This window comes from Anolis carolinensis, chromosome 6, assembly GCF_035594765.1.
Source record: "Anolis carolinensis isolate JA03-04 chromosome 6, rAnoCar3.1.pri, whole genome shotgun sequence".
Classification (NCBI taxonomy): Eukaryota; Metazoa; Chordata; class Lepidosauria; order Squamata; family Dactyloidae; genus Anolis; species Anolis carolinensis.
In genome coordinates this window covers 26,540,390-26,612,478 of record NC_085846.1, presented here as the reverse complement: position 1 = coordinate 26,612,478, position 72,089 = coordinate 26,540,390, and the positions used below count along the sequence as shown (strand labels likewise).

Sequence of the window (72,089 nt, the reverse complement as noted above, 5' to 3'; positions counted from 1 at the left end):
CTATTTTTCTACTGTTTTCTACTTTGCCAAGCAAGCATTGTTTTTTTTTTAAATGAGACATGTCTTCCCATGCTATGTCCAAAATAGGACAGACTCAGCTTAGTCACTGTAGCTTCTAGGAGCATTCGCCTTGATTTGCTCTAGGACCCATTTATTTGTCTTTTTGGGAATCCATATCTAGAACTCTTCTCCAGCACCTTATTCCAAATGTATTGATTTTCTTCCTATCAGATTTCTCCATTGTCCAGCTTTCACAACCATATATAAAAATTGGACATAGGGTTTCTGAGCCACTTCTAACTTTAGTAATCAATGATATATAGCCAGCCCTCCACACCCACGAATTCTGTACCCAGGGGTTCAACAAGAGGAGGCTTCAATATATATCTTTTTAAAAATCCAAGGAGCAAACATTGAGTTTGCCATTTTATATAAGAGATACCATTTTATTATGCCATTATATTTAATGGGACTTGAGCATCCACAGATTTTGATATCCACAAGGGGTCCTAGAACCAAATATCAGGTATGATCAACAGCCAACCTTCATCTAAAGCTGGCCAACTACTCTTCTCTCTTCCGGTAGTGTTTGGACTAGGTGGTCTCATAAAAGTCATAAACAATACAGAGAAGAGATTCCCTGAAATGCATCCTTGTTTGTACATTGAATGTTCTATGACAATAGCATATATAGGAAATACTGTCTTATAGTTTATATTATCAGATTACATTTCTGGTTATAGTGGCCTCTTGCCTGTGCTCATAAAAGTTATGACATTGGGTTTTTAAATCCATGGATATGACATATATTTACTTTCAATCTTAGGAATCTGAGTACTAAAGAGGGCGTCTCTAAGCTTGTGCTAAAATCTGCAGTTAATTGCCAACAGCTTGTGCAAATCGGGGGATGTCTGTCTCATCAAAGACAGTGACACCCGCCTAAAGAATCCAGAGAATTTTATTTGCTATGGCTTGAAAGATGTTGCTGTCAATATTTTCTATAGCAAAGTATGAATCTGGGCTATGATGTACAACATTCAAACTTCGCAAGAGGAAGCTGCAGGAAGAGCGCACACACTTTTGTGATCATTAACTAGATTCCTCTGGAAAGTGTAATGTATCCCTCTGAATTAGACACCGCCTGCCAATTGTATTGAAATCCCAAGGCAAGATTCACAAACACAACAGCCTTGGTTAATACATTTCCAAAGCACCTTCATGCAGTTTTCTGAATGCCAAGGGTGTGGGCTATGTGTGTGAAGGTTTTGCCCTTCCAAACGAGAATTCCGCCTCCCTTCCAATAAAATTTCCTTTCATCCCCCAAATTTCTAGCATTGAAGAAAGTAAGACCCAGAAGTTGGATATTTGCTGTGTTCATCTTCCATTAGTGATTTTGTCTGCTCATCTTCTTGGGGCACATAAAATGTATTTCTGGGATGCGATGTGACTGCAATGTCAGATATTTGAGGAGTGAATGCTCAATTGGCATTTTAAGAGACATTTGAGAACAGAATTCTTATTTTGGGGGGGGGGGGGGGACAATGCCCTTGTCCCATATCCTATAGAATGATATTCTGGTGAAATGTACAAGAAACACTGTATGGCTATGATCCAGAAGCATACTCTCCTGACATTTCACCCACATCTATGGCAGGCACCCTCAGAGGTTGTGAGGTTTGTTGGAAACCTCACAAGTGGGGTTTATATATATCTGTGACATATCCAGGGTGGGAGAAAGAACTCTTGTCTGTTGGAGGCAAGTCTGAGTGTTGCAATTGATCACCCTGATTAGCATTGAATAGCCTTGCAGCTTCAAAGCTTGGCTGCTTCCTTCCTGGGGGATCCTTTGTTGGAAGATGATTAGCTGACCCTGATTGTTTCTTGTCTGGAATTCCACTGCTTTTGAGTGTTGTTCTTTATTCACTATCCGGATTGTAGAGTTCTTTTTTAATACTGGTAGCCAGATTTTGTTCATTTTCATGGTTCATTTTCAATGGCTTCTCTGTGTATTCAACAGAAAAGAGGAAATAATGATAATAGACAAAATCTGGCTACCAGTATTAAAAAAAACTCTAAAATCAGGACAGTAAATAAAGAACCATACTCAAAAACGGGGGATTCTGGACATGAAACAATCAGGGTAGCTAATTTCCCAACAAAGGATTCCCCCAGGCAGAAAGCAGCCAAGCTTTGAAGCTGCAAGTCCATTCAATGCTAATTAAGGTGATCAATTGCAACATTCACAGTTGCCTCAAACATACAAGAGTTCTTTCTCCCACCCTGGACATGCCACAGATATATAAACCCCACTTGCCTAGTTTCCAACACACCTCACAACCTCTGAGGAGGCCCACCATAGATGTGGGTGAAACATCAGGAGAGAATGCTTCTGGATCATGTCCAAAAAACTCACTGCAACCCATATGTGGCTTGCAATGACTTTTGGTCAAACACAGTAAAATGTTAATTGACTTTCATGAATTTGATGCTGCTGTAGCCTGAAGTTTGCAGGACCCAAAAGTCAAGGACCTCTCCTCACACTTATGTGGTAGATTTTCTGCATCTTCCTTCCATTTCTGTTTAAAAAGAGGGAAATAAAATAAATCAATTGGGGAGATGACGTCCCTCCTCCGAAAACACCATCCCTCCTATATCTTCGTATTTCCACATTTTAGTAAAATGCGGCCTTAAAAAAAGTATAAATGCCTTGTTCTGTTTCTTTCCAACAGTCTATGGCTCATAGCAATAAATATTTTGGATTGGATGGTGTTGCTGGAGTTGGGTAAAGGGAAAATGAAAAGGGAGGAAGCAATAGCCGGAAACTCATTCGGAGAAGGAAGAGAGGGCGGAAGAGAGGAAAAGATAAATAAAAGACACACAAAAACAACCCTTAAGATGCAGCAGACATTAAAGCGAAAAGATCTGACACTCCTCTCTTTTCCAGACTTTCCCCTCAAAAGGTTTTATGGCCTTTTTCTGTGCAGTGTCAAAGTCTTCCCCACTTCTTTTGAAATGGTCTCCCGCCTCCCTTCTCTTCACCTCTCCATTGTCCTCCAGGAACAGCTAAACTTGGCCATATCTCTCCCCTCCTTCATCTTGGGCTGTGTGTCTCTTGTATAAACAAAAAGGACTGCAGGCATCCCTCCAATAAAACCATGGAAAGACAAGGCCTCCTTTCCTTTCTTCTTGAAAAGTAATTCCCATTGTGTTCAATAAGGGCTGTGTCTCTCCCCAAATTGCCTGTCCAGTAATCCCATGAATTTCCTAGGATGTTCAGAGATGGGTTGTCCTTGGCTTCTTCTAAAATATAGGGTGCATCTATTTTGTAGAAATGATGCATTGGGTTGCTGTGAGTTTTCCTGATTGGCCATGTTCCAGAAGCATTCTCTCCTGACGTTTCATCCACATCTATGGCAGGCATCCTCAGAGGTTTGTGCAAAACTAGGCAAGTGGGGTTTATATATCTGTAGAATAATGTCCAAGGTGAGAGAAAGAACTCTTGTCTGTTTGAGGCAACTGATCTCCTTGATTAGCATTGAATAGCCCTGCAGCTTCAAGGCTTGGCTGCTTCCTGCCTGGCAGAATCCCAATAAATAAAGAACAACACTCAAAAACAGGGAAATCCAGACAAGAAACAATCAGGACCAGCTAATCACCTCTCAACAAAGGATTCTCCCAGGCAGGAAGCAGCCAGGCTTTGAAGCTGCAAGGCTATTTAATGCTAATCACAGTGACTAATTGCAACATTCAGACTTGCCTTTGACATTCAAGAGTTCTTTCTCCCACCCTTAGCATTCCACATATATATAAACCTTTGCCTAGTTTCCAATACACCTCACAACCTCTGAGGATGCTTGCCATAGATGTGGGTGAAACACCAGGAGAGACTGCTTCTGGAACATCGCCATAAAGTCTGGAAGACTCACAGCAGCTCTGTGATTCCAGCTATGAAAGCCTTCAACAATACAATTGATACAGTTTGACACCATTTCATCAGTTGTGGCTCTATTATGGAATTATAGTAGTTATATTTTGGTGAAGTACTAGCACTCTTTGGCAGAGGAGGCTAAAAACCTTGTAAAACTACATTGCCCATGACTTCAGAACATTGCCATGGTAAGATAAAATGATAGGAGAGGCACAGTGGAGGAATTGCAAATGTAAAGTAAAGGTAATAGGATTGACTATCTTAATGAGCAGAAATGCAGTTCTAGTTTGAGGTCTCTAGCCTAACATCTTTGGGGCATCTGTCCAATAAGGATAAAGGTCCCATTCATAACCATTTGGGTTGCTGTGGGTTTTCAGGGCTGTATGGCAATGTTACAGAAACATTCTCCTGATGTTTCTCTGAGGACGCCTGCCATAGATGTGGGTGAAACGTCAGGAGAGAATGCTTCTGGAACATGGCCACACAGCCCAGAAAACTCACAGCAACCCAGTGATTCTGACTATGAAAGCCTTCAACAACACATAACCTTTTGCTTCTTCTTTCTGTGAAACTGGAGTCCTTTACCTACTAATATTTCCTCCTGTATCTCCCTCTAAAAACCAACTCAATTATGAATTATTTTTACTAATCTGGGATGGTATCTTTAAGTACAATGGAAAGAACAAAAACTTTGTAAAGAGATAAGAGATATTTATTGATGGTCAGAGAATGTTGTTCTTGGGATTAAAGGATTCTGACCTTGAAGCTCAAATGCCCTTACCCTGAATATACAATTAAGGAGGTGGGTTGTTTTGCTGGAATGCAATAAAAACCAGGAAATGCAGATAACACAGAACATTGTTTCAGAAGGGGCACAACATTGCTGCCTTCCTGCCATGAAGAGTTATAGCCCATGACTGCCACAAGACATTTCGGGTCCTATAGAAAACATTCCCAACAGTGTTTCCAACAAGAATATGGGACACCATTCCCCTTCTAGAAATGTACAAACAAAAAGCTAATTTCTGACGTTCAATTTCGCTAGACCGAAGCCCTCCAGAACAAAATGAAACTTATTACAGAAATAGGGCACCCCCATTCATTTCTAAGGCTCACAGGACTGAAAAACTTGGGAAAATTTTGTCCGAACATTGCAAAAACTTTGTCAAAAGAACAGAGGAAGAGGAGAATGAGCTTCAGCTGCTTAAAGCTTGCAAAAACTCAATAATTTCATCCAGATTCTATTTTCATAGACCCCTTCTACACTGCCATCTAAAATCCAGATAATCTGCTTTGAACTTGATTATATGGCAGGGTAGACTCATATAATCCAGTTCAAAGCAGATAATGTGGATTCTCTGCTTTAATAATGTGGATTATACGACAGTGTAGAAGGGGCCATAGTCCACATTTAAATATAAATATTATTGTATAGAGGTTTCTAAGTGGATCTGGCCCTTGTTAATTACTGAACTGGAAACTCACCTTTCCCCAAATATTTCAGTATGGTGGAGGCAGAGATTTCCAGTTGACAAAACATATGACCAAAGACATTGCTTTAGTCCCTATATTTCTGCAAGCTTTGTGAGCAAGCATGGTGTCTATGTCCAATGGTTCAAATCAGAGACTTTGGTCTTCGCAAACAGTTGGTCTGTTATCCACAGAAACCCCCTTCCAGATAACTAATTGTAGGTCAATTAGATTGGGAGAAAGTCTAACAACATCTTTGCATTATTTGTTTTCCAGTCTACAGTTTTAACTCATATCATCATGTATGCCATAGCAAGATGCACTGAACACATGGATACCAACACATTTAACATTGTTTTGAGATCATTTGATCAACATCACTAATGTCATATGATAAGGCATGTCTGCTCTATCAGAGGCAATACCAGGCACTTAAAGTACTTTGGCATGAATCAAATCATTCTAATCTCTGAAAAATTTGCATATGCAAACATTATGCGTATATACAGTGCCAGATGTATGCATAGGTTTTATGCACAGCTTGGTATTCCAGAATCTCCGAAGCCTCTCCAAATGACAAAGCAAAATAGAAAATCTGTATGAATAAAGTATATTTTGGGCACAGTGCTATGGAGACTCGATTCTTAAATCTAATTTAGAGCATGGCCTTAGCATATCATAATTAAGATCTGCTTGGAAATAGATCCAGGATCCCAGGAAATAGATACAGGTCTCCATATTAATTAGCACTAATTTAACTATGCCTAAGTTATGTTGCTCCTTTATTCGAGTCATACATGGGATAAAAATTCGTCTTCATTTTGCACTGCACTGTCACAAAAAATGTACCAGTCTTGTCATTTGCCTGGGTTGGGGACCACCAACAGATATCAGGTGCTATAAAGCTTTGTTTCAGAGGAAAGAACTGACAAAACTACCTCTGAATATTCTTTGCCTAAGATAAGTCTGTGAAATTAATGCGGTTGGCATAAATCAACAGATAACTTAGAGGCAAATACATACACACAGAGTCCCTAAAATAATTTTCTCATGTCTTTCTGTTGTTATGCAAGGTCTGGTGCACTAGATGGCATTCAAACTGTTTACTCCAGATTAAAATTACTGTGGCGGCGGGGTGGGGGTGGAGATCCAGTTTGAGTTTGGCAAACTGTTTGAATCATATTTTATAATCAGAGAAAGTAGATACATTATCAGAAATTACTAAAATGAGCAAAGTTGGGCTTGGCTCATAAATCAGCTCCAATGGGCCCTCAGCAAGTTTTATTGTGTTAATTGAGGTCACATTCCTGGCCAAACTGAACAGAGGAGAAAATAAAAGAATGTATGCTTTATTGGTGGAACTTGAATGGCCTAATGATTTGAGTGCTGGATGATGACACCATCTTTGTGTCCATTAACTACAATAGATTATTTCCTGGAAAATCACCAAGGATGGGAAACCTGTAGCTCACAGTTTGGCCACCTACTATTTTTGAGATCAGAAGGTAGTTTGAACAGCCCAAACACAATTCTGGATTCCAACAGAGGGAGATGAGGGACAAGTAGGATGCTGTGATGTTCATTCTCCAGCATCTTGCACCTGAGGGCATTTAAAAATGATGCCTAATAGTTGCTGTGACCCTCCCACTTATCTTGTTTTAGGATATTTGTTAAGTAGTATTCTGAATTATTGTTGTCATTCTGTATCTTTAAGTTGTTTCCAACTTATGGTAACCCTAAGAAAATCCTATCATGTGGTTTTCTGGGACTGAAAGTGTGTGACTTGCTCAACTTCACCCAGTAAGTTTTTATGGCAAAATGGGAGATTGAGCTCTGATCTGTAAAGTTAAAGCAAAGACACAAACCACTACACCTTGCTGCCCCTCAACCCACCATAGCTGCTCTTTATTACAGACTTTATTATCTAAAATACTTAACAAGGGCCTTGTATTGTATAGTTATGTCCATTTCTGTCTATGGGCTACGGAAAAGAAATAATTCCTTTAAAAATGTGTAGGTGGAGATGGGGGTGGACTACCATTCCAAATAGCCAGTGCCTGGGAGATGGAATCCATAAATACAGCCATTTTATAGTTGCACCCCAAAACTTTTTGTAGCACTAAAAGTAACAGGAGCATTTGGGGTGTTGTAGTCCGCAAATAAACATTTTCAAGCTCTACTCTGGCCCACTGACTACAGAATCGTCTCTAAAAATTGTACATCTCTGGCATGAATTAACATAAGGCAGGGGTGGCATGATATAACATTTAATAAGTAATATCCTTTGCTTATTCTTCAATACTGCTCTTCCTAATACCTGGGAGAGCATCACATTAAGAGCTCCACCAGACTGGAAAAAATGTCTGAAGCTGTCACATATATTAGCTTCCTATACCATTGCAAATATACCTGTCCCAGGACAAAACAGTATCTGCCTTAAGATAGGCTTCTCTTTGTTGAAGTCAGTTGTATCAAGAAAGAAAGCTTTTGGTAAGCTTTTAATATCTGGGTTTCTTTGTGTTTTTAGGGCTGTATGACCATGTTCAAGTAACATTCTCTCCTGACGTTTCACCTGCATCTGTGGCTGGCATCTTCAGGAGTTCTGTGGCAATGAAGCAAGTGGAGTGTATAAATATCTGTAGAATGTCCAGGGTGGGAGAAAGAACCCTTGTCTGTTGAAGCAGATGTGAATGTTGCAATTAGTGAGCATGAATAGCATGAGTAGCCATGAAGCTGTACAATCAATCAGTGAGGTTACCTCACAACCTCTGAGGATGCCTGCCATAGATTTAGGTTAAATTTCAGGAAAGAATGCTTCTGGAACATGGCCATGCAGCCTGGAAAACTCACAGCAACCCATTCAGTGAGATATCTGCATAGAGGTAGCCTGGGCTGTGTTGCCTGGAGGCATCCTCTAAAAGGGAGGTGTTAACTGGCACTTGATTGTTTGAAGTCTGGAAATCCCCTGTTAATTAGTGGTTTTTCCTTATTTCCTGTCTTGAATCTGGTGTTTTTTTAATATTGGTAACCATATTTTGTTCATTTTCATGGTTTCCTCCTCTCTGTTGAAATTGCTCACATGCTTGTGGATTTCAATGGCTTCTCTGTGTAGTCTAGCATGATGGTTGTCAGAGTGGTCCAGCATTTCTGTGTTCTCAAATAATATTCTGTGTCCAGGTTGGTATATCAAGTGCTTTGCTTTTAATATCTGTTTGGAAGCCTAAAGAATTTACTTAGATATTTCCATGCTATACAAACAAGCAACACTAGAGGGAGCTCTACGATAAATTTTCTTTTCCTGGCTGCTTATTCCTTGCTCAAAACCAGATTGAGCTTGCAGACATTTCCATGAACTCAGAGGTTAGGAAAGTTATGTTCTTTGGACTACGATTCCCAGAAACCTCCCATTAGAACGGCCATGTTGTTATTCAGACCGCTCTCTCTTTATGTCAGAACAGCGGATTCAATTCAGATATCTCCAGAGATCGGATTTGTTTTCGAAGCACCCAGAACAGAGAATAGAAAGGGTTTGATCCTGTGGGGTTTGGCCTTTTAAGAGAACTTGAATCTCGAAGTCTTCCACCAATTCTGAACACCAACACTCAATGGAGTTCACAGTCAGTGTATGTTAATATATATGTGCAGCCCGTGCTAACACTTATCTTCCTCCAAACTCACTAAAAAGCAATAAAAACAAATATATTTTCTTCATGACAGACTTAACATATGAGACAAGTATAACGAAGGAAATTAAATCTGTCCCATTGCATCTATCTGCATAACATATATCAACAAAAAACCAAGAACAAAACATTGTGGCACATCATCATCCTTAATAGAGAACCTGGTTCAGTAATCCAGCTATTGAAGAAAGGCATTTCTCCCTCCTCCTCTGTTTCTCTTAAGCAGCTGCCTTTCTGCATGCTACTAGTTTCTTAAAATAGATACTAAAGGCAAAAATGCAAACAGGAAAGATTCTGGAGCAGATCATTAAGGAGGCGGCCTGTAATCACTTAGAAAGGAATGTGTGATTACTAAAAATCAACATGGATTTCTCAGAAACAAGTTATGCCAGACTAATCTGTTCTCTTTTTTCAATAGAGTTTCAAGTTTAGTAGATGCACGGAATGTCATAAATGTAGCATATCTTGATCTCAGTAAAGCCTTTAACAAGGTTCCCCATGACCTTCTTGCAAACAAATTAGTAAAATGTGGGCTAGACAATACTACTGTTAGATGGCTTTGTAATTGGTTAAGTGACAAAACCCAAAGGCTGCTCACCAATGGTGCCTCCTAATCCTGGAAAGAAGCGACTAGTGGAGTTCCGCAGGGTTTGGTCCTGGGCCCAGTACTGTTTAACATCTTTATTAATTACTAAGGCCCCTTCTACACCGCCATATGATTCATATTATTAAAGCAGATAATCTACATTATATGCTTTGAACTGGATTATATTATTCTACATTGCCATATATCAGTTTAAAGCAGATAATCTGGATTTGAAAGAATTGTGGAATTTTGTAGGAGCTCTATAATACTACATCTGCCCACCAGAAGATAGCCACTAAAAGAGTTATCTTAGACACATAGCTGTCTTTAATCTGTAACATCTGGCCTGGATGCTCTAGCTCCCCATGGCCAGATGTGCATGTATTTCATTATACAAGGCATTTTTATCCCATGCTTCCTCTAAGAAGCTTAGAATAGCATAAATGGGGACTCCAGGCAGAATCCCATCTCAATTCTGATTCAAGGCATCAGATTGACTTATATATAGTATAATCTGGACAATAGAAGAAAATCTGGCAGTCTTCCAAGAGAAGACAACAGTTTATTTGTTAATATTTGAATAAGTTCAAAAAACATTGGGCAGTTTGATTTTATATTCAACATCTATTAAAGTCATTTTCCATTCCACTTTTTGTTCAAACCAAAGTAGAGCAAAGTTTATATAACTACAACTCCCAGAATTCCACAGTTAGCAAGGCCACTACGTTGAGTGAGAAATTCTGGCAGTAACAGTCTGAAAAAGTGACTTTCCAAGCACTGGTTTCAACCCACTATGCTCTGGATATTCGGGGCTTCTTACTCTAAGTCAGGTGAGCACAACCTGTAGCCTCCATGTTGGAAATAGCAGCCTTCTCAAGCCTCCACTAGTTATATGTTGTGTATATAATTCAGATTGCTTACTGTATTGTATATGTGTGCACTGGTATGCAATTTTACCTTAACTCGTTGTTGTGGGAGGAGCTACAGACCATGTGATAAGAACTGGGCTTGTTCAGGACTCAGACTCCATTTTAGAACAGTACAGTTTAGATTTCAGTAAGAACTGTATGCTTCAGACTTCAGTGCAGGAACAGTATTCTGTACAGAAGCCATTAGACTCAATTGGACTATGGACTGTTGATTCTAAGAATGATGCCGTGTTACCTACACACAGAAACTACTTCAAATCTACTTGCAATTCGATTGATAAGCAAAGTACCTGTATGCTGAATACATGAAGTTTGTGAGTAAACCAACTATGTTACTTTTAAAGAAGTCTGCTTATTTTTGTCTCATGCTCTTGAGAGCATGATTTAAAGGCAAATATATTTGTAGGGAAAGTAGATTTTTGGGCAACTAAAGAGAACACTTCTGAAACTCTGCTAAATATGTGTGTGTGTGTGTCTTTGTGCATTTGGCATATCTTTGTCCCTAACAGTTCAAAGACATACCTATGTACATCAACTTAACAGCTAAGAAACCTAGTTGCCTTGCAGGAATGTTAGTGAATGCCATTTTCCCAAAAGGTTATGACTTTAAAAGGTTGTGCTTTTTACCAAGAGGTCATTACATCATTTTTCAAAAGGTTATTGCTTCTACAAAGGTCATGCCTTTCCAAAGATAATAAAATCTCCAAAAAGGTTATGGAGAGTTCCATTTTCCAAAACTCCAGGTAATTTGAACTTTAGCTCCCTGAATTCCTGACCATTGGACAAACTGGTTAGGGTTTCTGGGGACTGGAGTCCCAAACACTTGGAGAACCACAAGTTGTTCAAGCCTGCTCTAAGTCTGTTGGCCCCATTTTAGGAGGCAACCCCTGGCAGTGAGACCAGGGAGATGCCTGTTGGCAGAAACCCAGGCAAGTGATCAGCCTGAGCTGCCCATTGTGAGTCCCTGCTTTGGCGAGCATACAGAATACAGGCCCAATTGAAATTAGCCAGCAAGCAAGGAGAGAAGGTGATTTTCAGCCAAGGAAGATTTTATTATCTGCAGATAAAATGCTAGCTAGTGATTCATTCACAAAGTAGATAGCATACAGAATACAGTTTCACAGTTCTTTTTATACACAAGCTGGCAGGCTTCAGCCAAGCCCCTAATTCTGACCAGTCACAGAGAGGGGCTTGGCTCACTGGCCAGCATGGGCTGGGACAAGGGATGATTAAGCCTCGATAAATGAGGTTCCTTTTATTGAACAGGAAAAATAACAAAATGATTGAGGGCGTTTCTGGCCCTACCAGGAATGCTATTGTCTTATGAGATGAACATGACATGGCCCATTAATAGGGCTGGCCTGGTGATTCCAGACCCCAGAGAAACAAAACATCATGTTCTGACATAATCATGCAAAATGACAGAGGTTGGGGTTTGGCTGTAGACATGCTAATTCCTTCTGATGCGAGCGGTCCCGTTCATCAAAGGCGCAGGGTGGTGAAATTGGTTCTTCCCCAAGGGCAGGGAGAGGTGATTTCCCCCACCTGAATAGAAGTCGTGTGTTGCAATGTCCAGGTAAAATCCAAAAATATAGGTGAAACTGGGAACTTGATGAGGAAGTTCCCAGCGTAGTTTCTTTTCCCCAGGCTATATAATTGTGTGGGAGGCAAGACATCTTTGGGTTCAGGAACAAAGTTTCCCTCCAAGGGAAGGACTGGGGATCTCAGGAGCATAAAACATTAGGTTAACACAACATATAGGCAAAATAGGAACACATAGGAAAAAAACATGGAGCGTTTAGGGCAATTATATACATGAGAGACATAGTTTTCCAAAGTACCTTTAACAAGCCAGGCTTCCCAGTAAGTCATGGCCAGGGATAATCTACTCCTGGTTGTCATGGCACATCATATAAACCTTCAGAGGAAGACGATGGCAAGGCATCTAAGGAGTGCTCTTTGCCTTTCATTGGGTTAGTGCTCTGGCAGGTGCCAGAGAGAGAGAAAAGAAAAAAAGGAGACTTAAGTCAGTGGGAACCTGGCCCAGGTAAAGTAGACATCCCAAGGACCCAGGGCTGGTTTTCTCATGCAACAAGTCTTAGCTTGATATTTGGAGGTGGGAACTTGTAGCTTCAGAACCTAGATGTTTCATGTAGCTATCATGGCTAGAACTATCACCTGAGACACTTAAATATATCTGTCCTCACGCGCACAAATGTTAAATGTTGCCATTAAAGGAGTTCAGACACTCCATCTCCTCCTTCCAATTCTTGCCCAACCCTATTTGTAGTTGATGTGAAACTTGAACAAGTATAGCCGTGCACTCCTTTTACCACAACACTCCCAAGAAAGCTAGATTTTGGATCTGAATTGCATTCCCATTTCCTTGAATCTTTCCTCATCCAGCAAACATAACGGGTTTTCTGACTCAGATTTGTGTGGCAATCAGTGGTGGGGCAGTGAATCAGTGGGACAGTGAATTTGTTCCAGGTTGTAGACCAGTGGTTCCCAGATGTTTTTGGCCTTCAATCCCAAGAAATCCTAACAGCTGGTAAACTGGTTGAGATTTCTGGGAGTTGTAGGCCAAAAACATCCGGGGATCCCAGGATGAGAACCTCTCGTGTAGACAAAGAAACTATCCACAGCTGCAGGATGCTTTGCAAAGCCTTCTGAGATGCTTTTCACTCCCTGTAACATTTCTGCTTCTTAATAAAAAGAATGTGCACTTAAATTAATGGAAATAGCTTGGCAATCACTCTACTGTATCCCATAACTCAGAGATAAATAACATTGTTGTTAATTTAAAACCCGTGCCTGACCATGTTTATGACCCTACAGCACTCAAATTATTTGGGATCTTCATATTATCTTGAGGGTTCAGACAGATTAAGCATGGGGGGCAGGAGAGAGAAGAGTTCCCTAGGAGCCATTTGAAAGGGGCCTCTAATCTCCCCCTTTGGAGGTGTTAATTCATCTCAGTGGGGTTTTCTGAAACACCATTTGGCAGTGAGAACAGTCTGGAGAGAAATAAACCTCTTCTCTTGATCTTGGCTTTATAGCTTTAACAGCATTTAGAACTGGGTTTGGGATGAATAAGCCCTTCTACATCAGAGTGATGTTTAATAAATAAAAGTCTGAAACTAAGTGGGATATTACATCTTGTGATATTGACTTGCTGTGGATGAGTCAACAGAATTTGACTCATCTAGGAAGCAGTTACCTTTCCATGAATCTCTGGTGCTGATGATTTAAAAGAAAATCTCACTGCCAGCAAAAATTATCTTCCAAAGAGTGCTGTGCCTCACCAAACTACAAATCTCAGGATTCCATAGCATTGAGCTCTGGCAGTTAAAATGGAGTCAAGCTGCATTAATTCTACAGTGTAGATACTCCCATGGTTGTAATACTCCAGTGCTGGAGACAGGCTTTTTATATCAGTTGTAGGACAGCAACAAAGCGTAAAAGTCTGGATGAAGAGCCAAAGTGTTTGTTTTGTGTACCTGTCACCATTTGTGCTGTTTGTGACAGTCTTTTGAACTGTCAATCGATTAATTCAAGTATGTAACTACAAAGCTTGCTTGAACCACTTTGGACCAGATCATGAAGTAGGAAATCAGAAGAATCAGTTAATAAACACTGGCCAAATATTTGTTATGTATGTTCCAGACATGCTCAGTCATTGACTATGGAATGCTTTGGCATCTTGTTTACAAAGATTATATATAAGGGTTGCATCAAACTAATAAACATGTCTCACTTAGTCTCATACTGTGTCGCCCTGGGGAGGGGTTGACCCTCTTGATCAAAAGTTTTGTGTGTATCTTTTCTGATAAAGTTAGTGTTTTTATTATAGCTCTGTATCTATACAGGTGTGAAATGATGGGACAGAGAGTTTGTTATGGAAAGTATTAATGGGTTTCTGTGAATTTTCCGGGCTGTATGGCCATGTTCCAGAAGCATTCTCTCCAACGTTTTGCCCACATCTGTGGCAAGCATCGGCAGAGATTGTGAAGTCTGTTGGAAACTAGGCAAGTGGGGTTTATATATCTGTGGAATGTCCAGAGTGGGAGAAAGAACTCCTGTCTGCAAATGTGAATGTTTCAATTGGTCAGCTTGATTAGCACTGAATAGCCTTGCAGCTTCAAAGCCTGGCTGCTTCCTGCCTGGAGGACTCCTTTGTTGGTAGGTGTTAGCTGGCCCCAATTGTTTCCTGTCTGGAATTCCCCTGTTTTCAGTATGTTGTTCTTTATTTTCTGTCCTGATTTTAGAGCTTTTTAATACTGGTTGCCAGATTTTGTTCATTTCCATGGTTTCCTCCTTTCTGTTGACATTATCCATATACTTTTGGATGTCAATGGCTTCTCTGTGTAGTCTGACATGGTGGTTGTTAGAGTGGTCCAGTATTTCTGAGTTCTCAAATAATGTATTAATATCTTCTTTGAAGGGTTTAACTCATTGCCAAATGGTTGTCCACTAATCTAAACTAACCTAAGCTCTTCTTAAGCAATTCTAAGTCTGAGAAATGTAGAAATGATAATTCTGATCAACTTTACAAGGTTCTGAAAACAGAACCTGCATGTTGTAGTGGTTTAAGCACTGAACTATGCTTATAGATTTGAATCCCTGCTCAATCATAGAAACCTACTGGACACCTGACAGCCTTCAGAAAGTCACACTCTCTCGCCTTCAGAGGAAAGCAAAGGCAAAACCCTATGAACAAGTATTGCCAAGAAAACCCCATGATAGCCTTAGGAGTGGCATGTCAGAAACCACTTGAAGACATGCAACAACAAAACTTTTCCAAAACAGCCACATGCAGCCACAGTCTTCTCTTCTGCAGGCTAAACATGCCAAGTTATTTAAGCCGCTCCTCGTAGGGCTTGTTCTCCAGCCCTTTGATCATTTTAGTCGCCCTTCGACACATTCCAGCTTGTCAACATCTTCCTTAAATTGCGGTGCCCACAACTGGACACAGTGTGGTTCCAGGTGTGGTCTGACCAAGGTAGAATAGAGAGGTAGCATGACTTCCCTGGATCTAGACACTAGATTCCTATTTATGCAGGCCAAAATTCCATTGGCTTTTTTAGCAGCAGCATCACATTGTTGGCTTATGTTTAACTTGTCCACGAGAACTCCAAGATCTTTTTCACACTTATTGCTGTGGATCCAGGCATCCCTCCATTCTGTATTTTTGCATTTCATTTTTTTCTGCCTAAGTAGAGTATCTTGCATTTATCCCTGTTGAACTTCATTTTGTTAGTTTTGGCCCATCTCTGTAATCTGTTAAGATCGTTTTGAATGCTGCTCTTGTCTTCTGGAGTATTGGCTATCCCTCCCAATTTGGTGTCATCTGCAAACTTGATGTCATTTGGTGTCATCCCCAAACTTCCAGTTGGAAAAGGATTCCTTCTTGCTGTTCTGTACACAAGAACTACATCTCCCAGCAATCCACGTTTCAAGGAGGGGCCGGATCTGCATTCAGATAATCATGCCAACTTCCGGACATATTTTCTGCTGTTTCCCTCGCCATCCTCAGCACCTTTCCATGGACTCGACGTTTGTCTTTCAGAAAGCTGCAAAAATTATTCACACTTAAAATCGAAATGGAGAGTGATCTTTTCTCATCTTACTGTAGATTAAATAGAGCTTTAACATGGTGGGGGGTAGCGAGGTTATCGGCTTTTCCAAGTAGGGAAAACCAAACTAAACCATACAGTTGTGTTCTTTGCTATCCTTGATGTGGTAATACCGCCACATTCCAGCAGAGGGCAGTATCTACTTGCGTATGAATTTTCACAGCCATTGGAGAAGAATGCAGCTATTTTGGAAAAAAATAATGGCGATTCTGCTTCGACTGTCACCTCCACCTCAAGTTACTCTCTTAGGCTAGATCTAATCTGCCCCATATCTCAGGATCTCATCTCAGATTATCTGCTTTGAACTGGATTACATGAGTTTACACTGCCAGATAATTTGAGTTAAGCAGATAAGGGATCAGTCCCTGGGATATAGAACAGTGTAGATCCAACCTAAGAAGAAAGAGTATTTTTCAATGGCAATGAATGTAGAGGAAACATGAGGGGAGATAAATTATTTGTATTACATTTTTTTCTGGATAGAAGCATATCATCCCACCTCATTGTGCCAAGACACTTAAGGTATATCTGAGGCCCCTTCTACACTGCCATATAAAATCCAGATTATCTGCTTGGAACTGGATTATATGGCAGTGTAGAATGTTTTCCCCAGTGTACTAAGGACTGGTATAATATTTTTGCCCACTAGCTATACATTTTTCTCTCTTTCCTGGAAACATACCAAGGACTGGTCTATGGATCACCACTTTGAATAGCACTGATACATGGATAGACAAATTCTGCACTCACAGATTCAACCATCTACAAGAATGATAATATTAAAAATATTCCATAAAGCAAATTTTGCCATTTTAGGTATGTTCACTTATATAAAATTAAATAATTTTGTTACACTATTGTATATAATGGGACTTGAGCATCTACAGGGGGTCCTGGAACCAAAGTCCAGTGGATACCAATGATCTACAGTAATATAACCAACCTTTTGTAATCATGTTGGGAAAAGAAAAATCCTACATTATACTGGATTTTATTTATTTTGCATGCTTTGCTGAAACCAGTGGAAAATGACTGAGAAATGCTCTCCAGTTCTGGGCTAGCCCAAATTTTGAGGAGATTTGGATAAGCAGCCTTCTGTGTCTTCTCTGCTTAAGTATAGACTTACAGTTTGCAAACTGCAGGCTGTCTTCAAATTGTTATTCTTCCCACCACATGGGTCTGACAGCTGGAAAATCTCTGAAAGAAAAGATTGATGCATCTCAGATTGTCTGTGGTTTGTTGTCAATATATACAGTATGACTACCGTATCCACAGATTTAATATCCATGGTTTCATGCTGCAAATAAATATCCTCTGCCTAAAGTGTTTGTAGGCCTCTCTAGATCATTCTATGTGAATCTATGCTGTGCTTTTGGCCCAAGTATAGCCAAACTTTTATAGAGTTATGTTTTAATATGTGTATTTCTGGTGTTTTTGCTGTGCTTGTGTGTTTTAATTGTTTTGTAACCCGCCTCGAACCATGAGGAGAAGCGGTTGAGAATTATTATTATTATTATTATTATTATTATTATTATTATTATTATTATTATTTTATACACAAGATAACTACACAGCAAACAAGATCACCATGCTGGCTGTTGTATTGGATCACACTTTGGACACTTCCCAAGTGTCTAGGACTATGTGATGTACTGAGGAATAATGCATGCAGATTCAAGTTGGGTGGCCTTTTGCAGCTGACAGGTGATAATTTTGTCAGTGCCTATTGTTTTCAAGTGCTGGCCAAGGTCTTTAGGCACTGTACCCAGTATGCCATTGGGACCTCCTTTACTGGCTTGTTCCAGAGTCTTTGCAGTTCGATCTTCAAATCCTCGTATTATTATTATTATTAAAATACATGTTTTGTTAGCATCCATAGTTTCAGTTATCCACAGGAGGTCTTGGAATGTATCACTGGCAGATACAGGGGCTGTACTGTATAGGGCTTTGGTATGAAGTTGGTCTTTGCCTCAAGTTTATGCAAGGCAGCCAAGTAGCTATTACAGGCAATAGCACTCTTTTGCCCAATCAATGCCAGGCAGAATGAACAATGCACTGTCCTTTTCAGGAAAGTTCACCTTCCATTCCTGATGGATTTATGTACAAGCTAAACAAGCTACAGTTTATGATTATATCGCAAGGGCTCTCTGGAAACACCCAGAATAGTATCCTCACCCTAATAATATGAGGACTTTCCATCAGGCCTTCTTCATGCCTTCATTTGGCCATAGAGGTTTTCATCAAGGAACTGATAAGCTTCTGAGCATTTCAGACATTTTTTTCTGTGTCAGGAGCTACTTGGAAAACTGAAAGCCACTTCTGGTGTGAGAGAATTGGCAGTCTGCAAAGATGTTGCCCAGGGGACGCCCAGATATTTTGATGTTTTACCATCCTGTGGGAGGCTTTTCTCATGTCTCTTAAGACAACATGACTATAAGGCACTACAAGGACTGTCTGTTCTAATTCACTGCCATGCAGAAATATGCAACCAAAGGATTTCAGAAGGGTGGTCATCTAAATTCTCTTTAAAGATATCCCAAAAAGTGTATGTCCCTCTCCAAGGTAGTCTATTCCACCCTTGAGCAGCAATTACTGTCAGGATGTTCTTCCTAGTGCTTAGAGGAAATCTTTCTTCTTGCAATTTGAATCCATTGCTTTCTGTTCTTCTCTGTGAAGCAGCAGAAAATAAGCTTGCTTCATCTTCTACATGGCACCCTTTTAAGTATTTAAAGATGGGTATCCTGTAAAGCCTATTTTCTATGGGAAATAAGCATATCTAACTTCCTTAAATGTTTATCATAGACTTTGCTTTCTAAACCTTTTACTATCTTGGTTGCCCTTTTCTGGACACATTCCAGCTTGTCAATATCCTTCGTAAATTGTGGTGCCCAAAACCGGACGCAATCATCCAAGTGGAGTCTGACCAAGGATTAACAGAATGATACTATGACTTCTTTCAATCTAGAGGAGACAATATACTGCTGTTGGTGGAAATTAGTATTAGCTATTTTTTGTTTCCACATCACATTTTTGGCTTATGTTTAATTTGTGAAACCAAACACAGAAACCAAAATGCACCAACCAAGAAGTTTCATGTCACTAGAAAATGTCTGTTTGTTAGGGCTGCTAGATTTCAGGGGTTGACCTGTCTAGATGGGTGTTCAAACCAGGTTGTTGCATTTGGGAAAACATTTCAACAGATTAAAGGAGGAAGAGAAGCTATTCATGACCTTTTGTTGCTTGTGGTTTCCAATGAATGTCTTATACCCTTGGATCCATGTCCTAGTAACACTTGTGCCCATGGACATAAGTTCCATTGGTATATTTTCAACATGCCTCCATAACATCTTCTGATAAGTTCTTACAGGTGCAGAAACGAGATGGGGGATAGGCAAACAGCAGTAAAAAAAAGAACAGCAATAATGTTTAAAGAAGAACAGTCAGTTTTACTTTTCAGCAATACATGTCTGCTGATCCCAAGGTAGTATCAATAAGAGGAAAATAGTGGAAAGGGGGGAAAAGAGGAAAAGAGAACAAAGACGATTATTCAGGTCAGTTGCTATATTATAATTTCTGGATTAGATGCAATATATCTCTGAACATCAGCCACAAAAGATTAGTTGCATTTGTAGATTCGGTATTTTTAAACTTTTGTATGAGCTGAATGTTCTGCTCTGTTTGTTTCAGTTGTTGAAAGCTACTTTGAGTCCTAAAAATCAGAGTATCATCATCTACCCCAAGCAGAAGTGTGCTCTTGCTCTCATGCCCTCCTGTAGGTTTGCTATAACCATCTGTGTGACTTTGTGTGCCACTGTGTGAAACAAGTTGCTGGACTACATCAGGCCTTTGCTCTGATCTAGCACATCACTTTTAATGTTCTTATGACCAGACTTGTGAGTGGTTTAGCATGTCTTTTATGCACATTTATTAGGCGTTTATACCCCCCAGCTTCAACTCAACAGTTATTTCTGGAAATGGTGGACCATGGTCTCACCATGTGACAAATCATCAGCTGCAATGTTGTGACCAATCCTTGATTGATGGAAAAAAAGTTCCAGGACATCAGTCTTTTTAAAATAGAACACTAAGATTTTGCCCTGGAGCATGAGCTCAATAGTCTCCAATGAGTTGATGTATATATGATGATTCAGTAGTTCTATGGGAAAGGCACTGTATCCTTTCACATACAATTCCTTCTTTGGATTATGGTCAAGAGCAAATGTCTACTCCTGAAAATAATTATCAAAACTGAGCTCTAATAGCCCATGGCAATAGAGTATGCAAACATTATTTATTTGGACTAAAACTCCCAGAATCTCACTATCAGCAGACCATATTGACTATGAGATTCAGAGACCTGGAGAACCAAAAATATTTGCCAGGTACAGTGAAACTATGATCACAGTGATTCAATATCCCTGCTTCCCTCAAGCTAACCCAAGGTGAGTCACTTTACATTATATCCCTTGATTGATTTTGCTACATCTCTCCTAATGATTGATGTCACCCTATTTCTTTGGAGGCTGGATACCACCCAGAGACATATAGAAAATACTTACAAATTTAAATTAACCAATGGCATATACCAGTCACATGAAACAGTAATGATAAAGCAGTAACAGAAATTAATTGTTGCAGGCATTATATATTTTCAATTACAGACTAGCATCAATTAACCAAATGGTAAAAAGTTGGTCTTTGAATAACTAAAAACAGTCAGTAAATAAAGGTCCTACACTTCCCAAGAGAAGGAGTTCCACAATGATAGACCCCGCCCGCAAAGGCATGTGCTGAAATAATCAATATAATGCTTTCAGTTCTATGTCTTTGGGTTTCTGTTGTTAAAGAGAAAGGTTCCATAGTGCACCACTATGCAAGGGAACATGAGTCTTATTCTCCTTAGTTGTCACAGCTTGGAAATAGTATTCAATAAAAAGTAGCTGTATTAGTCCTTTCAGCTTAAAAAGGAGGAGATGACTGGGAGGGGTAAATGGAATGTGCCAGGGTCTTTAAGACTAATTGGTTTTTATTTTAGCATGAGCTTTCATGGATATAAACACACTTCTACAGATTATGCACAGAATGATATATACCTGAGGCTTTACTATAATTCTGCCAGAAAAAAGTGAGTTGATATCCACAATGATAGCCAATGTCTTGCTTTTTTTTAATTTGTTTTGCTTCTCTTTGTCTTTGGGCCCTTCCACACAGTCATATAACCCAGAATATCAAGGCAGAATAACTCACAATATCTACTTTTGAAGTGAGTTATCTGAGGCCCCTTCCACACAGCTGAATAAAATCCCACATTATATGCTTTGAACTGGAATATATGGCAGTGTGGACTGAGATAACTCAGTTCAAAGCAGAAATTGTGGCATTTTTGCCTTAATATTCTGGGTTATATGGCTGTGTGTAAGGTCCCTGAGTCTACACTGCCATATATCCCAGTCCAAAGCAGATAATGTGGGATTTTATTCAGCTGTATGGAAGGGGCCTATGCCAGTATACTTTCAGCTCACCTTCCATGTTTAATTTTGTTAAATTGTCATCTGAATTGCCTAAACCAGGCTTGGCTTGGGATCTTGAGCGTTGTTCCTTTAGAAAAGCCAACACATCACAACAACATAGAAGACTGACCTCAATGTTACTATCTTCCAGAATGGAGATTGCGGGAACTGGACATCTAGCTTGGTTTCAAGAACCTGGCTTAGTAAAACATGATATAAAATAAGCGTTCTGTACCTATTGACTCAATCAACTATGGCTCAAAAATATTTCATAAGGAAAATCATTTGACTACACTACACTAATGGGACTTGAGCATCCACAGGTTTCAGTATGCACAGGGAGTCCTGGAACCAAATTCCAGGAAAAGTTGACATTTGCATTAAGTTCCTTGTATTATGAAAATCAATATTATTTATTCATTTACAACATTTATATTCCGCCCTTCTCACCCTGAAGGGGCCTTAGGACAGATCACAAAACACATATACGGCAAACATTCAATGCAGATTATAACAATGACATGACAGACAAAAGGTAGTGGTATATATAGGCTTTCCCATCTTTCGGCATCTTTGGAGGCTGTGCTCTGTTCCGGCCACCGGTGTTGCTGTAGTTCCATATCCCTGTGGAAGAGCTCTCATTGTTCTCAAACTTCCTCCTTTTTCTGATTCCAACACCAAGCCTAAATACCTCCCCGCTTTAATGCGGTTCCTATTTATCTACTTACTTTATTTTCGTACTGCTAGGTAAGCAGAAGCTGGGCTAAAGATCAGGAGCTCACCCTGACCAGAGCTTCAAACTATCAACCTTCCAGTTGGCAAGATTTATTGCAGCTTGGTGATTAACCTCCTGTGCTAAAGCCCAGCCCTAAACAATACTAACTTTGTTTCGGTATGATATAAATTTATTGTGTTTGCCTATGAAGCATCGTTCCCTTGGTGTTCACAAGAAAACTAGCTGATGTTTAGGAGAGACCCTTTTTAATGGAGGCGCAACTCTCAATAAATTTTACTTTGGAACTGGACAAGATGCATCCAAGTGTCAATTCTGTAGCAAACATATAGGGAGATAAAAGAAAAATGTTAGAAAAACAAAGTATATTCAAAACAACAAAGTATATTCAAAACAATATTATTTACAATTTGTATTAGTAGCCTTGAGGCATTGTCTTTTTGTATTGTTAGAAGAAAAATTAAAAGAATATGAAAAAATTTCCCCTAGGTCACCTGGATTTTTGTTTTTACACAAATCAAATAATTGACATGAAATTCCCCATCAATGCCCTTCTCTCAGACACACACACAGTTTTGCTAGTTCTCAGAGAGACAATCTCAGGGGCCCTTCCAAACAGCCCTATATCCCAGAATATCAAGGCAGAAGATCCCACAATTTCTTCTTTGAGCTGGGTTATCTCAGTCCACACTGCCATATATCCCAGTTCAAAGTAGATCATGTAGGATTTTAATTAGCTGTGTGGAAGGGGCCACAAGGAAGCATTGGAGAAAAACTCAGAAGTGTCAATCTTCAGGTTCAAGGGCAAGTTGAGCCTACTTTCCTTGACTTTTATCAGGGGTATAAGTTCTTCTCCTTCCCTTCAACCTCCCCCGCTTTTGCTTTGAGAGACCTTGACCCGAAGGCCCTTTGTCTTAACTCGTCTGCATGATTCGGATCTCGCCTTTGGTCGAAAGTTACAGGCGTATCGGGAGCGATTCCCTATCTTGGCCACAGAGAAAGCTTTAAAAAACATATACACACAGCCAAACTCCACCCGGTGTACAAACAAAATCCGAAGGAGGGAAAAAAATTCCACTTTCACACCATAAAAAGGGCAGACATCTGTAAATAAAGGGAGAGGGCGTCAAACCGGTTATGAGTTTATAGGATGGTGTGTTTTTCTGGCTGTTGCATAAAATGGTAACGTGAGCTTCCCAGTTTTCTAGAGGATGAGGCCTTCCCTCCTCGCCATCTTCTGCTTCCCTTGTGGTTTCCCCAAGTTCACGAAGCGTCCACTCGATCTGAAACTTACAGGAACCTTTCCAAGGAAAGGAAGGATCCCAGGAAGAAGGAAGAAAGGAAAAGGAGACAGAACAGAACATCCTTTCCCCACTTCAGCTATACTAGGATAAAAGCGAAACTAAGTTCTTTCTTACCGGTATGGAGGCAGGGCCCTTCCACACAGCCCTATATCCCAGAATATCAAGGCAGAAAATAGCACAATATCTGCTGTGAACTGGGTTAGCTGAGTCCACACTGCCATATATTCCAATGCAAAGCAGATAATGTGGGATTTTCTGCCTTGATATTCTGGGATATAGGACTGTGTTGAAGACATAAATGGTGGTTAAAAAAAAACAACGAGAATTCCAAGATGCTAATTCCCATAATTCCATAGTATTGAGCCATGCCTGTTAAAGTAGTGTCAAACCGCATTAATTCAATAGTGGGGATCCCCCATCGTTGGACAGTAACTGAAAAAAGGCACAGCTTGTTGAAAGTGGTATTTTTCCTTGCTTGCAGTGAGATCACAGTTAGCCAATCTCAGGGGGAACATCACCTTAAAAGCCCCTTTAAAAACAACAACAATTATTATTCAGGAGAGAGTCGTTTCTCCAGTTTGATTAAAGAAAGAAGGCTTTCCTCATCCCCACTTCGTTTCAGATGCTCTTCTTAGAGCAGCAGAAATCCTGACGATTAATTTAACGTGTCTTCAGCACTGCGCTTTCACTTTTTTCCTCCCCAATTAAAAAAGCATATTTCATTTCAAAGATGGAGGCGAGACAGTAGTCCAGGGACTGCAGACTAATCCAGCCAATGAAGTCAGCCATAGCAGAGCACTTGGTGAACCAACCTGGACACAGCATATTATTTGAGAACATAGACATGCTGGACCACTCTAACCACCACCATGTCAGATTACACAGAGAAGCCATTAAAATCCACAAGCATGTGGACAATTTCAACTGATAAGAAGAAACCATGAAAATGAACAAAATCTGACTATTCTACAATCAGGACAGTAAATAAAGAACACCACTCAGAAAACAGAGGAATTCCATACATGAATCAATCAGGGCCAGCTAACACCTCCCAACGAAGGATTCCGCCAGGCAGGAAGAAGCCAGACCTTGAAGCTGCAAAGCTATTCAGTGCTAATCAAGGGGGCTAATTGCAACATTCACACCTGCCTCCAGCAAACAAGAAATTCTTTCTCCCATCCTGGACCTTCCATAGATATATAAACCTTACTTGCCTAGTCTCCAACAGACCTCAACAACCTCTGAGGATGCTTGCCATAGATGCAGGTGAAACGTTAGGAAAGAACGCTTCTGGAACATTGCCATGCAGCCTGGAAAACTCACAGCAACCCAGTACTCCAGTTCTTTAATAATAATGACGGAGAGCGAATGGGCATGGCCTTGAAGATCTCTCCATAAATTAAACTCCCAACAGGAACTTCTAAAGGAAATATAAAGATTCTTAAGTATTTAGGGGGCATGCAGTAACTCCTGGCACAGAACAGTCGATATTAAAATAGCAGTCAAAAGTAAACAATCTGCAATAAATACATATGGCCAATAATCATTGAGAGGCTGAATTAATGAACTCCGCTGAGGTCCTAATTCCTTGCCAAGATCACCAGGTAGGTAGGTTATATCATGGTAACCTGTGTCCATCCATGTGATTGATATTACTATATAAGGAGCAACATACATGATACTGATATTTATGTTCCATGTGTTGTCGAAATGTTGGACCACGCTAACAACTGCCATGCCAGACTACACAGATTAGCCATTGAAATCCACAAGCATGTGGACAGTTTTAACAGAAAGGAGGAAACCATGAAAATGAACAAAATCTTGCTACCAGTATATTTTTAAAAAAAAAACAAACTCTAAAATCAGGACAGTAAATAAAGAACACCAGTCAGAAAACAGAGGAATTCCAAACAATAATCAATCAAGGCCAGCTAACACTTCCCAACAGGCAGTAAGCAGCCAGACTTCGAAGCTGAAAGGCTATTCAATGCTAATCAAGGTGGCCAATTGAAACATTCACACTTGCCTCAAAGAGAAAAGAGTTATTTCTCCCACCCTGGACATGCCATAGATATATAAACCCCACTTGCCTAGTTTCCAACAGACCTCACAACTTCTGAGTTTGCCTGCCATAGATGCAGGCGAAAGGTCAGAAAAGAATGCTTCAAGAACATGGCCCTACAGCCCGGAAAACTCGCAGCAACCCAGATATTATGTTGTTGCAAATATCCAAATAGCAGTGTCAAAACTTGACAATGCACTTACAGATGAAAACTCCAACTAGCTTAGAAAATAACTCTATATCCCAGGATGTGGTCCCAGTTTTTATGCTTTAAACTGAATTATATGATTCCACACTGCCAGATAATCTGGGATAAACAGAAGACCTGGGATCAGATCCTGGGATATAGGGCCTGTCTGGAAGAGCCCCTATACTAGAGGGACTGGGAAAAAAAGGTAGAGAATGTAAGGAAGGTTTGGAAGAACAATAGGAGACAATAAATAATCGGTATGCGTCATTAGGAGATTGTCTTTTTGGACCTCTGAAAGACAACCTACCTGGTTTTAGATTCAATGATTTGAACGATATGGGTCAGGAAGCAAAACCCTGAATCTTTCCAAAATGGTTTGGATGCCTGGGTTTTACGATTGTGCAAATCTGTACAAATTGATGGTGACTATGTTGGAAGGTAGTTTTGCGTGGGGGATAGTTCAGTCCATATGATCTGTAGCAACTTTTGCTGTTATATGTTCATAACGTTTTTATGACACAGGAGGCAAAACTTTTGGACCCACCCACAGATAGATAGATGATAGATAGATAGATAATAAATAAATAGATAGAGATAACTTTCCACTGAAGGCAAACCTCCTCTGGGTAAATCGTGCCAAAACAAAAACAAAACAAAACAAAACAAAACCCAACACCTAGGATAGGGTCGTCACGTCAGAGTCAACAATCACAGGGAGGTATAGGAGGATCGAAGTCAATTGGATGGAAGATAGCAACAACAAATTATTCTCATCCACATCCGAAGTCCCCTTAAAGTAATGACATCGTGGACTGCATATTGTCTTCTTTATGTTTCATCTCTTCACATTTAAAAAAGGTCAAATGGTTCCAGAGACAACCAAACAAAAATAATTCCCAAGTACCTCATTCTATTATTATTATTATTTTATAATTCCTTTAAAAAACAGGCTTGCTCATATAACAATATAATAAAACTTTATTTGTATTCCGCCATATCTCCCCAGCGGGACTCAGGGCGGATTCCAACGTACAAAAAGGCAAACATTCAATGCCTTAATAAAACAAATAAACGTGCACCAATAAAATAAGTTTAGAAAAAAAGAATATAGCACCAATCCGTTCCAAGAAAGATTTATTATTTCAATACCTTCCCACTTCAGAAACAAAAAGAGTAGATAGAGGCGGAGAAATACCCGAAAATGGTGTTTTACTTCCTGCATTTCTTGCAGGTAACAAACCCTGAAGATTAGGCAAATTCAAAAGGACGGCTTTCCATTTACAATAGTCCCATTTTTCCGTGTCCTTGTTCTAAAGGAACGTCAAAGCTGAGACACAAAAACCATCGCAATTTAAACTAATCCCACTTAAAAACAAAAAATCTTATCTGAAACGTTAGCTGTTTCCTTCTAAAATCTTACAAAAATTCCTAAAGTGAACGTTCATGCCTTACAGCCTGTAGTTTCTTCATTTAGAGCTTGATTGTACAACAAACACTGGAGTGAGGAATACAATTTAGATTATGGCGAAAGGAAGGAAGGAAGGAAAGAAGGAAGGAAAGAAGAAAGAAAGAAAGAAAGAAAGAAAGAAAGAAAGAAAGAAAGAAAGAAAGAAAGAAAGAAAGAGACAGACAGACAGACAGACAGACAGACAGACAGAAAGTCAAATAGAAAGAAAAGAAGATGGATGGAAGGAAGGAAGGAAGGAAGGAAGGAGCACTTGATGAGCCAACCTGGACACATCATATTATTTGAGAACACAGAGATGCTGGACCACTCTAACAGCCACCATGTTAGACTACACAGAGAAGCCACTGAAATCCACAAGTGTGTGGACAATTTCAACAAAAAGAAAGGAACCATGAAAATGAACAAAATCTGGCTACAAGTATTAGAAAAAACCTGCTTACTGCCTGTATTTAAAAACTTTAAAAAATTAATACCGTATGTTATACTGTATTTAATACTGCCAGTATTAAATAAACCTCAAAAATCAGGACAGTAAATAAAGAACAACACTCCAAAAACAGGAGAATCCCAGACAGAAAATAATCAGGGTCAGCTAACACCTCCCAACAAAGGATTCCCCCAGGTAGTAAGCAGCCAGTCCTTGAAGCTGCAAGGCCATTCAGTGCTAATCAAGGCGTCCAATTGCTACATTAACACCTGCCTCAAGCAGACAAGAGTTCTTTTTCCCACACTGGACTTTTCAATAAACCTCACAACCTCTGGGGATGCCTGCTATAGATGTAGGAGAAATAATTGCAACATTCACACTTGCTTCCAACAGACAAGAGTTCTTTCTTCCACCCTGAACCTTCCACAGATACATAAACCTCACTTACTTAGTTTCTAACAAACCTCACAACCTCTGAGGATGCCTGCTATAGATGTAGGAGAAACGTCAGGAGAGAATGCTTCTGGAACATGGCCATACAGCCCGGACACCTCACGGCAACCCAGGAAAGAAGCTGAGGTTTTTGCCAGATTTGGGTTCTATTTGAACCGAATGAGTCGATGAAGAAAATGAATCGTGTACGGGGAAACTGACTACAAATCTGCCTAAATAGAAACATTATGATTTAATCAGATGATAAACCAAACTAACGACGGGTCGTCTGTGGAATTAAACTGTCTGAGACTTGACTCTGTCATCCTTTAAAGGTAATTCGAGAGCTTCTGAAAACTGGGATGACTCCTGTTGTGATGCTCTGTGTGTTTGCGTGGGTTTCGATCTGGGGCTTCGTTTGGGATGGCTGGGCTGTCTTACTACTGTCCTTCCTTCATCAACCCAGCGCCATCCCCGCGGTGCGATTTGTTTCTGAATCACTGTAATCAAAACAAGAGAAGGTCTGGCGTTATAAATCCAGGCTTCTCCCTAACCGCTTTCTGACATAGATTAGCAACCTGGAAACAATGTTTTCACCCTTTAAACGGCCGAAAGTGCGGGATTTGCAAGCCATAACAAGAGTTATGGGGCTTCCATGAACTTTAGTGGAGAAAAGCCCCTCTACTTTGATTTCAAAGCACAAAAACAAGAACGGATAAGTCGGCCTGAAAATATGAATTTATGGTGTAAAAGGTTTCTCTCCCGCCTTCATTAATAACTCCAAAACATTCATTGCAAGGTTACATTTAAACCCCTAGGGAACCCCAAGTCCACTTGGAAACATAAATTTCCCCTATCCTATTTCTTTCCCTTTTCTCTCGCTCTCTCTTGAGATGGATAATTTACGAGATAAGCCCTTGGAAATATAATCAAGAAATAGATTTGCAGCACTTTTGGAGAGAGGACTGTAAGTGTTAGAAGTCTAATAATTTAAGTTTAGTCACACTTTGTCTCCAGGAAAGAAAGACAGACAAGTAGACTTTCTGGGCAGAGTAATTTCCTTGATACTCTCCTAAAAAATAAAAGGGTCTGAACCTTAATAAAAAACCAGAGATATTATTGAGTTTCTTCATGCAAAGAGAATACTGTTGTAACAGTGACCTGATTTTAAAATATTTTTCTAAATATATCTTTGTGAATATTTTTATGAATATTTTTCTGTGAATATTTTCTAAATATATCTTTGTGAATATTTTTATGAATATATTTCTGTGAATATTTTTCTGAATATATCTTTGCAAGTGCTTTTTCTGAATATTTTCATATGTTTTTAATATTTCTTTGTGAATGTTTTCTGATTATTTTGTGAATATTTTTCTACACTTGATCTTAGCCAAAAGGCCGAGAAGCGATTTTTCTGAATATATCTTTGTGAATATTTTTCTGAATGTTTTGGAGAATATATTTATGAATATATTTCTGTGAATATTTTTCTGAATATTTTCCTGAATATATTTCTGTGAATATGTTTCTGAATATATCTTTATGAATGTTTTTCTCAATATTTTGGGGAATATTTTAATAAATATATTTCTGTGAATATTTTTGTGAATATTACATTTAAACCCCTAGGAAACCCCAAGTCCACTTGGAAACATAAATTTCCCCTATCCTATTTCTTTCCCCTTTACTTTCTCTCTCTCTCTTGAGATGTATAATTTACGAGATAAGCCCTTGGAAGGAAATATAATCAAGAAATATATTACAGCACTTTTGGAGAGAGGACTATAAGTATTAGAAGGCTAATAACTTAAGTTTAGTCACACTGTGTCTCCCGGAAAGACAGACAGACAGGCAGACTTCCTGGGCAGAGTAATTTCCTTGATACTCTTTTAATAAATAAAAGGGGCTGACCCTTAATCAAAAACTGAAAGAGATTGAGTTTCTTCATGCAAAGGGGATAATACTGTTGCTATAACAGTGACTGTGATTTTTAAAAGTGTTTTTTCTGATATATATTTTTTGTATTCTTACTGGCTTGATTGCTCTGTTAATTTCCCCAGGTGTTTGGAGAAGGGGTGGGTAATAGATGGGGAAAGATAATCAATATAAAAAGGAAGAAGGCACTTCTGAATGACCTCAAAAGTCTGATTCATTTATCATTTCTGTCTCTACCCTTCTCTCTTTCTCACACTCCTTTGGCTGGTCTCATATCAGCAAAGGGGTGTTGGTCAGGAGATGTGAGAAGACCCATACCCCACCCGTTCATTCCTTTCTACCAGTGAAAATAGGTGACAGGACAGAATTTCACAATTGTGCCTACACGGAAGTTTAATCTGCAGGGATGCATGAGGTGAATCTGAGGCCCCTTCCACACAGCTGAATAAAATCGCACATTATCCGCTTTGAACTGGAATATGTGGCAGTGTGGACTCAGATAAACACAGTTCAAAGCAGATATTGGGCCCTTCCACATTGCCATATAACCCAGAATACCAAGACAGGAAATCCCACAATATCTGCTTTCAACAGGAATATATGGCATTGCGGACTCAGATAACCCAGTTCACTTCAGGTATTGTGGGATTTCCTGCCTTGATATTCTGGGTTATATGGATGTGTGAAAGGGCCCAATGTGGGATTTTCTGCCTGGGATGAGATCCTGGGATATAGAGCCTGTCTGGAAAGGCCATTAAGGCCCTTCCACACAATTCTATATTCCAGAATATCAAGGCAGAAAATCCCACAATATCTGCTTTGAATTGGGGCCCCTTCCACACAGCTGAATAAAATTCCACATTATCTGCTTTGAGCTGGGTTATCTGAGTCCACACTCAGTTAATGTGGGGCTTTCTGCCTTGATATTCTGAGATATAGGGCCGTGTCGAAGGGCCTTTAGTTGGCTGCTGAAGAGTACACAGTACCAGTTGGGGTAAACTGACTAATAGCTGGCCCATGGTCTGATAAGGGAAGGGAGAATATATGGATAACAAAAGTCCATCTTCTGTGTATATGATGAAGATGAACTTCTTTTTGTCTTCCCTTATTTTTTATTTTTTTATTTATTTACAGTATTTATATCCCACCCTTCTCACCCCAAAGGGGACTCAGGGTGGATCACATTACACATATAAGGCAAACATTCAATGCCTTAACATAGAACAGAGACAGAGAGAAATGCAGGCTCAGAGCTGGCCTCGAACTCATGACCTCTTGGTCAGAGTGATTTGTTGCAGCTGGCAGCTGGCTGCTCACCATCCTGCGCCACAGCCCAGCCCTTGTTGTTATCACCTTGGGACTGGAAGAAACTGCACTTGGGGCCCTTCCACACAGTCCTATATCCCAGAATATCAAAGCAGAAAATCCCACATTATCTGAGTGTGGACTGAGATAACCCAGTTCAAAGCAGATATTGTGGGATTTTCTGCCTTGATATTCTGGGATATAGGGCTGTGTGGAAGGGCCCTTGACTTTCTTCATTTGGGTAAGAAGTTAACTTTAAAATTAGCATTCTTTCGCTTTTGGTACCCTGCTTTTCTTGGCATTTTCCTTGTTGTTTCAAGAAGCTATCAGTCTTTTTGACTTTTTAATGCTTTTTAAAAAAAAATTCCACATCACACATGCAAACTTTATTTGATCTTTTCTTGAAGTAATTTAAAATGCTATTCAGGCTTCCTGATGGGATTTGACTACCTTTCAGATGTAGTTGAACTAATCCCCTCTTTTCATTTTACACATTCCCCCTTTTGAAATTGAATATGGGAAAAATTCATCTCACATCCATTTCAAGTTTGATTGTGCTGCAGGCACTGTTTCATTTTGATTAAATGAAATATCATATTTAATCTGTACATGTTAATGCTGTAATGTTATTTGTGAAGTTTTTTTAAATCTTTCCCCAAACAAAAGCTTTAATATATCAATGGATTTTTTTTTAAAAAGAACATTTTAAAGCTTTGTTTTTCCCCAATGTTATTTTAATATAGAAATAAATGCGGTATATTTTTGCTTTAAATATCCACCCTCTCTGACCTCCAAATTTGCATTTTCAGAATATCACTTCAAATATGAATTAACTTTAGGGTTACCCAGGCCTACTCATTCATTAGCTGAAATCTCTTCTATATAGCCATTAAAGGTATAGAATCTAGTTTTCACATTAGCAGCCCGAACTCTTGCGTCTATGGATTATGGAGAAATGCAGCCAGTGCCATCCACTTCCATTTAGCTGTTCACCATTTCATTTTCCCACAATGCATTAAACTCAACCCCAATTAGATACTTAAGGGCATGGTGCATAACTATGACTGATTTGGGGCTGCATCTAGTTCTACAAATGGGTTATACACATTCCCAAACACAGACATTTTTTGAGGTCACAAATGTCCTTGAAGGTGGAAAGAGCACATTTTGGCATGTTTCATGGCCAAAGTGATATCTCTATTTTGGGTTGTTGTTGCATAACTTCAAGTCATGTTCCAATTCATAGCACTCTTAAGCTGAACCTATTATGAAGGGTTTGGGGCTAAGAGTGTATGACTTGCTCAAGGTCGCTCAGTTGGTTTTCATGGCCAAATGGGGATTCAAACCCTGCTCCCCAGAATTGGAATTCTACTCTCAAACTACTATGCCATGCTAGCTCCAATGTCTACTTCTTTGGAATATGTTTGGGTCCCAAAACTGCAATTTTGTAAAATGCCTGGATGGCACACCTAGTCCAATCCTGCTTTAATGCTTTGTGTCAAATTAAAATTGCATTGACCAGAGTGCTTAATGTTGCTGCTGTCAGGGAATTGGCAACCCCGATTGATTGATGAGCCAGGTCCCACCTCAGTTCACCTGTCAGACCACTCTGCAAGTGGCACTGACCAAGAACGGCAACTTCGTTGATTTATATCTGCTGAAGCCACCGGCACTGAAGCTTTATTTACATTATTTACAGTGCTAATTGACCAAAGCTGTCAGGACACATATTGCATCCACTAGATCAAACATGGAGCACATCCGTCTCTTTCAAAGTCCGTTCTCTGTACACTGAAGCACCTCCTCTGCATTCCACTGTCCCTCACCACACCTGAGGGCAACATAAGTTTAGGCAATATGAGACAAGCTATGTGGGACACACATCTACTTTCTAAGAAAGGGGAGTGGTTATGGGTTCCGAGGAGAATAGTTGGGTCAATTGCTACAACTGTCTCCATCCTCATAACTGGCCAACTGAGCCAGTTGCCTATCTCTAATTAAGAGTAGGGCTGGCCCTGGCTTGCAGATGATCATACGCTCTCCAACAGTGACAGTCAAGAGGACCGTACTATGAAACCAAACCAATCAATGCAGGGAACTAGGAGACTGAATCAATGGGTAGAATCAGATAAACCCATTTACCTCCTAATCTTCATTCAGGACTTCCTTCGGAAATAATATAATTTCCTTGGCACCTCCATCATCTTTATAAAGGTAAAGTTTTCCCCTTAACATTAAGTCTAGTTGAGTCCAACTCTGGAGGGTGGTGCTCATCTCCATTTCTAAGCTGGAGAGCCAGCGTTGTCCTAGTCTCCTCCTAGGTCATGTGGTCAGCATGACTGCATGGAGCGCAGTTATCTTCCCACCGAAGTGGTTCCTATTGATATACTCACATCTGCATGTTTTCGAACTGCTAGGTTGGCAGAAGCTGGGGCTGACAATGGGAGCTCACCCTGTCTGCGGATTCGAACCACCAACTTTCCAATCAGCAAGTTCTGCAGCTTAACAGTTTAACCTGCTGTGCCACCCTGCCTTAAAATAAGAACACACCTGGTTTTGATAGATTAGATATAATCGTTTGATAATATTTGAGAGTTTTACGATTTTACTATGTGGTAGCTGCTCAGAGCCTTGAGGCTGGAGGATACAAATCAAACAAATATGCAATAACATATACATGATGTATTACAGCTCCAAGCATTGTGGGTCCATTATTCTTTTACCAAGGCTAGGCTAGGACATTCTGACATAAAAATGACATATTGATATAGGCTCTACTCCAGAGTATGGTGGGAGCTGCAGACAGTCGACTGCTATACTTGGTACAGAAGTTTGCAGGGTATGGTAAATCTTATCCATTGAATTATATATTTGTTTTATTAGCCAGAAGGCAATGGAAAACCTCCTCTGAATGAACCTTTCCAATAAACCTTAGGATAGAATTTTGAGTTGGAACTGAACTGAAGGCTTGTGACAACAAAATATACCAAGAGTGGTGGAAATCATGCAACCATCCCAAAGTTCTTGCCCTGGAGCTTTACCAGCACAGCCAATAGCTAGTGATAATGAGGTCTATAGTTCCATAAAATCTGAGGGGTTGCTTCATTTTCACCCTTGATCTGTGTATACACACTGACACAGATAGACACATACACTGTAGTAAGACTGCTCTGCTGCTCACATCCCAGTTGTATGAAAATATCTGCATAGTGCTTAATCATTAGGAACAATAAGTGCTTGGTTAGATTTTACGAGATTAGTAAAACCATAAAGTGTTCAAATATGCTGGAAGGACCTGCCAGGTGCTCCTTGTTAAAATTCCACCACTAAATGGAAGATAGGCCTGTTGTCAGTTCAGGCAAGAGGGTTAACTTTCCTGTTTATTAAATTTATTTAGCCATTCCTTCAGTCTCACGGATGATTTTTACAAGCAGCAATAAACATGGTGTTTACCCAGCTCTTCCATATTTAAAAGGAAATCAGCCTCATTAAATAATTTACTGTGCAAAACATATTTTAATCATCTTCAGTTTCTTTAATAATGTCCTACTCCAAAACATTTTGATCATTGCTTTCATTGGTCCTTCTGGAGCCCCCATGGCGCAGTGGATTAAACTCTTGTGCTGGCAGGACTGATGACTTGAAGGTTGGGTTGCTGACCTGAAGGTTGCCAGTTCAAATTCAACCTGAGGGAGAGCGCAGATGAGCTCCCTCTATCAGCTCCAGCTTCATGCGGGGACATGAGAGAAGCCTCCCACATCAAAACATCCAGGTGTCCCTGGGCAACATCCTTGCAGATGGCCAATTCTCTCATACCAGAAGCAGCTTGCAGTTTCTCAAGTTGCTCCTGACATGAAAAAAGGCCCTTCTCTAGAAGTAGCCTTATTTCCTTAGGACTCCAAAATGGTCATGGGTAGACTGGCAAATATAGCATTGTAATTCCTTAAAACAGAGGCACATATACACAGTGATTAGAAATTAGCTGAACATTAAGAAATTCAAAAGTTCTGAGGCAACAGGGGGTTTGATCCCTCACTTTGCAAGTCAACCATCCTGGCTTGTTTTTCCTAGTGCTTATATATTGTGGTATCTGTTTAAAATTATTTGATGCCTATCATGAAAACATGAAAGCTCAGTGCTTTAACACACTTCACCACCGGGGCTCCAATCATGAAAACCCTTGCAACTTTCAAGGTGGAAGAGCACTAATGGCCCTTCCAGAAAGGCCATATATCCTAGGATCTGGTCCCAAGTTTTCTGCTTTAAACTGGATTCTATGAGTCCACACTGACAGATAATCTGGGATAAACAGAAAACCTGGGATCAGATTCTCGGATATAGAGCCTGTCTGGAAGGGCCCTAAGGAAGCATTTCTTTGCCAGAACTTTATCTTAGAAAATTAGTTTTTGAAAAATTGCATGGTAACCTTAAGGCAAACCTATTACAGGATTTTGTGAGGCTGTTTCTGACTTGCCCAAGGTCAACAAGTGGGTTTTCCTGGCTGACCAGGCATTAGTCACTGATGGTTCCAAAGTAACCAAAAAGGTGTGTCCTCTGCCACCCACCCCACTCCAAACCATTAAATAGAGATATTTTTTTCTGGGAAGCAGAAACATTTCAATTACAGGCCCCTCCTTTATGTCTTGTGGCATCAGATTTATTAAGGTAAAGGTAAAGGTGTTCCCCTGACATTAAGTCTTGTCGTGTCCGATTCTGGGGGTTGGTGCTCATCTCCATTTCTAAGCCGAAGAGCCAGCGTTGTCCATAGACACTTCCAAGGTCATGTGGCCGGCAGCACCATTATCTTCCTGCTGGAGCAGTACCTATTGATCTTCTCACATTTGCATGTTTTCGAACCGTCAGGTTGGCAGAAGCTGGAGCTAATGGCAGGAGCTCACCTCGCTCCCTGGATTCGAACTGCTGACCTTTTGGTCAGCAAGTTCAGCAGCTTAGTGGTTTAACCCGCTGAGCCATTGGGGGCTCAAATTTATTAGTGGCATAGAAATCAAGTTTCCTAGAATGAATATATGTTGCTAACTGAGGATGACTTAAGGCTCTGACCAAAACTTGAGATCTAGACATGGCCACTGCTGATGTCATTAACTTTACCTATTAGGTACCAGCCAGAATTGTTTGTGGCTTGTCATTAAAATGCACGCACGCATGCACACACATGCACACACACAGAGAAAGATTTCCCTGTTTGAAAATTAACACAGAATAATAATAATAATAATAATAATAAAACTTTATTTATACCCCGCCACCATCTCCCCAACGGGGACTCGGGGCGGCTCACATGGGGCCATGCCCAAGACAATACAATAGACAAAATATAAAAACAACATATCAGAATGCAATTAAACAATGCATTCTTAACTAAAGGGCCACTTCACATATGAAGAGAATTTTTCTTTTTCACTTGCATTTAACCTAAAGCCTATTAGCTTCTAGCCAGAATACAATTATAGAACACCGGGTCAACCTGGCATCACCAAGAAAGAGGGAACAACCTAAGTCAGTAAGTAGGCTCTATAGTAATTCACTACAACTTGTAACAGCCATCAATTAAGACTTGCAAATTGTAGAAAGCTGCTGCTCTAATAGCTGAGCTGGAGATTTGTCTTTTTCTCTTACCTAAAGCTAAACACCCTCTAAACTGGGGGATTTGCACCTTTGTCTGCCACCTGCAGATGACCCATGAAAACTGGAGCCTGGGGGCCAGTCCCTGAGATCTGGAAACTGGAGGCATGAACTAGACCATATCAGGCTTTGAGCAGTTGTACAATTCAGCCTTGTAATACTGCTGCAGAAATATAGCACAATTAATTCCTATATGCTATGGATCACTGACATGTTTTCCTCTAGCCTCAGAAAATTGAAAAAGTAGAAGGAATATCTCAAAATCCATAATAACATTTCTTTGCTGCCAACAATTCCCTTCTCTTGTTAATATAATGTGCTTTCATGGTGAGATCTTGGCAGCCTTTTTGGATGTCTGTGCATAAATTCACTAAGGAATATTCCACAAAAGGAAAAATTCCACACGTTTTGGACACCACATTGACTGTATAAAATAAAATGCACCATTTGGATATGCCCCATGCTTTTCTCTTATTAGCGGTTTGGTTTTTTAACCCTGTGCAAAAGTCTCCCTCCAAGGGAATTTTTGATTTATCAGCGCTCTTTGACAGGCACCCTGATACACATTTCTTAGAATCTGCTGCATAAAGAAGCCAACATAAAAACAACCAAAATCTTTCCTAAGTAATTCATTTCCAAAATTGAAAGTGGTTAGGCTCAGCTCCATCTTACTAGTGCATAACCTAGAATATCTGGAGCACAAATGTAGTTGTTCACTTTAGTAAAGTCTGTAAATGTACAAAGTCAAATGTGGCTTCCTTGATGTGGTCAAAGGCTTAAGCCTAACTGAAAAATAGGATTAACCCCCCAATAAACCCACCTTAGTTTAAATCTTAATTGTGCTCTACTTAAGTAGCTTAATCCCACTATTTAGGAGAAATACAGGTAGAAAAGTGTATTAAGGTGGAGCAAAAGAAAGTGCAGATTTTTTTTTCCAAGCAGAAAACAAGACAGGATGCTTCAGTATGTTTGTATATGTTTCGGGAAGGAGAGCTACAAACACCTGTGTAGGTAGATTTAATTCTTAGGAGCCAGTGTAGGATAGCAATGTGAACATTGGAATACACTCTGGAGAATAGTTTTCAAATCCCTGCCATGAAAACCTTTTAGATGATCTTGAGCAAGTCTTGGCCCCAGAAAATCCTGTGATAGATTCACCTTGGGGTCACCACAAATTATAAATGACTTGAAGGCACATAACTACAACACAAATTATTTTTATGGGAGAGTTCACCCAACTATTCCCAACTTGAAGCCTTCCATGTTGGGTTAAAGCTTCCATGGAAATGCAACCCCACTCATATGGAGGACACCAAATCAGGGAAACGTGAAACCTATAAAGAGGGATGTAATCACAAAGACCAAAGCCTCTTCAACACTGCCATATAATCCAGATTATCAAAGCAGATAATCCACATTATCTGCTTTGAAATGGGTTATATGAGTCTATACTGCACTATAATCCAATTCAAAGCAGATAATCTGGATTTTGTATGCCTGTGTAGATGGGACCCAAGATTCTACAGTGGAGCTAAATAGTAAAAATCTCTACATGGTGAGTTATGCATTCATTGAACTGTGAAGCTCTGGTGCAGAATTACAACATTGCTGTTGTGGATCCACTCTCCAGGGTGGTCCTGGACTCCTATCACTCACCTTGCTCCTTTCCCTCTCAAGATCTCTCCCTAGGTCAGTAGTTTCCAACCTTTAGGCCTCCAGGTGTTCTGAAATTCAACTCCCAGAAATGCCAGCTATTTTACCAGCTGTTAGGAATGGTAGGAGCTGAAGTCCAAAACTCCTGGAGGCTCAAAGGTTGCAAACCATTTCCCTAGATATAGTACTTGGACCTCAAAGTGAACCCTATGTAAATTAGTGGATTATCTGTTCTATGGCTTCAGTTGGTAAGTGTCATCAAAATCTATCAAAATTTAACAATAACAGTCAGACACAGTTGTTTAAAAGAATAACAAGTAGATGTTCATTTAAATGTAGTTAGATCAAACATTAATCCTTCAAAACTACTCAAAAGTCTATTCAGTTCTGCCTGATCTATCCCTACCTCTATGCCATCTTCTTCCTATTGCTCCACAATCTTTCCCCTACCTCTATGCCCATCTTTCCCCATCTTTTTCCCATCTTCTCTTTGTCAATTTCAGTTTTGTATCTTTATAAGAGAATATACAACTGAATATTCAACTCAAAGAATACAATTACACATTTCAGCAGGAACAGACAGATATGTATTGACCAGATATGCATATTTGTACGGTAGGTGTAATGGCATCATATCCAGAAATCCACTGCTGCAACCTTGAACTGAATGTAAATACTGATGTTGCCTGCATAAAACACCATCAGAATTCCATTCCCAAACGGTTCAGGTTTTTTTTTTGCTTTTTTGTTTTCTTTTTGGGGGGGGTTGCATTTGAGTAGATGTGAAAGAGAGACATTTTTCACTCTGGTCTTATCAGAGGTGACATAAAACACATTTGGTGTGGTGCTAAGGTGTCAAGACCTTGTTTTTTTAGACATGGGAATTACCCTCCTCCACTCCTCCTCAAACTTCACAGTAGTCTTCTCCAACATCAATTTCCAAGAAGTCCACATTAAATAATAGCATGGATATTTATAGGGAAGAGAGATAGTTGCTGGTTGCCATGTGTTAGAAACAGTGTCTGCAACTAAATTACAAAATTATACATTATCTTCATTCTATGAGTCACAAATTCCAATCTGAAGACAGTGGATTTGATTGAATTTGAACGCATAGCAAAGCTGATATATACTTCACTGTCAACCAATCTGAAGAAAATCACTTGCCAAATAATTCAGTTCCAAGAAATATTTGGCACACGTTTTGTGGCTAGATTGGTCACTATGACTAGGGCTTTTCTGGTGTTTTGGACACTACCCAATTTCCATCTTCTGTTATCCACAGTCAGTTTGATTTAGTTTAGAAATGGGAATAGAAGGGAACATAGGACTTCTTACTCAATTTAAAGGAGATTGGAGTACGAAGGTATTGGCTTGAGCATGAACATTGCCTTGGCATTTGCTGCAGTTCAATTGGCACCTATTAGTAACCTTCTGCAGATGCTGTCTCTTTTTGTGCCTGTCCAAACATTTACTCCAGAGAGTAGCCCCTCTGGAAATCAGTGGAGACCCGTGACATTATTTTTTCAGGACTCATTCCATGTATATTTTACTTCACACATGCATTTGCATCAATGCACTCAAAGGCAAGCTCATTCAGTAGAGCTATCTTACTCAAACTTCTTTCCAACAACAATAAAATGGAAAACAAAATAAAACAAAAAGTGGGGTCACAGTGAAACTCCCTGGCTGACAGGGAATATGAAATTTTGATACAAAGCCTATTCAGTTCTCTCCAGGTTGCCAATAGGCCATTGGCCAACCTTCACAGTGTTCCTGTGGAGTTCAGGGGGGTAGGGTTGGATTCACCAGTGCTGCTCTGGTGAATTACAGGGTTTACCAATCACAGGGCTTTCTGACATTTCTGGAACCCAATCTCTCACATTGTTTCAGTACCAAGGAATGCCTCTATCAATCATACAAACCTTTCCTGGAAACATGGGAGTAATAAGAGTGATTGGAAAAATATAGCTTCCTTAAGATGAGGCATAGCTGAGTATTTAGAGATAGGGTGGCACATAAATCATTACTTGCTATGGTATAATTTGAGATTCAATATAATGGGACAGAAGGGATATTTATTTCTTGGCATATAAAATCTGTTCCCCCTGATGGAGGATTCATCAACAGATGCCCAAAAAGAACTTAATATACAGACTGTGATATGAACAAACTGCAGTTGACTTTTAAAACAAAATACGGTTTAGGTTGCTCCATGGCTGACACAATTGCAAATGTCTAGTGTCCGGATCAGTGGTAGCTGGAGTTGAAGGCAGATGGATCAGATCCATGAGGATATGCCTGGGTGTTCTTCTCTGCAAGCTTCATTGAAATTATAGAATCATGGAGTTGGAAGAGACTACAAGAACCATCAAGCTAAACTCCCTGCCATGCAATCATGGAATTCCGAATAATGGCCACCCAGCCTCTGTATAAAAGTCTCCAGAGAAGGAGACTGCACCCTACTTCCAGGCATCATATTCAGCTCTTACCATCCAAAAGTTCCTTCTAATGCTCAGGTAGAATCTCTTTTTGTGCAATTTGAATCCATTGGCCCGTGTCCTAGACTCTAGAGCAACAGAAAACACATTCTTTCCTTCACTGTGACATCTTTTCAAATTTTTTAACATGGCCATCTCAGTCTTCTCTTCTCCAAGCTAAACATATCCAAGCTTCTTCTCATAAAGCTTGGCTTCCAGATCTTTTACCATTTTGGTCACCCATATCGACAATTTTGGGGTATTCTGCAAATAAGGCCAAGAACAGCACATCATCACTGTATGCTCGCTTCTAGCCAATGGCTGACATGTCACAGAATATCCACCACTGCGATAGGGGAAGACAAAGAAACACTGAAGCTGAAAAGCAAAGAACAATGGGCAAGGGAGTTAGAGAAATAAAATATGGGACAGGTCCACCAAACAGAAATATGGCTCGTCTCCACCATTTTTTATTTAGTTGTCTCCTGCCCTTTGTTTAGGGTGGGCTGCTGTAGAAACCAGACAGAAACATGACATGGTTGCAGGTTCAGATAATACATGGTTTGAAAAATCTTTAACTGATAAGTAGGGTTTCTAGCCCAGCAGCATTCCCTTTTCAGAATTCAGGACTAAAACCTGGCACCAGACTGTTGTCTCTGTGTTATCCTAGGGCAGACCTTTATGAGATCATATTGGTCGGTTGTAGTATCCTAGAGACAGGGCAGGTAAATATTGGAACATGGGCTTCAAAAACTTCCAAGTCAGCAATGCAATCAGAGGTTGGATAGAACACAGCTGACCAGATAATATGGCAGCCCAAGCCAGGAGGAAAGAACAGAACATTTGTGATGTCCAAAGTAGATAACAAATGTTCCCATTAGCTTCAACAGTTGCCATATAGGATGTTTTTCTAGGTCCTTTGCTGTTGGTGAGGTTTGTGGAAGACTTATCACTAGCCCCTAGAGAGAGTTTTTTGTTCTTTGCATTCATATTTCGCAAGACCTTTGTTTCATAATTCACTTATTAAATTTTGGTTCTAAGTTCAACATTACATTTACGTTTGTTCCATTGGTCATATTTGATTTTCTATTTGATTCTTTGGTTTAATTTTGGTGGGATACATCTGACAGCAGTAGCCTTTTTGCAGGACATCCTGGAAAAATACATGGTGGGTACAACAAAAGATAGCATGACTCACTGACAGAATGTCTAGGATGTTCTGGGCTGATAAAATTGAACTCTTGGTGGGAGCTGTGGGAAGAATCATTGAGTCCCACCAGGTAAGATACCACCCACCCCAATAAATAACTGATTGATAGATAGGGATGATACAAGTTATTTATAACCATTAATTACTATTGGCATTTGTTTAGTTTTGTATATAAAATTAAACAAATTGCTATTTCATTCATTATGTCACCAAGGAGTGCACTGGGTTAGAAAAAGCTTTTCCCAACCTGGCAACCTCTAAATGCCTTTGTCTACCATTTCAATTATTCCCATCATCATGCTCCCTGGTGATAATAGTTCTTTATTCAACATTAGGAGTGTACTGAGTTCAGGCATGTAGCCGAAATTCTCAGGCTGGTCCGTGAGAAGGCCTTACATTTATTATTTAAACTGTTATGTTTATTCATATCATGATCTGATCACCATGCTCAATATATCCCATATGCATGGGGGTATTGGGATAACCATACAAAAGGTTTGCTAGGGTAGATCCTCTCTGGCTCAGACTTAGCCCCCCCCCCCCCCGGACCAAAATCCCAGCCCCTCCCAAAACAAAATCCTGGCTACAAGCCTGACTGAGTTAAAATGTTGTAGAACCAAAAGGAAGCAGATTTCTAATAATCAAACTGCAATATTCTGAGATCCTTTGGTAGAGAAATACTCAGGAGAAAATATTTTCTATTACTACTGTTTGGAAAAGTGTGAGACCTCATCTTTCATCGGCCCTGAGCTACTGTCAGATTTCATCCCTCTAATATAAGGTATTCATATAAAACATAATTGGGTGTCAAATGAAGAATGTTCAACCATTCTGAGAAAAACTGGAGAGTATCCAATATAATATGCCTCCCTGAACAATGTGAAAACAACTAGAAAAGTTTGTTTGGTGGGTAATATTGTTCCTAACATTATTTTTGTAATTTGGTCCTCTGTATGACTTGAATATACAAGCCATTTCTGATTTATGACCGCTCTAAGGTTTTCTTGGTAAGATTTGTTTGGAGGAGGTTTGCCATTGCCTTCCTCTGAGACTGAGAGAGCATGAATTGCCCAAGGCCACACACTGAGTTTCCATGGTCAAATGGACAATATGAATTCTGATCTCCTGGAGTCCAATTCCAACCACTATGCCAAGCTGACTCTTTACTTTTGCAATACTATTCATTCTGCTCTTATTACAAAGAAAAGGTAACACATTCCTGTACTAATAACTGTTATCTTTCAGGTGCTGAGAATTCTGAAAAGCAAATTCTGCTCTGAAAACAAAACCTACTCTAAAACTGAGTGGATTCACTGACCGAGTCTATGCAGCCAAAATAAAGTGGACCCACTGGATTGTGGTTGCAGAAAGTCCACATGGGCCGGGCTGTGGTGCAGTTGGTAAGTAGCCAGCTGCAATAAATCACTACTGACCAAAAGTCAAGAGTTTGAAGCCAGACCGGGTTAGAGTAAGCTCCCGACCATTAATAATCTAGCTTGCTGTTGACTTATGCAGCCTGAAAGACACTTGCATCTGTCGAGTAAGAAATTTAGTAAAAGGTAAAGGTTTCCCCTGACGTTAAGTCCAGTCGTGTCTGACTCTAGGGGTTGGTGCTCATCTCCATTTCTAAGCTGAAGAGCCAGCGTTGTCCGTAGACACCTCCAAGGTCATGTGGCCGGCATGACTGCATGGAGCGCCGTTACCTTCCCGCTGGAGCGGTACCTATTGATCTACTCACATTGGCATGTTTTCGAACTGCTAGGTTGGCAGAAGCTGGAGCTAATAGCGGGCGCTCACTCCGCTCCCAGAATTTGAACCTGCGACCTTTCAGTCTGCAAGTTCAGCAGCTCAGTAGTTTAACACACTTCGCCACTGGGCCTCCTACTAAAGGTACTGCTTTATGCGAGGAGGCTAATTTAATGAATTTACGACACCATAAAACCTTCCAACAGTGTGCAGAAGAATGAGGAAGTACTCCATCAAGGACTCAGTGTCATAAGTGGATGGTGAAGCAGCAGCTCCCCCTGTGGCCGGAATTGAGTATACCCTCATGAAGCCAGAAGGTGGAATGTTAAATTGTCTCTGTGTGTCTGTCTATATATATAAAATGTCTAATGGCACTGAATGTTTGCCATGCATATGTGCATTGTGCTCAGAGTCCCCATCGGGGTGAGAAGGGCGGAATACACATTCTGTAAATAAATAAATAATAATACGCAACTAGATTTGCAGCACAACCGCTGCATCTAGCACTAAATTTGCTTCTACAAAACAGTCTTTACCTGGGAGCTTCTTAGAAACTCAAGTGCTCTTGCACTTTTGGAGATGTGGACAACTGGACTGAGCTTGATCATATCTCCCAAGGGCTTGTTAGCAATGTTGCATTTCTAGTTAGGTAATTTCTGGGGCCAAGCCATGTCACCAGAAATGCAATGAGAGCTGCTTGCTGATGGTGATGCAGTGTCAAGCCAGCTGTGTTGGTGGCCAAAGGGCTGGTGGGAACACTCCCTGACTGTATAAGAGCAGAACAGGAACCCTTTACACTGGGTTTATCTGGTAGTTGTGGAAGCAACCATGTATCCTATAAGAGTAGAATGCATTTCTAGAGAGCAAAGAGACTCAACCCTCTGGGCTTTAGGCAATATGCAAAGTTCTGCTCCTCACTCTACCTACCATAAGTAAAGAATGTTTATGTATGAGTTTCCAATGATGATTTTGTTGATTGTGCAGCTAAATGCAGCCCTTCCCAAAGGCATTAAAAAGAAAGGAGTAGGATATATAAATACACATCAGGTTTGATTTATTGATTGGGTGCATATACAGAAGTTTAGCAGCCTCCCAAGCACTTCTACAGTTTCTAATATTCCTCACCATTAAGATTTTTGCCACTAAAATTCTACCACAATTGTTATACAGAGCAGAAATATGGGGACAGGGTAGCACAAAGCAGGTTGAATGTATCCAGAATAAGTTTGTAAGAGCTTTTCTTGCCCTTCCCCCTGGGACACCATCTGCCTTGTTAAGGCTTGAATTGAATCTTCCCTCACTTAAGGGCAGAATGCATAAGCTTGACATCTCATATGGGAAGAGACTTCTGAAAATGGAGGATGAGAGTATAACAAAGCAATGCTTGATGACGCAATATAAGTAGGGAGGTTGGACTCAATACTGGTTGGCCCTGTTCCATCAGTATTTTGATGAGTCAACAACAACTCTAATGCAGTTAGACAAGAAGGTGATTAGAGATAAAGTATTTGAAATGGACACATCTGACAACCTGCAGACTAGTAAACAGCAGGGTTTCACTACTTGTACTCTCTACTAAAGAGGGACCAATATTGTCAATAATATCTTCACGACTTAACACCTGTAACCCTTAGAAAAGCATTTACAGCCATCAGACTGACTAGAGGGAAGTTATAGAGAGATCTCTTATGCCCAAGGACTTTGTGTTTGAGGAAAGAGAAGATTTAATATACTATCTGTTACATTGCCCTTTGTATAATGACTCTAGAAACGATCTTCTGGGACCCCTTTTGGAAGAAAGGGCAGCATTGCAACAGTCATCAGTTATCTCTGACTTGTTAGCAGATTATTCCAAAAATATAACATTAAAGGTTGCCACATTTGCTATCACAGCCCAAAAATTCCGAGCCAAATTAGTAAGTCCACAGTGGTGGCTAGAAATTGAAATGGAGATAGTTTGGGATGATACAAATCAGACATTTTTATTGTTATCACATCACTGCTACTGTAATTTTAAAGAGCCAGTATATAGAATAAGTTTTAATATTTATATTGGAAAGTGCTTATTGTACTTTTAAAGGTTGTATATTATCTGATGTCATGGCCTATGGCTAGTACAATAAACAATTCATTCCAAAAATATTCCTCACCATAGACTATGTCAGTGGGAACTTCAGTTCAGCAACATCTGGATGGTTGTCCAATTCCCAATTCAAGATATGTCAAAGTCAGAATCCAGACACTGAAAGTAATGAGTCAGATCCAAATCTAACTAAATCTGGATTCAATCCTATATTTGTATGTGTGAATGTGCACGTTGCTGTTGTTGCTTTTGCCATGAAAATGGACATCTAAGCATATGGACAATGGGCTTTTGGGCATCCTGGGTACGCTGCTGTGACATTTCAATTGTTTATGAGTGAAGAGTAGGAGGAGAATGTGGTTTTTCTTCCTAAATAGCTGGAGAATAAAAACAGGTCCAGAAGAATGGAATGTTTCTTGTAAAACAGAAGAAAAACTACTCCAGAAAAGTTGGTGCATGATGACAACCAGATGCTGCCCTGGTTTTATTCTTTATCAGTTCCAGAGAATCTGTTGTCAACCTGGGATGTTTTCTCTTCTTCCAGGCAGATATCACTTCTAGATTGCCTGCTTCTTTATGAGTGCTTCTTTACACTCTGCACCAACCTCATCCATCTGCTTGACACACAAGATTCATTTCAATGTTTTGCTAAACATTTAAAAGTATAAGACAACTCTGTATGAGTTATCCTAGGCTTTACTTCTGTGGAGTCTCCAAGGGACAAAAGTATAGCTTTGGAAAGATATTTTCTTGAACTTCAGCCCCCTGAATTCCCTACAGGGCATTCTGCCTGATGGATTCTGGGAGCTGTAATTCAAAACAGCAACTTTGCCATGTTCTAGATCATCTCAGGGACTAGAGGTGTTGAGACCAGTGGCACCCCTACTGAGATGCAGGGGTGCCAAATGTACCAGGTGACACAAACAGAATGAATGACACTAAAATACATTTTTGTACAGTATTACAGAATATTTTTTAATATACATCTCTGTGTAGTTAGATATCATCCACAAAACATTTTCAACAAGCTCTTCTTACATGTATTGTATCAATACTGTTACTGTCTTTTAATAATATGAGGCAAGATTGTCTGCATTTTTTCATATCTGTGACAAGACCTGCAACCAAACCCCCACAAATACGGCAAGCATGCTGTAATCCTACAAGGATTAAATTCTATGCTCATTTATGTCTAATGCACATGCGCTCCAGTCAGAGTTGTAATTATTGCCCAGTTACAATGGCATTGGTTTTTTGTAGTCTGATTTTGTCAAACTATCTGGTATTTTAGCTACAATATTGTGATATGATCTGGAAAGGAGGAGGTCCATGTGGGGGAGTTGTGTACCAATATTGTATTGGAAGGTAACCTGTTGCCTTCCAATGTAGTAGAAGATGTTGTTCCTTCACTTCTGCTGAAGAATAAGTTGGCTCCCATATCAGGATAAGAAATGTCTTGCATTGTCCCCACTACTGGCTGTTTTCTGGACATAAAGCATCTTAGACAGCCTAGCAAGAAATAAATACACAGAGACAGAAGCTTTTAAAACTTGGTTATGATTGCATATTCATCCCTACTCAGTCCCCATCTTTGAGATTTTTTAAAATAAAAACATCTCATCCCAAAACCCACATTACTTTATACTTCTGCATTATATTTCTTCATTCTTCAAGGTAACTGTCAACTGTTAAGGTAACTAATCAACAATATTGTTCCAAGGGGACCAAAATGGTGTCCATAAATCTAAAACTGAAATATTAAACAGTGATGCAGTAATACAGCTAAGTGCTGCAAAACAACATAAAATGGAAACTAAAAACGTACCCATAAAGCATATGATAGTGCCATATGCTTTTACAGATCATTGCTACAATCAAACTGTATGCTATGTGCTCTGAGACACAAACAATACATAAGTCCAAATGTACCATAAAAATCACACCACGAGGTTGTTGGTAGGTTTTTAAAAATGTAATTATTTGTCAGGGCCTAAATATTGTAAAAACACCAGTTTCCATTTGATCTTGAAAGCTAAGCAGGGCCAGCCTTAGTTAGCACTTGCTTAGGGGACCACAAACAATACAGGTGCTGTGTCCTATATTTCAAAGAATGGGACTCATAAAGTCACTTTTGAGAGTTCCTTGCCTAAGAAAACCTTGAGAAACTTGTAAGGTTGCCATAAAATTGACAGATAACTTGAAGGGATATGCACACATACAAGCATGGTGTGAGGTGAGATTTTTCTTGGGATTGCAGCATTTGGGGAAACATTTAACCATTTACTCTTCAGCTACACTTCTTTGCCTTGTTGTTATTGTTGAATTGAGTTCATCCCAAGGCTAATCACAACAAGCGAGCCTTGATTTTGTTGGGATCCCTGCAGAGCAGGAAAGAATTAAACCTCTTCCTTTCCTCAGCTCTGGCAGTTATGTCATGTGAGATTAGTTGCCTCACTCAATCTAGCAGTAAGATTGTCCCTGAATTAAGGAAAAGGCAAAGAAGTCCAAGGTGTGTAACAGAATGCCTTTGCTAATCAGAAATTCCTGGCAAATTGATCCTCTAAGGATGTGTCTACACTGCAGTTTAACACCAGTTTAATTGCCATGGCTCTAATGATGTGAAATCCTAAGAGTTGTAGTTTGGTGAAACTCCAGCACTATTTGTCAGAGAAGAATAATGATCCAATTATTCAATGGCATTGAGCCATGATAGTTAAACTGGTGTCAAATTGCATTAATTTTGCAGTGTAAATACACCCTAAACCCTTACTCCATTACGAAGCTCCTCTTCTAGTTTCCATCAGAAAGGTGATGACTGGAGCATGCTAGGAGGTGCCAGCCTGGAAGGAGATTTTAATGGAAATCTTCCAAGCCTGGTAGTGGCTTCTGTTCTTTCCTTTTAAAAATTAACCACTAAGCACCTCTAAGTGCTCCCACGTCTGACCACAGAAGTCATGTTTGAACAGCTCATGCAATGGCTTTTAAGAGGCAGAAAGTCTGCTTTTCCATCTCTCCTGTGCACAACAGAAATAAATGCAAACAACTAAAACATGCATTCTTTTCCTTCTTTCAATTTTTATTGACCATGGTCTTGCCAAGTCCTATTCATTCATATATTGATCTTCTGTTTTAATTAAAATGGAAGGGGTAGAGACATTGTTTCATAGAGGGAAAGTTTAATCCACAGCTGCTAATGATTCATTTCACACATTGCCACACACATTTATATCATTCTAGATCAGACTGGCCCCTAATATTGCTACAGTTTCTTCTTGTTTGTGGTCCCCAGTAAGAGTCACAATGGTTTTCAGATCAGAATAGTTTCATTAGATTTAACACACTTCCAAGTTAACCTTGCTTCCTTTATTAACAGAATGGAGGAGGAAAGGAAACACAATACAGGACTATAGCACTTAGATTCCATGCTAACTGCCATGGTTTTATGCCATTGAATCTTGAAATTTGTAATTTGTGGAGGGTACTACAACTCTGACAGAAAATTCTAAATTCCTCAGGAAACTACAAATGCCAAGATTTCATGAGATGGAACCATGACAATTAAAGTGAAGGCAATCTGTTATCAACTGGCCTACTTTGCAAGGTTATTTAAGGTGTAGCTGAGTTAATGTAATGATGTCAGTGTTGGAGACCAAGGCAAATCACACTGTGAGCCATGGAGGAAGTCATTGTCAAATCTCCTCTGAATAAATCTTGCATGAAAATGGAGGACAGACTTGAAGTTGTCCTGAAAGCCCATAGTAAAGGTAAAGCTTTCCCCTAATGTTAAGTCCAGTCATGTCCAACTCTGGGGGTTGGTGCTCATTTCCATTTCTAAGCCAAAGAGCTGGCATGGTCCATAGACACCTCCAAGGTAATGTGGCCAGCATGACTTCATGGAGTGCTGTTACCTTCCCGCCAGAGCGGTACCTATTGAAGAGAATGAGGTTCTATGGATGGATGACTCCACAAAGTTAAATAATGTCTTAGGAAACTTATTGTGCGGACTCCCAGAATCCTACTCTCTTGTAACTTTTCCAAGCTCTGATGTGGCCTAATTCTGTGGCTTTAACTGTCACAACAGTGCTACACATCTGTCATGCAAATGTGTGGAATCAGAGTCCAGTAGAGAATAGGGAGAGACATCTGTATATAAGATATCCTATGTTTGCTGGGAACATCTTGGTTTCCACAGCTCATACTTTGCTTGCATTGTGTACAGGGTGGGAGGCCTTTCATCTTTGCATTAACACCAGCTGATATTATTTTGACATCTTATGTATGATTAATAAGCATCTTTTAATATGCAAGTGGAAGTATCCTTCACCCAGTGTTGCCTTCTGTTCTTATGCAGCTCATCAGGGTAAAGATAAATGATATCGTAGGTTCAGCAGAGGGAAGAAATATAGAAGATCCACCTACAGCTTCTCATCATCTTTAACTTAACAGGATGTGGTGTGGAGAAAAAATGTTTTTCCTTTGGTAGCATTTTTGTAGTTTTCCCTCCTGCTGTCCTGAAGACAAAGAAACAGATTCCTTACTTCCACTGAGCAGCCATATGGAGAAAAGGGAAAGCAAGCTGCAACCTGGAAAACTCCTGGGTCTTTGAGGAGGTGACCTGTTTATAACCCCTTGAAGGGATTTCTAGTGTAACCAGGAGCTCTGGAGTTTTCTTGCTAAGGCAGCTGCCTGTACCTCCTATTGGGATGGTCCACCACTGTGCAGGCCTAGAGTAACTATGGCAGTAAACCGAGGTTCTTCCTATGATTTACTGACCTAGAGTATTCCAAATATGATGAAAAAGAGCTTGGCTTTCTGCCTGCACTTCAGCTCTTTAAAATCTCCTGTAGCTCAAAAGATGGCAACGGTTCCATCATTATGAAAACCAGGATGAAATAACTGTGACTTCCTGGGGAAAATTTAGTAGAAAAGGTAAACAAGTCAATGCAAGGAGCCAAACTTTCTTTGCATGACAGATCAGTTTACAGAAGGGAGTGAATGGAGACAAGGGAAGATAACATTGTTTTTTAATACCGTAATTAATCTTCCCCTTGCCCCCAATCTTTCTTATGATGGAGGTTATTTCATGATTTACTTCTGTTTGGAGACTTTAATCAAAACACTGAAATCTGGCCCAAAACATTCTGCTGACTGAGATAGAATAGCAAGTAGCACTCAAGTTGTTCCAAAACACAACTATCCAAGTCAAGAGTACTCAGAGCAAGATAAGGTATTTTGATGCATGGATTAGGAAATCCCTTAAGACCAGGTCCTCATTTCTGTCAATAAAAATATAATGACAATCAACAATTTGCTGCCCTTTTATGATACCCAGAACCTACTGCCTAAGGTTGCCAAATGGTGGGGCCACTCCTTGATGGCATTCTTAAAGTTGTGGCTTTAGTCTAACCCACTATTGTCTATGTTATGACAGGAATGTGATGTAAGTTATCTCAGGGCATTCTTCAGGGCCAAAGACCAAAAACAGTGGTTAAGCAGAAAATTCAATAATTTAATGCCTCAAATGACAGATTTGGGGTGTCATTAGTGGTTATGGTAGGAACCAGCCAGCACACGGACTTGGCAAAAACTAGAGACTTTCATTATACCAACAGTTGCCTGGAACTTGCCCTCAAAGGAATCTATCAAAGAATCTCAAATGATTTCTGGACTTTGTAGTAATTTCGTATTTCCAGCACCACTTCCCCTGTCTGAGAAAAGATGGAAGAAGCAATAGCAAAACACAGTGGGTTGCAAATAGAAGATGGTGGTGCCTGGACCCTCCCTGAAATTGTGTGAATGAAGTGAAGCAGTTAGACAATAAGCACTGCACTCAGGGAGCACAAAACCTTGGATTGCAAGTAGTTTCTTGAATATTTTAATTTTAATTTTAATTTTAAAAATGAGACTTCCAGAAGAGTTTACACAATACTGGTGAGAATCACATGGACCTCACAATGTATAATAATGAGATTTAACTTCCAGCAGAGTTCCGGCTGAGTCTATATGAGACATGGGCAAATTTCGGCCCTCCAGGTGTTTTGGACTTCAACTCCCATTATTCCTAACAGCCAGTAGGCTGTTAGGAATAATGGGAGTTGAAGTCCAAAACACCCGGAGGGCCGAAGTTTACTCATGCTTGGTCTACATAATACTGGTGAGGGTCACATGGATCTCTCAGTATTATTGAACTTCACCTCCCAGTATCCATAGCCAGCATAACCAATAATGAGAAATGCTGGAAGTGGAGTCCAATAACATCTGGGACTGCCCTATGACTTTACAGCAACTCTGGTAGCTTACATGTCAGTAGTTGTTAAATCCACTCTGGGTTTTAGTCTGAATGTTAAAGGACCTATTTGTAGTGCTGATCATATATTCAAAGTAGTCTCAGCACCTTGGAGAGTTCATTTAATATCTGCAGTGGAGTCACCATCTGAATGACACACAAAAATGCTATCTGTTACTATTATTTGGTGATCAAGAAAACATATTTCATAAATGTTCCAATTCTCTTATTTTCTCAAACTTTCAGGGCACACTCCATGTTTTAAAGATGAGCCAGTTTCCTCTTTTTCCTATCCTTTGACTTTTTTTTTGCCTTGCTTAGCATCTTTCCTGATGAAAACGTTTATAGGATTTAAAAAACTTCAGCAGCATTTTGTCAAGATGGCTTATTAACAATATTTCCCTGATATAAGTTTGATTTCTTTTTTTTTCTTTTTTTTAACTCTTCAAAATATGAGCTGGGCAAAGAAAATCACATACCTAACAGTGCTTTGCAAATTAGTAGAATAGATTTATCAGGTAATTTTTAAAATGCAAAGTAAAATTGCACAGCATGTGCTAATCTCCATCAAAAATAAAGTCAGAAATCACTTTTCTGTTTTCATATATTATTTTCCACATTTTAACTGTTTTCTGTGTTTCAGCTGTTTTACATGCTTTTAACTGTTTCTTTTTAAATAGTGTTTAGCTTAATTCTATTTAATGTTTTATATTATATATTACATTATATTTTGCAATATTCACCACTTTGAGTCTCTGTTATGAGAAAAATACATACACACATATATATATTCTCTATTTTTCTCGTTCTTTTTTCCTTTCTCTCTTTCTTTATTTTCTCTTATGTCTGTTTTTAATCTATATATCTATCTAAATAAATAATTTTATTGATTAGCCCTTAGGCCATATGACCATACCGAACAACAAAGCTCGATACAACTTAATAAAACTCTATGTAGTAAGTTAAATAAGACACTTATAATAATTCAGTAAATAAGTGTAATCAAACTGAATATATAATGTTTTCCTACAATTTACCCCAATAAGCCCCGCATATGAGGATCTCAGACCTATTGCTTTGCTTAAATACAGAGCTGCTTTATATGTTATTTTTGGGTCTTGGCCACACATAAAATACATTATTCTGATGTGAGTTTCCCAATAAATTGTCAGTTTGATATATGGACCAAGGTACAAGTCTCTCACCTTCTGATACAATTTACAATCAAATAATATGTGTGCTATATCCTCAATTTCAGGTGCTCCGCAGATACAAATCCACTCATTAAAAAGGGTGCTGTTAATCTATATGGAAAATGTATTTGTGTGTGTATCTTGGTGCCTTGGTATCCACTGTGGTTTCAGTCCTGGACCTCCCATTGATACCATAATCCATGGATACTATATAAGGTGGCATAGTTAAATGGTGCCCTTTCTATAAAATGGCAAAATAAAAAATTGAACTTTTCAAAAATATTTTCAATCAATAAATGGTTGACTCCATTAATACAAAATGTATGGATATGGAGGGATGACTGTATGTGGCTTGGTTACCTGTCAACAGGCAACCAAGCAGGGATCTTTGAAATGGTTGATCAGAAGATCTCTGAAGCTTTAGGTGCTCTTACTGCCTATTACAGGGAAAACCACTTGATTCCTAGTCCATCTATAACACAGACAAGCATCTCGAGCTCTGAGGATTACCTTGGGAAGGAATCCCACTGGAGCATGGCAGAACACCAAAATTCCTGGGAGTTACTCTGACTTACAAGAAGCACTGCTTGACTATGGAGCAAAAGGTGGGTGCCAGAAATAATATCATAAGAAAGTTGACTGGCACAACCTGGGGATCACAACCAGACACAGTGAAGACATCTCCCCTTGCACTTTGCTGCTTTGCTGCTGACTATGCATGCCCATATCATGTTAAAACTGTGGATGTGGCTCTTAATGAGACATATCACATTATCACACAATGTCTATGCCCCACACCACTGGAGAAATTATACTGTTTAACTGGTTTTGTACCACCTGACATCTACCAGGAAGTAGCAGCCAACAATGAAAGGACCAGCCCATCCTCTGTTCAGATATCAACCAGCACACCAACACCTTAAATCAAGAAAAAATGTTCTAAGATCTACAAAGATACTGGTAGGAACACCTCAACGAGCAAGACAAAATTTATTGACAGCATTTGGCTTCGAAGAATGGACTGTTCACATTTTGAGACAGTAGGCAATTCTTGGCAATTATTTATTGGACTTGCCACTTGGGCATTTGGACTTCGGCATCTCATTAGTGAACTAATATTTCTAATTGAAAATGTGGACATCTTTTGCAGGCCAAAACCCGGAACCGCAGTCCATGGCTGATACCAAATTAGAGACTCGTCCCTGGGCACACAGAAGACTGGGCCACTTGGAAGGCACTAAACAGACTGTGCTCTGGCACCACCAGATGCAGAGCCAACCTTAAGGAGTCCATGACATGGGAGTGTGGAGAAGAAGAGCAAACCACGAATCACCTACTACAATGCAGCCTGAGCCCTGCCACATGCACAGTGGAGGACCTTCTTATAGCAACACCAGTGGCACTCCAAGTGGCCAGGTGCTGGTCAAAGGACATTTAGTATAATGCCAAGTTTTTAACTTTGTTTGTGTTTTTAAATACAGTACTGTACATTACAACTGTACTCTCAGTTTGCTCCTGGTGCCCCCATGGATTTTTGGACGTCCTTCTTCTGAAATATAGCCTCCAGCACTTGGTATTTGCTATTTCCCACCAAGAAGTAACCAGAACTGACCCTGCTTAGCTTCCAAGATCAGACAGGATCTGGTGCCTTGAGATATTTAGGGCATGAACTTGGGTGGCCTTGGCATTTCAAAGCTCCAACTGCGAAGGGGGAAAAAACTCTTTTGTCTTATGAAAGAACCGCATTGTAACATGCCAGCCACAACTCGCTGTCTGGTGGCCCCTAAGGCATATTTCACAACCATCTGTTGAAACTCACGAGTTCTCCGAGCAAAACCCAAAGTAACAATGAAACTAGGTGTTCCGTAAAGCGGTGCTGGGCAAAGGACGCGTTCTGATTGGCTATTGTGACATCACCATGATAGAACCGGATGGAGACCTCGTGACCCTCCCTTCCTCCTCCTCCTCCTCCTCTTCGTCCTATTCCCAGCTTGCTTTTCCTATACAGATCGAGTGTTCCTTTTCAGAAATATTTAGGACCAAAAGCATTTCGGGTTTCGATATTTTATTGCTTATTTTCGAATACCTGTATTACTATTTACATATCAATCAATTTATTAATACTCCGACCAATGGTCATATGTATTTACAGAAACTATTTACATATAGGTACATAATGGCTTGGAGAGGAGACCCAAATCCAAACACGAAATTCATTTATGTTCCTAAGAGCTCATCCGCACTGTAGGGTGAATGCACTTTCGACACCACTTTACGTACCTATCTTGGAAGTTTTAGTTTTACAGGATCTTCTCTGCTAAAAATTGATGGTGCCAAATTACAGCTTTCATGTTGCTTTAGTGGTGTCAAACTGCAGCCATTCTACAGGGAAGATGCACCCATATATCTTCCCTGAAGGTAATTGCCTCCCTAATATTTTTGGGCATGGGACAAAATGTGTGTACAGTGAAGTGTCAGAAAGCAAAGGCGGGTGGAGGGAAGCAAAGCAATTACAATCACTGTAATCACACATATTATTTGAGAATACAGAAATGCTGGACCACTCTAGCAACCACCATGTTAGACTACACAGAGAAGCCACTGAAATCCACAAGCATGTGGACAATTTCATCTGAAAGGAGGAAACCATGAAAATGAACAAAATCTGGCTACCAGTATTTTAAAAACCTCTAAAATCAGGACAATAAATAAAGAAGAACACTCAGAAAACAGACAGGAAGCATTCAGAGCTAGCTAACACCTCCCAACAAAGGATCCCCATGGCAGGAAGCAGCCAGGCTTTGAAGCTGCAAGGCTATTCAATGTTAATCAAGGTGAATAATTGAAACATTCACACTTGCTTCCAACAGACAAGAGTTCTTTCTCCCACCCTGGACCTTCCACAGATATATAAATCTCACTTGCTTAGTTTCTAACAAACCTCACAACCTCTGAGGATGCCTGCCACAGATGTGGGCGAAACGTCAGGAGAGAATGCTTCTGGAACATGGCCATACAGCCCGGAAAACTCACAGCAACTCAGTGATTCCTTCGACAACACATAGGAGATTTAACCCTTCTAAAATCGTATCAAGTAATGAAATTCATGGGATCTTGACACAGTATTATTATTATTACTATTATTGATACAGTATAAACAATAAAACGTATATTCTGTACATGTTATATGTGTTATCAGGGCGCGTATTCTCTTTTCCCAGTCCCTGATGGGAATTTCTTACTTTAAAATACTGAATTCTAGTTATTTTCCACACAAGGTAATAAACTAGAAAGCCCAAACCTAGGACTACAGTAAAAAGAATGCAACGAGCAAAGGGCGAATTCGAGGACTATTTACTTCTGGAAGTATATATTTCAGAACTTCCTTGCTTTGAAGGGGACTTTTACAGTATGAACCTGGACTCATAACCTTTTGGTTGTGACAACTAGAACAGACCAGATCTATTGTTGAGAGGCGATTCAACACAAAGGAAAATCTCGTTGAACGAATGAGGCTATTCTAGTCAGCATAATTAGCAGGTAGGGTGTATCTCTACACTGTAACATTAATGCAGTGTAATACCGCTTTAACTGCCCTGGCTCAATTCTATGGAATCATGGAAGTTGTAGCATTCCAAGGTATTTAGCCTTCTCTGCCAGGGAGTGCTGGCCTCTCAGCTAACTACAAATCCCAGAATCCGATAGCAGTTAAAGTGGTGTCAATCCGCATTCTTTTCTACAGTGTAGACACAACCTGGGATAAACGTTTGTATTATGGAAGTGGGTTTACTTCACCATCAAAACTTAAAACTTTATTTGAAAACTCTGACTACTCGATTTCAGAGCGAGAGAAAGAGGAGGGAGCTGCAAAGATATAATTCGTAATATTTGTTTCCGTGGCTGCTATCCAACACATTAAAACCACGGGCAATTTTCCTATTGACTTGAGATAGGGTCAATCGTGCTGTGTCATATAGCTGTTTAGCACATTAAACTTACCCTAGTCTAGAGAATAACTTCCTTCTCTTCCTCCTCTTGTTCTTTTTCTTCTTTTTAGTATGAATTAGTAAAAAAAAACCAAACCCTAAAGCTATTTATTTCATAGACGCACATAACCTGAAACGGGAGATACAAGCAAAAAGTAACTCCACCTACTCCTTAAACTAGATTTAATTGAAAATAAACTGCTCAAAACTGTTGATTTGCGGCCGTCTTTTAAAGCCATTATTCCGAAGGTTGTGTTGCTGTGAGTTTTCCCGGCGGTATGGTCAAGATCCAGAAGCATTCTCGCCTGACGTTTTGCCCACATCAATGGCAGGCATCCTCAGATGTGGGCGAAACGTCAGGCGAGAATGCTTCTGGAACATGGCCATGCAGCCCGGAAAACTCACAGCAACCCAGTGATTCCCGCCATGAAAGCCTTCGACAACACATTCCGAAGGTTGTTTGTTGGAAATACAGTAGAGTCTCACTTATCCAACACTCGCTTATCCAACATTCTGGATTATCCAACCCATTTTTGGAGTCAATGTTTTCAATATATCGTGATATTTTGGTGCTAAATTCATAAATACAGTAATTACTACACAGCATTACTGCGTATAGAACTACTTTTTCTGCCAAATTTGTTGTCTAACATGTTGTTTTGGTGCTTCATTTGTAAAATCATAACCTAATTTGATGTTTAATCGGCTTTTACTTAATGCCTCCTTATTATCCAACATATTCGCTTATCCAACATTCTGCCAGCCCGTTTATGTTGGATAAGTGAGACTCTACTGTATGTTTGAATTCAAAGACGGTGTTACATAATAATAGATGACATAAGACTAACCCTAGGGTCTATTTACAAACAGATTGAATCTCATCCTAAATTATTTAATAACAGATCCAAAAAATAACAAACAGAACCCTCATATATGATGGGACCAGAATAATGTCTTTTTTAAGTTGAAAGGGGCGTTGTAGCAGCTTTGGGATTGAGAGAAATAAGTTGGTGGCATAAATTTTCATAGAGTCTATTTCATGAGATGCAACATCTTCAGATAATAATAAGTCAGGCTTTGAAGCTGCAAGGCCATTCAATGCTAATCAAGGTGGCCAATTGCAACATTCACACTTGCTTCAAACAGACGAGAGTTCTTTCTCCCACCCTGGACATTATTGCACCTAAATATATAAACCCCACTTGCCTAGTTTCCAACAGACCTCACAACCTCTGAGTTTGCCTGCCATAGATGTGATACAGCCCGAAAACTAACAACAACCAAATATTGTTGCGGTTGTTGTTGTGTTCGGGAGGTGACGCCCTGTTTCTCTCTTTAAAGGAATACACTCGCAAACACATAAACATTTACACATACACTCGCAATACACTCACTAGCACATAAACATTTACACACACACACATCTGAATCCTAACCTCTTTAAAACTGTGGTGTTTATTGTAGTAAAACTTTTTAAGTACAAAAATTCACTGGGACAGACATTTTAAAATACATCTCAACTATATCCATTGGCAACAGCAAAAATAGGGGGCAAGCTAGAACTTAAGTGGGTTTTAAGTTGTGACATTATTAACCTAGCAAGAATCTGTTTTACTGTATTATACGTTTTAACTGTTTTGTAATTTAATATGGTATGTTTATTGTTGTTGTGTGTGTGATGTGGCATTGAATTTTGCCTTAGTTTTGTAAGCCGCTCTGAGTCTCCTTCGGGATGAGAAGGGCTGGTTATAAAAATGGCAAATAAATAAACAAACAAATATCTTTTTCTGCCAAACTGTTACAATATTTACCCATTTACCTTTTTTATGTAGTAAGGGACCTTGTAGCACCTTTGAAACTGAGAGAAAGAAGTTGGTGGCATCTACTTTCATAGACTTGAGTCTATTTCATAAGATGTAAGACCTCCAGATGATGATGATGATGATGATGATGATGATGATGATGATTACCAATTTCTTTCACTCAGTCACAAAGGCGCTCCAAGGTCCTTTGTATACTGATATTTAATATGGCTATGTCTTTGAATTTTGTCATATTATATTTGTCTCATGACCCGAGGAAATCAGAGCCCAAGACCAATATTTGACTTTCAGTTTTAATAGTAAGAAATATTTTATAAACATTAAAAGGTTACAGCTTTGAAGTGTTAGAAAGTCCCTTATTAAACCATTTCCGAAAAACAGTCCTTCGTTAAGACCAATAGACGATTTATCCTGCCTTTCCATATATATTTTTTCGAATTTAAAACGTAGAGATCTCTTTTAAAATGTGTTGTCGAAGGCTTTTACAGCCGGGAATCACCGGGTTGTTGTGAGTTTTTGGAGCTGTACGGCCATGTTCCAGAAGCAATCTCACCTCTTTAAAAAAAAAATTTGGACAGTCAGATTCTTGAAATGTTGGCAACCGCTTCCCATCCTACCCCAGCCGCAAATTCCCTTCTAATTCTATTCCTTTCAATTAAGTTTCTTTAGAGAATTTGAAATTCCAACTGCAGGCTAAGCTTCTTGGTTTCAATGCTGAACGTTTTTAATAGACTTCTTTCTCCCGTGAAAAGAACCCACCAGTTTAGAGAACGTGTTGCTCACTGGGAGGCCATTTATATTTAAATCAACAGAATGCGTTTCCTCCTCCAGGTATAAATTAGGTTATATAAAGAAGTTTATTAAGTGTAATGATTAAATATGAAATGGAAGTCGTACCAAACATCCTGCCCTTATTAAGTTTGCGAAAATAAAATGCAAATAAATATATTTTATGGGCAGAAACTGGTGAACTTTTTTGCTTTAAGGTCAAATTGCAGACCATAAGAAAAATGATGTAACTAAATTATTGTCCCAAGTGCCGAATTCAAGATAGGAAAACTATTACCATCATGGAAAGTAAGCAAAGTTGGCAAGGGGGGGGCACTGAACTCACTTTTTTGTTGTTTCCCAAACTTTTGAAAACTTTAGACTTTAAACTCTGGAGGCTAAGATCTCAAGGCAGATACTAACCTTGTTGAAATCCCATGTGATCCCAAAGAGCAGAAATGTACGGTGTTGTTTTGGTATATTAAAAAACATATCTATAAGCATAAAAGAGAATTATTACAAAGTGCTGTGGAGATGATACCTCACACTAATTAGGCTAAATCAAATTGATAAGAAATACTCTAAGCAATGCTGGAGGGGCTGCCAGGAAACTGGTACAGTAGAGTCTCACTTATCCAACATAAATGGGCCGGCAGAACGTTGGATAAGCGAATATGTTGGATAATAAGGAGAGATTAAGAAAAAGCCTATTAAACATCAAAATAGGTTATGATTTTACAAATTAAGCACCAAAACATCATGTTATACAACAAATTTGACAGAAAAAGTAGTTCATTACACATTAATGGTATGCAGTAATTACTATATTTACGAATTTAGCACCAAAATATCACAATGCATTGAAAACATTGACTACAAAAATACATTGGATAATCCAGAACGTTGGATAAGTGAGACTCTACTGTACATACATACACATGTGGTAGTCTTGTAAATACTTTCAAACATTTTGGGAAAATGTATTTCAAGAAATAAGGAGAATCACCAAAACAGAGATAACAGGAAGGCGTGAAATAGCACTGCTGTTGTTTATGGATAATAATAAAATATCAAAATAGCTGAATAGATTAATTGCCTACCTGGTAATAGCAGTAGGATTATTAATAGCCAAATATGGAAAGGAGGGGGGGGGGAGTTCCAATTGGAAGAATGATAGTAAACTTCTACTAAATGTCCTTTGACCAGTAGCTGGCCACTTGGAGTGCCACTGGTGTTGCTATAAGAAGGTCCTCCATTTATTTATTTCGTGTCAAAAGCATTGTAATAAGTGGTTTGACATGGAATATCAAGATTAGAAGAGGGCTACTGAAAAAAGATTAATTTGGGAAGATATGGGGAAAATGTATATGTGTATATATAGAAACTGTAAGGGGTAACAAACCTGTAATAGAAACAATGGCGTTTTGTAAATCAATAGTGCAACTGGCTGGTCTGGGGTGAAGGGTCAGCACTAGATGAAGGGGAAACAAACGGAAGACAGATAAAGGAAAATATAACAAGTATGTAATAGATCTAGAGGATGAATATATTATAGGAGTCAAGACATACATATTTCTGTATTGCAATCTGTTATGGGAAAGTGAATGTTGCAATGTACCTGCTTGGGAGAATGGCATACCTGTATTATGTGTACTTGATTATCTCTAGTTGTCCTTTTTATATTTTCTATGTCATTAATTCGTTCAATAAACATTTCAATTATAAAAATAAATTAAATTAAATTTAAAAAATAAGGTGTGCTTTTGACATGAAATCTGACATTCCCTTCATTTTTAATCAAATAGGTACAGGTACGATTAGGGTGGTAGGGGAGAGTGTCTGCTGGTAAGCTATTTTTTCCTGTAATCGCCCTGAAGGGTTGAGAATGGACTGTATTTCTAAAAATAAAGGGAAAAAATCTACAATGCGGTTTGATCCTAACTGATTGTTTTTAATTCCTGTTCTGATCCCACTTCATTTAAATTCAGCTATGAATCAGTTGGTCCTTTTATTTCAATGCAGCTTCATTTCATTTGGCTGCAACCTTATGAATAATTGATCTCCAAATAAGACCGTGTGAATAATCACGCTGTGGCTGTGGTTTAAATCCAATTAATGTCGATCATAAAGCGAGCTTATTACTGGATTTCCTTGGCTAGATTTGTTCAGAGGGGCTTTGCCTTTGTTCGCCCTATAAATATGGTTTCAGCCCAGTATTCCTAGAACCAGAGAAGTCAGCCATAGCAGAGCCCTTGATGAACCAACCTGGACACAACATGTTATTTGACAACACAGAAATGCTGGACCACTCTCACAACCGACATGTTAGACTACACAGAGAAGCCACTGAAATCCACAAGCATGTGGACAATTTTCCACAAGCATGTGGAAAAACGGAAAGCATGAAAATGAACAAAACCTGGCTCTAAAATCAGGAGAGCAAATAAAGAGCAACACTCTGAAAACAGGAGAATTCCCGACACGAAACAATCAGGGCCAGCTAACACCTCCCAACAAAGGATTCCCCCAGGCACGAATCAGCAACGCCTTGAAGCTGCAAGGCTTTTCAGTGCTACTCAAGATGATTAATTGCAACATTCACATTTGCCTCTAACAGACAAGAGTTCTTTTTCCCACCCTGGACCTGAAACTAGGCAAGTGAGATTTATATATCTGTAGAAAATAATATATCTTTCTCCCATCCTAGACATTCCACATATATATAAACCCCACTTGCCTAGTTTCCAACAGACCTCACAACCTCCGAGGATGCCTACCATAGATGTGGGCGAGAGAATGATTCTGGAACATGGCCATACAGCCAGGAAAACTCACAGCAACCCAGTGATTCCGGCCATGAGAGCCTTCGACAACACATTCCTAGTCTTCATCCCTGTTCTGAATGGAAAATCTTGACTGTAAAGGGCTGATTATCATTAGGAAATACGGATTTGATAATAGTGGTGCTGGAGATGTATTTATATCGTATTTTACAGATCCCTGTGTATTATTTCAGTAAAGGAAGCTTAAAAAACAAACAAACATAGAGAAGACGGTAAGACAGTTTTACAATGTATCCTAAAATGAAGCAGCTACGGGGAGGAAAATTCCGAATGCGGATACAGTTTTGAAAAGGCGCTGCCTCTGTTTACAACCACTGCAGAGAAGAATATAAAGCTGGACGGGGAGAGGGAGGGAGAATGACTCCTGCATTAGACGCCATTGGTAGTCGCATCACGCCCGCCTGCGGTTGGTGGCGTGGAAATTGAGGGAGAATATCTATCAATCTCTCGGGAAAGCCCTTGGATGAGTTAGACTGAGTCTTAGCCATACTTAGACTTGTTCTTGCTGTGTATGTTCAAGTCGTTTCTGACATGGCGATCCAAAGGCGACTCTTGGTAAGATTTGTTCAGAAGGAGATTGCCTTTGCCATCCTCTGAGACTGTGTGTGACTTGCCTGAGTGGGTTTCCATCAGGAGTCTAACCCTGCTTCTACACTGCCCTATATCTCAGGGCCCTTCCACACAGCCATATAATCCAGAATATCAACGCAGAAAATCGCACCATATCTGCATTAAACTGTGTTATCTGAGTCCACACTGCCATATATTCTAGTTCAAAGCAGAACGTGAGGGATTCAGCTGTGTGGAAGGTGCCTCTGGATATGATCCCAGAATATCTGCTTATCCCAGATCATCTGGCAGTGTAGACTCATATAATCCAGTTCAAAGCAGATAATCTGGGATCAGATCCTGGGATATAGGGCAGTGTAGCTCCAACAGTAGTTTCCAAAGTCCAATGCTCCTACCACTACACCAGCAGGGCCTTAGCCAGAAATGGGGGGGGGGGGGGGTTGAACGCCTCCCCCACTCCCCCCCCCCCTTTACAGGCCTGTCAATATTTGCTTGAGATAGTGCTTGTAGTTCTGGAGGGATTCTTAATTTTTTTGCATCTCATAGACTTGGCATGGGGAGTTGGTTAACCAGTTAAAATTCATGAGTAAACCAGGGTTTTTTTAACCTGAAAAATTTCGGGGGGTTTGAACCCCTAATTCCCCCCCCACACACACAGCCCTGTCACCAGTTCACTGTTTTAAAGCAGACCCATTCAACTCAACGAGGCTTCAGTCTGTATTAACCAGTTCCCTGGAATTTCTTCCTTAAGTATAGCAGAGTCTGGATTCAAATCACTATTATTGGTCTTGAAGGGACGTGGACTGGTGACCCTCTTCCTAGCACCCTCTCCTTAAGAATCGGTGGCACAATCCCAAACCGGAAGGCGGAGACCTCTTTCTGTGGCAAATCTGGAGGCCAGGATCCCCACCCACTCAGGTTGTGCTCCCTTATTGTAACCACTCCCTTCTCCTGGCGAAATAATGTATCGCAGCAGAGTTAGGAACTCACAATATAGCTATGAATTTAGAGACTTTAGACACGTAGCACACTGCGGAAATGGAGGGGGTGGTGCACCTGAGAGAAAGAGAGGGAGAAAGGGAGAAAGGGAGAAAGGGAGAAAGAAAAACTAGTCAAGGAAATTCTGCAACATAACATTGTCCATTTTGCATCCTACCGAACAGTTCCAGCGACCGTCCCCAAACCGTTGCCTTCATTTCTCCTTGCTTAAATCCACGCCTCTCAACAGAATTCACTAAACCTGGCATCTATTTGTACACAACTGGTTGCTGTTTCTTTTAACGCAACGAATACTTTAAATGTCTTCATCCAAATACTGAACAAGGAGGAGGAGGACACAGGCCCACGCGTTCTCCTTGACTTTTCTCCCTCTACCTTTCTATCCCCCAGTGAATCACCAAGTTCCTTTGAATGCCATCCTCTCTCCAGATACTTAGAGGAAGGTGGGGAAGTGGGGGGTTGAGTCAAAGAATGTTTACAACTCGGGCTTCAAGTTCAACAACAAAACGCTTGGACGACCACCCCCCAGTTGCCTCCTGCTGCGACTTGGGCTTGAACTTGAACAAAAGAAGAAAGGGAAGGAAACAGGAGGAGGAGGAGAAGTCAAAGTGGGCAGCAGATAAAAACATTTCCCTAGGGGAATTCCTGGGGGTTTTTTTTGTTTATTAAATGTAGATACAAGTAGAGTAATACAAATCTCAGTAATAAAATTCTACTTACATTTTCATTCAATATAATATATCTTATTTACTTAACCTTTCCAATCCCAATTCCACCCTTATCAACCACTTGTGTCCAATAGTTTTTCTCTACCTCCCTTCAGCCCCTACCCACTGGGGACAGCTGTATCTTCAATTGGAGTATTATTTGAATTGATCAATGTAAAAGAGTGTGATTTCATTCTTTATATTTTCTTTTTGCTTTTACTCTAGCTATCAGAGTTCCGCATTTTGTGTACCAATTCTTCTTACAACCTGCTGTGTATTTCATCCTCCTTTCAAAAATATAATCCTGGAGCATACAGTCTGCTAAATATTCATACCATTTTTTAAATTCCAATTTTTCCTACTCTTTCCAGCCCAAGGCTACTGTTGCTTGGGCTGCTTCTCTCATACGTTTTATATCTGCCCATTTGTTAGTCCTGCTCTTGCCCTCAATTTTCAGAATAAAAATACCCTTTTATTTAGCTCTACATTTGCCCTTAGTTCTTCTATCTCTTTCTTTACTTTATTATGCAACTAGCTTGGGTACCCGGCATTGAAAAAGTCAGTTTTTTAATTGTACAAAATGCATAATGTTGTGGATTACCTACAGCGCACATCATGCCAGATTAACCCTGAAAAACTGCATCAGTACCTCAAGTTTTTATGTTGGGCAAGTTTGCACTAGCTGTATCATTGGTGAGGTTCAGTGTACTCTCTGGCTGCAGGGTAAGTTACAACTCCCATTATGGTGAGTCAGTCCCCTCAAACCCCTCCAGTAGGTTGAGTTAGTCATGTGGATTCTGTGTGCCAAGTTTGGTCCATCATCAGTGGAGGTCACTGTTTCTCTGGTTGTGGGTGAAATCCCAGAAAGAAAGGTCTGCCCCCCCAACCCCCCAACCCCCTAAAATCAAATTTCTGCATATCAGGTATGTGTGTCTAGTTTGATTCAGATCCATGGGTGTTCGGGTTCACAGTGCTGTCTGGATGTAGGTAAACTACAACTCCCCCAAATCAAGGTGAATTTTCCTCAAAGACCTCCAGTATTTTTTTTGCTGGTCATGGGGGCTCTTTGTGCCATGTTTGGTTCAATTCCATCTTTAGTGGAGTTCAGAGTGCTCATTGATTGCAGATGAACTATAAATCCCAGTACCTACAACTCTAAAATGTCCAGGCCAATTCCCCTCAAAACCCACCAGGATTCAAATTTGCCAAGTTTGGTCCAGATCCACCATTGTTTGGGTTCATCGTGTGCTCTGGATGTAGGTGAACTAAAACTCCTATAAACTCCCCCAAATCAAGGTGAATTTTCCTCAAAGTCCTCCAGTATGTTTTGTTGGCCAAGGGGGTTCTGTGTGTCAAGTTAGTTCCAGGTCCATCTTTGGTGGAGTTCAGAGTGCTCTTAGATTACATCCCAGTACCTACAACTCCTATAAGTCATGGTGAATTCTCCCCAATCCTTTCTAGTATGTTCAGTTGCTGATCAATTCTTCTGTTTGCTGTGTGCCATAGAAAAAAATAGGAAAGGGTTAAGGGAGAGGCAGTGGACAGGCTCATGTAAATTCCAAACCAACTGAGAGAGTAAGAAACACTGGAATGTCTGTGGTGGAGGAAACACATAAAATCTAGGATTAAATTGTCCCTGTGTGAAAGCCTTCACTTGGGTGGTGGGCAGTATGGTGTTTGTGGAGGACATTGGCAGGGCTCTTGGACATGTTCATGGAGCTCACTACTCAGGAAAAACCAAAGGAAAAACCAATTTCAGGTTAATGTCATTGGATGGAGGGCCTTTGGTTTTTCCTGAGTAGTGGGAGCCATAGCTGTTTGTGGAGGCAGGAGCTTGTCTATGTAAGTGGACACACATGCATGCATATTCTCACTTTTATTATGTGTATAGATTTTTGTATCTTCACAGTCTCAGCACATATGCATAAAAGAGCCAATTTTGCCATATTTGTGCCAACATATTTTTGACGATGATGATTTCCATTATATGGGTTAATTTAAGTGGGGTTTTGTACCCTAGGGGAATTCCTATTGTAGTCATGCTCTACTCTCCTACATAGCTGAGAAAGGGCCCTTGTACACAGTGGGCAAAACTGGAAAGGGGCATATGCCCAAAGAGACCCAATGTTTCGGTGGGTTGGGTGGTGGGCTGGGACACTGGGACACCAAGTAGGCCATGGAAGCTTTCCTGGGTGAGCTCTGAAAAAGTCTTACCAAGAAAATCCATGAAAGGATTTCTTTACAGTGGTGATATATTGGAAAAGACTTGAAGGGCCACCAATACTATCATTGTGCCAAAAATGCTCCTGCCACAGAAGAGGCCCAGTGCTTGCTTTGCAAAGGATCACACTGGAACAACAGGACAAATATGGTAGACTGGAGACTGTGCTGTTATTCCCAGAATGTCCCAGTGGGCATCCAAAGCATAGTGAGTAGCCCTAACTGCTTACTATGTTTTACAAGATTCTGAAGTAATACTCCTGATCATCCAAAGACAAGGGTCCCCATGAGGCCATTTAGTGAAGTGAGACATATTGCTCTCTAAAATGGAATGAGGAAGAGAAAACATTTATGTGCAGGGTCTAAACTTCCTAACTGCAATACTGGAAAAAGTGGCAAGCCTACTTGCATACACACATACCCATATATCCTTCCCATTTTAATGAAGTATGAATTGAGGTCTACATGTCTGGTTAAGGAAACCCAGACAACTTGAAATAATAGTTGTAGTTTTACAAAGTTGCTAATTTTCTCTGCCAACGAGCAGTGGTGCCTCACCAAACTACAAATCCCAGGATTCCATGGCATCCAAGAATAGCACTTAAAGTAGCAACAAACTGCATTCATTTTGTAGTGCAGATGCACACCAAAGTTGCAAAAGTAGGAGTATTCGAACAGGATGCAATGAAAAAATAGAGAGGAGAAGAAAGAATGTGTGACTCCTCCAGTTGGCTTATATGAGAAAACTGAAAATATTACTTTCATGTTAGGAGACATAGGGAAGGGGAATGAATGGCTCTTGAAGAATTTCAGCCCAACCTCCCCAATCTAGACACACTTAAAGTACATGTGTGGACTCACACATCTGTTCCTAGGACGGCAGGCCCCACCTGTAGAAGGGTAGTCTCTATGATGTCAGTTGAACTTGCTTCCAAGTAAGTTGACGAACATTGTTCTGTAGTGTTTATAGTTGAGGAAAATGGGATTCTTTTTCTGCTCCTATCTTGCACCAGCTTCCTTGTGATTTAAATAAATACTGATTATTATTAGTATTCCATTTATATGCTATTCTCCTTCTATCTGTCCAATTTAAGGGAGGTGTAGGATTCACTCTACATTACCTCATGTAAACTAGAACTTACAGAGCAGTGGTGTCAGTGTAGTGCGGATCAAGCTCCAAGACTTTCTGATTCGTAGAGAAGATGTCAACCTTCTTAGATTTCTGTTGTTCATCCAAGTTTAGCTGCAGTCCTTACAGCAGTTGTAGGAAAAGGATGTTACCAGCCATGTGGTATTTTTGTGACTTGTTACAATACAGAATATGTTGAGGTATTTTTGTCTTAAATGGGAATTAAGATGCATTAGTCTTACAAAAGACCTCAGTCTTGTTGGAAATACCAACCTCCCAAGCCTTTCACTATTTATTTGTTAATGTATATATTTGCTAACCTGTATTCTATGTGTATATTCATTTGCCAGTATGACTGTACCTCTTTGGTGTGGGAGGAGTTATAGACCTATGATTGTACTATGCATGTTTAGACTCAGGACTCCATTTCGTATTCACCGCAGTGGAAGTGGATGCATGTTTGCATCAGACCTCAGTGGAGGTGGATTCATGTTGCTGTTTGGACTTCAGTGGAGAAGTACAACTACACCTAAAGATTATGGACTATTGATTAAGAATGATACTCTGTGTTACCAACACACAGAGAACTACATCCTATCTATAACTGATCTTTAATAGGAAATGTGTCTGTATGGTGAATTAATACAAGATGTTTGTGAGTAAACAAGATACGATATTTTTGAAAGAAGACTTTGGTTTTTTTTTTATCTCTGAGTGCATATTTTAAACTAAGAGGTTTCAGGGGAGTATATATCTATGGGCAATTACAACTGCAATTTCAACTTCAAAGAACTCTTCTTGGAAATGCAACTATTGGAAATGTCACAAATTAAATCTCACTCTTCAAAGTTCACTGTGTCATAGAATCTAAGAAATAATGACTGATCCAGGTTCAACCTTTAAGTTCTAAGAGTCAACAGAATATTGAACCTAATGTGTTTTGGATTCAAATCCAATACAGCATGTTTTCCTCAACTATTTTAGAGTGCCTACCACCTCTGTTTTCTTATCCTGTAGAAGGAGCAGCCCAAGTAATAAACCCTATTATTGCCCCTGAACTTGACCTGAGAACGACTATCATCTTCCCTGAAACTTCTACACCTTGATCTAAAAAATAAACACTCAATTAACTCAGTAGAACTTCCATTCCAATAATGTGTGATGCTTTATTGTGGTGAAGAGGTACAGTTTTCCTCAGATGATACAGACCTTCATACTGAAGGTGGTATCATGATGAATGCAGAGAAATGCTGACCACTTCAAAGATAGCAGTCCACAAACTATTCTGGCAATTTAGCCAGAGACTTGTGAAAACATAATGGATTGCTCAGACGAGGGGCATTATGAATGGAAATACAGAGGAAGCAATTAATATTGCATTATTCAGGAGCTAAGTTGCAACAAGGGGAAATAAAAGCTCATTTGCAAATCAAATCTTTATAGAACTTTTGCTAATTTGGAGAAGAAATGTCTCTGTCAAAGGAAAGGAGCTTCATGCACTGTCTTTAAGGATGCAGTTCTGTTGTCTACAGTACAGGACCTGGGAGGAATTCAGCCCCACTAAAATCTCTGAGTAGACATGGATTCAATTGTACTATAAGGCCATAATCATATATTGACCAGGACATTGGCATCTTTTCAAATAAAAAGATATAAAACTCCATTTGGTTCAACCAGAAACCCTTTGGAATCAGTATGTCAAGTCAATGTTGAGGTATGGGAATTGTATAGCCCTCCAGATATATGTTAGTGTTCAAGTCCACTTTGAGTTATGGTAACCCTCTAAATAAGAGGCCTCCAAATCATGTTATCTCCAACAGCTTTGCTCTTGTCTTTTAGATTAAGGACAGAGGCTTCTTTGAATGAGGCTATGCACTCGTAATATGGTCTTCCTCTTTTTTTTACTGCCTTCAACCTTACCAAGCATTATCTAGTGAGTTCTATCTTGTCATGATATGGCCAAAGTACAACAGCCTCAGTTTAGTCATCTTGGTTTATAGGGAGAGGTCAGGTTTGATTTGTTCTAGGACTCATTTATTTGTCTTTTCAGCAGTCTCTCCAACACTGGATCTAAGAGGAGTTGATTTCCTTTCTTTCAGCTTTTTTCACTGCCCAGCTCTCACAACTATTCATAAAAATAGGAAATACAATGCCATTGTTATTGTGGTGGTGTAGCTTCAAGTCATTTCTGATTTATGGTAGATCAGTGGTTCTCAACCTGGGGTTCCCAGATGTTTTTGGCTTACAACTCACAGAAATCCCAGACAGTTTACTACCTGTTAGGATTTCTGGATGTTGAAGGCCAAAAATATCTGGGGACCCACGGGATGAGAACCACTGTGGTAGACTTTAGGTCAATGGTTCTCAACCTGGGGTCCCCAGGTGTTTTTGGCTTTCAACTCCCAGAAATCCTAACAGCTAGTAAACTGTCTGGGATTTCTGGGAGTTGTAAGCCAAAAACATCTGGGGACCCCAGGTTGAGAACCACCATGGTGTTTTCTGGAGCGGAGGCCATTCACTGAGGCCCTTTCTACACTGCCATATAATCCAGATTATCAAAGCAGATAATCCACAAAGCAGGTAGTCTGGATTTTATATGGCAGTGTAGAAGGGGCCTGAGTTTCCATGGCTGAGTGAATAATCAAACCCTGGTTTCCAGAGTTCTAGACCACTACATCATGCTAACTCTCAAACAATGGCATGGACCATCCTAACTTTACTATTCAACAATGATATATCTTGACACTTCAGGAACTTGTCTAGTTCCTTTATAACTGCCCCTTCAAGTCCTCTTCTTATTTCTTGACTGCAATTTCAACTCAAATTTACGATTAAACCAAGGAATGGGAAATCTTGAAGTATTTGGATATTTTCATCTTCAGCTTTAAAGTTATGCAAATGTTGCTGGACTGAAAGTCTCACCAGCCGACAATGGCCCCAGTTCTTTCTCCCTGTTTGAAATATGATAGGCCTAAATCCCATTGCTAGGCCTAAGTAGAGTAAACCTCATGAAACAATGGGATTGCATTACTATTTAGGAATAGATTTGATATGTCTACATAGAACTGGTTTCATTAGAAGCTGGAATTCAGTGAGGCACCAGATCTGTCTGATCTTGGAAGTGAAGCCAGGTCAGCTCTAGTTTG

General features: G+C 39.8%; 1 long non-coding RNA gene across 1 annotated transcript; it reads right to left on the bottom strand.

Annotated features, from left to right (window-relative positions):
- Positions 1–11,627: 11,627 nt before the first annotated feature.
- Positions 11,628–65,402, bottom strand: LOC107983008 (uncharacterized). Its single transcript, XR_001730461.2, has 3 exons — positions 65,045–65,402; positions 17,359–17,429; positions 11,628–16,169 (listed from the first exon to the last, which is right to left on the bottom strand). It is a non-coding gene; the product is annotated as an uncharacterized LOC107983008 (long non-coding RNA).
- Between the last annotated feature and the right edge of the window lie 6,687 nt (positions 65,403–72,089).